The 70,473-nt window shown below is 48.2% G+C and overlaps 2 protein-coding genes across 2 annotated transcripts in view; one reads left to right on the plus strand and one right to left on the minus strand.

Moving 5' to 3' along the window:
• The first annotated feature begins 11,985 nt into the window (after positions 1-11,985).
• Positions 11,986-32,063, plus strand: POLR2E (RNA polymerase II, I and III subunit E). Its single transcript, XM_060232866.1, has 8 exons — positions 11,986-12,268; positions 15,601-15,775; positions 17,088-17,203; positions 21,740-21,820; positions 23,770-23,828; positions 27,941-28,019; positions 30,815-30,902; positions 31,593-32,063. The coding sequence occupies exons 1-7, from the start codon at positions 12,212-12,214 to the stop codon at positions 30,878-30,880; spliced, it is 633 nt and encodes a 210-aa protein (XP_060088849.1). The 5' UTR covers positions 11,986-12,211; the 3' UTR covers positions 30,881-30,902; positions 31,593-32,063.
• An 8,861-nt stretch (positions 32,064-40,924) lies between these two features.
• The window catches only part of ARHGAP45 (Rho GTPase activating protein 45), an 89,008-nt gene continuing 59,459 nt past the window's right edge, over positions 40,925-70,473 (minus strand). Inside the window, 14 exon segments of the mRNA XM_060232867.1 lie at positions 40,925-41,228; positions 42,383-42,473; positions 42,580-42,820; positions 46,117-46,352; positions 46,940-47,077; positions 49,296-49,484; positions 55,219-55,382; positions 57,096-57,182; positions 58,079-58,230; positions 61,945-62,132; positions 63,585-63,697; positions 63,700-63,721; positions 67,280-67,459; positions 68,865-68,945. Of these exon segments, the coding sequence (XP_060088850.1) occupies positions 40,927-41,228; positions 42,383-42,473; positions 42,580-42,820; positions 46,117-46,352; positions 46,940-47,077; positions 49,296-49,484; positions 55,219-55,382; positions 57,096-57,182; positions 58,079-58,230; positions 61,945-62,132; positions 63,585-63,697; positions 63,700-63,721; positions 67,280-67,459; positions 68,865-68,945 (2,184 nt within the window). The 3' untranslated portion in view covers positions 40,925-40,926.

The following is a 70,473-nucleotide window of genomic DNA, read 5'->3' on the forward strand; positions in this document are numbered from 1 at the left end:
AACTGCACACAGTACTCCAAATGAGACCACACCATCGATTTATACAGGGGCATTATGATCCTGGCTAATTTGTTTTCAATTCCCTTCCTAATAATTCCCTGCATGGCATTGGCCTTTTTTATTGCAAACGCACACTGTCTTGACATTTTCAGTGAGTCATCTACCACGACCCCAATGAGTTGTCAGAGGAGGTCAGGGCCCTGCGATTGCTCTCACAGTTCGCAGAGCCTGCAAAACGGCACTCTTCCACCATGCATTTTCATAAAGGTAACATCTATAGCAACAGAATAGGCCCGTGAATTTTACTCATGGATCTATCGCACGACGCTATGGCAACCCTGGGTCCTTCTCAGAACACCTAACATCGACCAACTAGTGATTACCATTGTTAGAATTTTAACTGCTGTTTGAAATTATTGTGTTAGCACCTGCTGATGTTTTTAGTAATTGCTTTTATGTTTTATTTTGTCTGGTCATGTCAATTTGCTTGACCTCTAATCTGTGAGCTGCCCTAAGCCTGCCTTTGGCAGGGAGGGCAGGATACAAATTAAATAAATAAATAGTTGTCTTCTTTTTCTGCTGTATGACTTTAGAGCAGGGGTGGCCAAACTGCAGCTCAGGAGCGACATGCGACTCTTTCACACAAATTGCGTGGTTCTCAAAGCCCCCACCGCCCTGTCGGCCAGCTTGGAGAAGGCAGCTGTCTCTTGAAATCACTTCTCCAAGTCAATCCAGCCAAGGGCTTGGAGAATGCATGCAGGGCTTTTTTTTTTTGTAGCAGGAACTCCTTTGCATATTAGGCTACACCCCCCAATGTAGCCAATCCTCCAATAGCTTACAGTAGGCCCTGTAAGAAGGGCCCTGTAAGCTCTTGGAGGATTGGCTACATTGGGGGGGGGGTGGCCTAATATGCAAAGGAGTTCCTGCTACAAACAAACCCCTGCATGGGCGTAGTTAGTTGCTTTCTCTCACCCCCTCCCTCCCCCCATCTATTTCCTTCCTTCCTTCCTTCCTTCCTTCCTTCCTTCCTTCCTTCCTTCCTTCCTTCCTTCCTTCCTTCCTTCCTTCCTTCCTTCCTTCCTTCCTTCCTTCCTTCCTTCCTTCCTCCTATCTTCAGCTCTCAAACATCTGACTTTTATGGCTCTCAAACATCTGATGTTCATGTCTTGCAGCTCTCAGACATTTATTCTATGGGGCTCTTACATTCAGCAAGTTCGGCTACTCCTACTTTAGAGCATTGTGTTGACTATAGAATAAGATAATAAATCTTTGTTTTGACATAAATTAAATACAACTCTATAAAATTTTAACAACTTGTTGCACATTCTCCCTGGGAACCATGGGGTTTGCTTTGGACTTCTTAACACATGGCTTTTGCTACAGACAGCCCCAGGCTGCTTCACTTTGTCTAGCTTGAGAATTCAGCTGCCCAAGAAAGGGATGGTAGAACTGGAAGAAAAAATAACCTGGCCAGTTTCAGTAGGTAATACCAGCATCATTTGTTTTCTGTAATCTTTTGATTTAGCACATCAACCAAAATTAAACATCAGGATTGTTAACACAAAGCCTAATTTTTAACATAAAGCCTAACTAAAGTTAGGGGAGGGTGGAATATAAATTTTATAAGATAAATAAAATAAATAAAGAAGACTGCCGATGTATACCCTGCCGTTCTCTCTGAATCAGAGTCTCAGAGCGGCTTACAATCTGCTATATCTTCTCCCCTCACAACTGACACCCTGTGAGACTGAGAGAGCTCTCCAAGAAGCTGCCCTTTCAAGGACAGAGGCTCAGAGTGGCCTATAATCTCCTTTCCCTTCCTCCCCGTGAAGCAGGTGGGGCTGAGGGCTCTCACAGCAGCTGCCCTTTCAAGGACAACTGCCAGAGATATGGCTGACCCAAGGCCATTCCAGCAGGTGCAAGTGGAGGAGTGGGGAACCAAACCTGGTTGTTCCAGATAAGAATTTGCACACTTAATCACTACACAAAACTGGCAAAATGGGTGGGGCTTTTGCCCAGTAGTGCTTCTGATTGGCCACTGAAGATCTGTCTATAAAATAACAGTGTTTCAGTGGCTGCCGCTAACACAGTAGAAAAGAGTAAGAGTCTAGAAGACTAACATTTCTAATTTAAAGACTAACATTTCTAATTTATTCCAATTTATTACGGTCACTTGACCAGCAATAACAACATACAAACTCTCATAGTCACAGACCACAATTTCTGACTACATCAAATTATTATCATATTCAAATTCCACCAATGTTAAACCTTTAAAAATGGCATTATTAACCATCCCTACTTTGTTAAAAACTTCCACTTATTTATGGCTAAAAAACAATATTTTGCTACCGCCTGAGTTACAGACTTCTTAGTATCTTCCAATAAGTATTTCAGTAGCACAACATCAGCAAATTTAAGATAATTATCCAGAGGTTTAAATTTAGAGAGTAATTCAAATATTAACTGATGTCTCTCTCTGGAATAGAGCTCACAATTTAAAAAGAATGCGAGTGACAGTTTCAACTTCCTTTTCTGAACAGATACAGCATCTTTGGTGGATAGGCTAGTGAAGAAACCTTCCTTGCAATACATTAGAAAAAGACTAACACAATTTGTGACCCATAACCCTGCCACAAATTTGTAACTCTTTTCTACTGTTACAGGCAGACAGTAGTACTGTTACAGGCTACCCATCTTGAGCTGCTACCATAGTTTTGGTTTGATTCTCTCTTGGTCCTCCTTCCCACAGTATTTTGGTTATAAATCACCCCCCCTTCTCCCCTACACTTGGGCTTCCTGAGTAGGGTTTCCAGGTCTGTGGTGGAAAATACCTGGAGACTTTGGGGGTGGATCTGGGAGAGGGTGGGGTTTGGGGAGGGGAAGGGCCTCAGCATGGTACAATGCCATAGAGTCCCCCCTTCCAAGCAGCCATTTTCTCCAGGGGAGCTAATCTCTGCCAGCTGGAGATCAGTTGCACCTGGAGGCTGGCAACCCGACCTCTGGGTAATTGGCTGCATTCATATGGCAGCCATTTTGTGGCTGCGCCCACAGCCCTGTCAGAATTCCAAAGGTGCCCATAGGGTCAAAAAGATTGGAGGAACCCATGCTTTAAAGAGACCTGGGTGTTCCGCCAGCAACAGTGATAATTTGATCAATGATTGGTTCTGTTTTCATTTGGGCAGTTTCAGGCTAGGGTTGCCAATCCCCAGGTGGGGGCAGGGGTTCCCCCGGTTTGGAGGCCCTCCCCCCGCTTCAGGGTCGTCAGAAAGCGGGGAAGGGGGAGGGAAATGTCTGCTGGGAACTCTATTATTCCCTATGGAGATTTATTCCCATAGAAAATCATGGAGAATTGATCCGTGGGTTTCTGGGTCTCTGAGGGGGCTGTTTTTTGAGGTAGAGGCACCAAATTTTCAGTATAGCATCTAGTGCCTCTCCCCAAAATACCTCTAAAGTTTCAAAAAGATTGGACCAGGAGGTCCAATTCTATGAGCCCCAAAAGAAGGTGCCCCTATCCTTCATGATTTCCTATGGAAGGAAGGAATTGAAAAGGTGTGCCGTCCCTTTAAATGTGATGGCCAGAACTCCCTTTGGAGTTAATTGATGCTTGTCACAGCCTTGATATTGGCTCCACCCCTGATGTCTCCTGGCTCCACCCCCAAAGTCCCCAGATATTTCTTGAATTGGACTTGGCAACCCTATTTCAGGCCCATAGCTGGGAGGAAGGCTGGGCCCATCCTTTCAACACCCCCTTCCAACTGTAGGGCCCCCAACCTGTCCCCTTTGCTCACTGCCACTCTGAACCAGTAGCAGCATTGTTGCTCGTCTTTTTGCTTTTTCTCTCCCCTTCCCTCACACAGCGTGCAGAGCGGGGCGGAGCATTTTCTTGCAGCTGGTCTTCCAAGCGCCCAACTTCAGTTCAAGAGGTCTCTTTCCATTCAAATTTTTATTAATTTTTCCATATATACAGAAATCAAAACAAAATCAAATTACACCATAGACCAGGGGTGGCCAATGGTAGCTCTCCAGAAGTTTTTTGCCTACAACTCCCATCAGCCCCAGCCAGCATGGCTGATGGCTGGGGCTGATGGGAGTTGTAGGCAAAAAAAGATCTGGAGAGCTACCGTTGGCCACCCCTGCCATAGACAATTGCTTAAACTTTAGAGTAGTACATTCAAAACTTACAATTATACCTTTTCTTAATTAAAAATAAATCAGATTTTCATATAAAGGATTCAATGGTAAGTAGGGGTCCCAAATCCCCCGCTAGGCCTGGAGACCCCCGATTTGGAGCCTCTTCCTCCCGCTGGCCATAAAAGGGAAAGCGGGGGGGGGGAGGGGGAGAACGGCAGCCCAGAGCTCTTCCGTTTTCTCAGGCTGCTTCCCGCCCCCAGTCAGCTGGCCGGTGAAGGGAGGGGAGCCCAGCCACGCCCCCAAAGGACCATGTGCCTTTGCACCTCCGGAGGTGAGTGAGTTCTATCTCCTGCATCAGATTTCCCAGAAAGGGGGGGGGGGCGGGGGGGAGGGGGGTGGAGAGGGAAACGTCTTCTCATAGGGTATAATGGGGAATTGATCTGGAGGTTTCGGGGGCTCTGGGGGAGCTGTTTTTTGAGGTAGAGGCACCAAATTTTCAATATAGTATCTAGTGCCTCTCCCCAAAGTATCCCCCAAATTTCAAAACGATTGGACCAGGGGGTCCAATTCCATGAGCCCCAAAAGAAGGTGCCCTTATCCTTCATTATTTCCTATGGAAGGAAGACATTTAAAAAGGTGTGCTGTCCCTTTAAATGTGATGGCCAGAACTCTCTTGGAGTTCAATTATGCTTGTCACACTCTTGTTCCTGGCTCCGCCCCAATGTCTCCTGGCTCCACCCCCAAAGTCTCCTGGCTCCACCCCCAAAGTCCCCAGATATTTCTTGAATTGGACTTGGCAACCCTAATGGTAAGTGTTCATTTTGTAATAAAAAACTGACTATTTCAAACCATGGTGTTATAACTTTATTTTCATAAGTTTCAGGAGAACAATTAGATGTTACAAAAGCCATTTTTGTGTATATAAAATAGTCCTGAATCCTATCTATCCGCATTTGTAATGTTGGAACCTTACTGTCTTTCAATTTCTTTGCAATTAACGATTTAGCAATATTAATCAATATTAAACTAGTATTCTTTTTTTGTGTTGTTTTTGTGTTGTAGTTCAAGCTCCCATTGTTCCCTTATCTGCCCCTATGCTTTGCTAGCCATGTTACTGTGGCCTTCAGGGCTTCTACTACAAACAATGGTTTCAGTTTTCCAATGTGTTTTCATATTACAGACCCATTCTGTTCTCACTCCTACTTTAATTACATGTCAGCAGGCCTAATGTTAGCTGCAGCAGTTCTAAAATCAAAATGGTTTTAACATGACTAATCGTTTGTGTCTCTACCCCAAACAGACAAATCTGCTATAAGTCATACAGAAATAATAACCACAAAAAATATATTAATGTGTGGGTGTCCCACAGACTGAGAGATATTTTTCTTTCCCCATTCTTTTTTTTTAATGCTTCCGGCCTGATGAAGAGTTCTGAAGAATTTGAGAATGTTTACACTGTTCTATTTATTTTGGTGGGTTGCTCCAAAAGCCATTATGCAGCTTTTGCTTCTGGGACTGTTTAGTTTGCCTTAATTGTTGCTTTTGGATTTTCCCCAGTGGCCCATCATGATGACCAGTGTTCCTTCTAAACCGAGTTAGTGTGAGCTAGCTCACAGATTTTTAGCTTCCAACTCACACATTTTTGTCTTAGCTCAGGAAAAATAGCCCCAGAGCACAATAATTTATGCAGTAGCTCACAACAGTAATTCACAAAGTAGAATTTCTGCTCACAAGACTCTGCAGCTTAGAGGGAACATTGACGATGACTACCTGCCATTTTAGTATCTCCTCTCCCCTGTGCCTTGAACATGGCAGATTTTCTCATGACATCACTATTGCAGGGGGAGGAAGGCTAAAGATAAGAGATACATAGTCCAAAGCCCTGGAAATTAAATTGAAAACAGCCATGATTCTCTAGAGGTCAGTGTAGTATACTGTGCAGAATATTGAACTAGGATTGGGGACTAGGATTCAAATCCCCATTTTGTCTCAAAACATTCAGCCAAATAATCATGCTCAGATAGGGTTGCCGGCCTCCAGGCGGGGCCTGGAGATTTCCTGCTTTTACAGCTGGCAGTGGCTTGGAGAATGCATTTAAAGTTAAAGTTGCTTTCTTTCCACCTCCCCCTCTCCCATCTATTTGCTTTCTTCCTGTCTTGCTGCTCTCAAACATCTGCCATTCATGTCTTGTGGCTCCCCTGGAGAAAATGGCTGCTTTGAAGGGTGGATTCTATGGCATTATACCCTGCTGAGGCCCCTCTGTCAAGCATCGGTATTTTGAATAACCAAGCAATTGTTTGATACAAGACTCGTTTTATTGATAATCTGGTACTTGCTCCAAGGTGTGATACCTTGGAAGTGATACAAAATTTCACACGGTATAGACTCTTAAAGGCTACTTCAAAGGCATTGGAAAAAATAGCTTTGAAACATAACATGCAGATGTAAATTGCAACAAAGGTTCAAAGGGTACTATCAACTACCATTATGTTACTACAACTTCTCCCGGTTCCCAGACATTCCTGTCTTTCTGATAAGATGTATGGATGGGAACTGGTCGGGGGAGGCGCCTCACTTCCAGCATCAAGGTTACGTGCATATTCTAAATCTTCTATCAAGAGGTGAGAAAGGAAGGAAAGGGGGGGGGGGAGAAGAAGCAAGCTTAGAAATGCAACTATGAGAGAGAAGAATTTAGAGGCAGAGAGGAAATGGCACCAGTACATACATTGATTCAATATCCAGAAATATCATGCTTGACATACTGCCCAACCTAAGATTTTTTCCGGGGTTTATTCGGATTCAATTTGTAAAATTTCTTTATTAACTCTGCTGCTTTTACATTTGAGGCCTCCACCCGTTCATCGTGGCCTGGTGGGAAATGTTTCCATCTGATTAAAAAATACAACACCCCTCTCTTTAACTTTGCATCTAAAATTTCTTTAACTTCATGGAAACTCCGACTCCCAATCTGGATAGGTTGTGGAGCTTGTGGTCGAGGGTGCCAAGACGTAGCTCCAGGATCCCGGCGTAGTAGACTACAGTGGAAAACAGGGTGGATTTTACTGAACATTTTTGGCAATTCTAGTTCCACCGTTACTTTATTGATGACTCTCTTTATTTTGAACGGACCCAGGAATTTGTAGGCTAATTTCCTGGAAGGTTGAGACATAGGTAAGTTCTTAGTTGAAAGGAAAACTGTTTCCCCCACTTTAAAGTCCCACACTGGAACATGACTTTTTTCATAATGTCTCTTGTAAGTGTCTTTAGCCACTTCCAAGTTCTTTTGTATTACTTTCCATACCTTTCCCAAATTCCCCCACCAATGTTCAAATTAAGAGGGTAATTCGGGGGTAGTTCCTCCTCGTAATAATGGAAAGGGCTTTCCTTCATAACCGTTTACCACCCTGAAAGGAGAAGTTTTGGTGGAGCTATGCACACTATTGTTATATCCATACTCTGCAAAAGGTAACAGATCTACCCAGTTGGATTGTTGGTAATTTACGTAGCACTGTAAATACTGTTCTAGGAGCGCATTCACTCTTTCAGTTTGTCCGTCAGTCTGAGGGTGGTATGCTGAACTCAGACCCTGCTCCATGCCTGTTAGTTTGCAAAACTTCCGCCAGAAGTTGGCAACGAACTGAGGCCCTCTGTCACTAATGACCTTGACTGGGAATGAGTGTAGTTTAACCACATGTTGGAAAAATAAGTAGGCTAGCTTTTTCGCAGTAGGTAACTGGGCACATGGGATGAAGTGAGCCTGTTTTGAAAAAGTGTCCACCACTACCAAAATCACAGTTTTCCCTTGTGATACTGGGAGTTCTACTATAAAGTTAATTGAAACCACTGACCATGGCCGGTCGGCGGTTTCCAACGGTTGTAACACTCCCGGGGGTTTTCCTCCCCTTTTCTTAGCCATTATACACCCTGGACAAGTGGCCGCATAATTCGAAATGTCTTTTTTCATGGATGGCCACCAGAATAGATGTAAGGTCTTTACATAACCAAAATGCCCAGAAAGTTTACTACTGTGACAAAATTGTAATACCTCCTTCTGGAGGCTCTCTGGCACATACAGTTTTCCTTCTCTGTACCAGAATCCTCCTTCTCCCTTAACGACCCCATCAGGTTTCTGGTCCCCCTCCTTTTCAATTTCAACAATCAGTCTCTGACCCCCCACTTCTCGATACTTTCTTTCTTAGCTTTAGACCTGGTAGTTACTGCTCCCACCAGATGATGGGGTGAGATAATAGAGTCAATAATTTCTTCCCTTTGGCTATTGTGTTGGGGAAGCCGAGACAAAGCATCTGCTAAAGAGTTTTTGGAACCCGGAATATGCTTTAAAGTAAAATCAAATTTGGCTAAAAATCCTGCCCATCGAATTTGTTTCTCAGTTAGCTTCCTGCGTCCTGTGAGAGCTTCCAAATTCTTACGATCTGTCCAAATCTCAAAAGGGACCCTTTTGAGATTTGGACAGATCTAACCAGGACCTCCAGGTCTTTAATGCAAACGTCACGGCAAATGCCTCTTTATCCCACACAGACCAATTCCATTGTTCCTGGGAGAATTTTTTAGAAATGTAGGCAAAGGGTTTTAGCCTCCCCATATTATCTGGTTGTATCAGAATGGCTCCCACAGTGACGTCGGAAGCGTCACATTGAACCACGAAAGGTTTTAACTCATTTGGGTGACTGAGAATGGGTTCACTAGTGAATAGTCTTTTCAGTTTATTAAATGCCTCCTGACATTTAGCCGTCCACTCTAATTTTGCCCCTGGTCTCTTCACTTCTGGGCCTTTCCCTTTTGTTTTGAGGAGGTCCGTCAGGGGCAACATGGTCTGCGCAAACCCCTGAATGAAATTACGGTAAAAATTTGCGAAACCAAGGAATGATTGGAGCTGTCTACGTGTCCTCGGGGGTTCCCAATCTAGCACGGCCTGAATTTTGGCAGGGTCCATGGCTAACCCTTTCCCAGATACTCTATATCCTAGGTAGTCCAGTTCCGTTTTGTGAAATTCACACTTGGACAACTTGGCGTACAGTTTATGTTCATACAGGGTACTTAGTACTTCCCTCACTAACTTTACATGAGATTGTAAATCCTTGGAATAAATAATTATGTCATTCAAGTACACCACAACCCCTTTGTATAAGTATTTATGTAGTACTTCATTTATAAAATTCATACAAACTCCTTGTAATCCAAATGGCATGACTAGGTACTCAAACTGTCCCATGGGAGTATTGAAGGCGGTTTTCCATTCATCTCCCTCTTTTATGCGCACTCTGAAGTAAGCATTCCGTAAATCTAGTTTGGTAAAGATTTTCCCTTCAGACACCGTACTCAAAAGGTCTTTGATTAGTGGTATGGGATAGGCATTCGAGGTAGAAATCCCATTAATCCCTCGAAAGTCCGTGCAAAGCCGGAGCCCACCATCCTTCTTCTTTCTGAATAGTACTGGGGCTGCATGGGGGGGGGGGGGGGCGGCCGGTTGGATGAATCCTCTTTTTAGATTTTTGTCTAAAAATTTCCGTAATTCAGCCTTTTCCACCCACCCCATGGAGTAAAGTTTAGCTTTAGGGAGCTCTTGCCCTGGAATCAGTTCTAAAGCACAGTCAGTGTCCCAATCGGGAGGAAGTTGTTTGCGTCCTCTTCACTAAACACCCTAATCAAGTCTTTGTACTCCTTGGGGATGGAGCGTACTTCTACCGTTAAGCACAGTCTCTTGTTCTTAGAGGATGGCTCAGGGCCCCAAGCTTTGTCCCACTGGTGGTGTTCACATTTTTTATCAGTAAAGTCTGGTCTGGTCTCCCCATTTAATGTCTGGTTCATGTTTCTCCAACCACTCCACCCCGAGTACCACGTCAAAGGATGCGAATGGAGCTATCACAAAGAGTTCTGTGTCCCAGTGGTTTTCTATGCCCATCGGGGAAGTAGGGAATTCACTGTTATCTGGAGTTCTTTCCGCCATGAGGTTAGAAAGTTGCCAGTTCAGTTAAATTCCTAATAGGATCACTTAGGTCACCGGGACCAGACCTAGCAATAAACCCAAGTGCCAACTTTGCTGCCACATACACCCAGACAACACAGTCACTGGGCCCAACAGCATTAGCTATACCATCTCAGGCTCATTCACTTGTTCATCTTCCAACATTATATATGCCATTAAATGCCAACAATGCCCTTCAGTTCTCTACATAGGGCAAACAGGTCAAACCCTACGCCAACGGATAAATGGACACAAATCTGACATCAGGAATTACAGAACTGAAACCTGTTGGAGAACACTTTAACCTTCCTGAGCATTCAACGGGTAACCTCAAAGTAGCTGTTTTACTGCAAAGGAAGTTCAAGAACAGAATGGAGAGAGAAATTGCTGAATTACAAATTATCATGAAACTTGGAACAAACACCTCTCCAGGACTGAACAGGGATATTGGTTTTTTATCGCATTACATATGCTAAACCAACTCTCACTGAGTATAGATGTGCATCCACAGTGTTCCAATTTATTTTTCTTTTAGAACAGTGTACCAGAATAATTTTTTTGTGTGTTGACATGATCAAATGAGGGATGCGGGCTGCTTGTCTCATTACATATACTAACCCACCTTCCACTATACTTTAATGCACCCTGTTTTTCTAATGGCTGACTTATATTATTTCTCTTTTAGAACAGTGTATCAGAATATTGTGTTGTTTTTTTTGTATTGACATACTCAAATGAGGGATATTGGTTGTTTGTCTTATTGCATATACCAACCCATCCTCCACTGTACTTTAATGTCTTCCTCTTTTTCTAATATCAAACTATAATGGATATTATAATCTCTTGAGAAACCATGCCCTCTGTTTAAACTAACAAAGCCAGAATGTTACCTAGATTTATGGCACTTCACACCTACAACAGCAGTCTGCTCTTTATCACCCTCCAGTATTTGTTCATGTCAGAACTTGGATGAACTTCAGACGAGTCCAATACTTGTTACAAGTTAGGATCTTTATTGAAGAACTACAGTACTAGAGCAACGAAATAACAGTAATGCCAATTCCTGGCAGTTGGTTACATTTTATGCCATCAGCAAAGCACAATAAAACAATCATTCACACGGTCTCAGACAAGTGTCTCTTCTTCCCAGCCTTCGTTATCAGAAGGGAGGATGCTCCCCTGTTGTGAAGGCCAAACGGCCTGTCTTCAAAGGGCACCTGTGGATGTTAAGCAGAGACTATCTGCCGCCTGCCCTACTGCCCTAAATACTTGGCATAGCACAGGGGCCAGGGTTAATTGCTGTGGTCAGGCACTCTATGTTATTACTAAGTTACAGCATGGAGTCAGTTTGGTCAAGGCAAGTAAAGCAAAAGTTACAAGTTCTGACAGTTCAGCCCTGTTTTTCCTAACACTAACAAACACAAATCCCTATTTGTGATTCTTTTAATTTGCTAAAAACATTCCCATGATTCTACACTGCCCACTTATATTAAGAATTGCTGCTTCCATTCCCATTTGTCTGATGAAGTCTGCTTAGAGCATACGAAAGCTTACATTCTGAATAAAACTTAGTTGATCTTAAAAGCCTACTGCTTTGTTCCATTATATGCATGTTCAGTATATTAATAACACAATGCATATAATAAATGTTGCTAGATAACGAATTATCTTTTTTTTAAAAAACGGAACTAGTTAAAAAATACAAACCGTACTTAATTGCTTTCATTTTGTAAAAGGGTTTTTAATTTTACTGCGAGACGAGCAAAAACTAAAACCTCAGGGGCTGCGAGTGCTCAGATACTACAATTCCCATCTGGCATCGCGGCTTTTCTATAGTATTAAGGAAGCGATTGGAAACGAAGCGAGAGGAAGCAACGCGCGCACAGAACAGAGAGGAGCCTGCGCAGAAGCAACGTTTGTACAGCGCCTGCGCAGCAGTAACATTTGTCGTTCCACGTTTTGTTTACAGCTCTCGACGGGGGCGTTTCTTGAATAATTGCGCATGCGTGCCGTGTGAGAATGCCCGGCGTGCGTCTGACGCCTGCGCACTGAGGTTCCTGCTTTCCTGCGTGGTTGGCGTGAGGAGCGGCGATGGACGACGAAGAGGAGACCTACCGGCTGTGGAAGATCCGGAAAACCATCATGCAGGTCCGGGGGGAGCAGGAGGGGGAGGCGGGGGGAAGGGCCTGGGGAACTCTCTGCCACAAGCCGCAAGGGCCGCCGCTGAAGGCCTCAGAAAAGGGACTCGGGTGGGCGGCCCGCTTGGTCTGAGGCAGCCATGGACAACGCTGGACTGCAGGGACACCTCCCCCCCCCCCCTTTTCTTTATTGAAATAGCAATTAAAGTTCAGGGGAGGGAGGGTGGCTCAGTGGCAGAGCACCTGCTTGGGAAGCAGAAGGTCCCGGGTTCAATCCCCGGCATCTCCACTAAAAAGGGTCCAGGCAAATAGGCATGAAAAACCTCAGCTGGAGACCCTGGAGAGCCGTGAATGGGGCTGTGGCTCAGTGGCAGAGCATCTGCTTGGGAAGCAGAAGGTCCCAGGTTCAATCCCCGGCATCTCCAACTAAAAATGGTCCAGGCAGTAGGTGATGGAGTTGGAGGGACGGTGGCTCAGTGGCAGAGCATCTGCTTGGGAAGCAGAAGGTCCCAGGTTCAATCCCCGGCATCTCCAACTAAAAATGGTCCAGGCAGTAGGTGATGGAGTTGGAGGGACGGTGGCTCAGTGGCAGAGCATCTGCTTGGGAAGCAGAAGGTCCCAGGTTCAATCCCCGGCATCTCCAACTAAAAATGGTCCAGGCAGTAGGTGATGGAGTTGGAGGGACGGTGGCTCAGTGGCAGAGCATCTGCTTGGGAAGCAGAAGGTCCCAGGTTCAATCCCCGGCATCTCCAACTAAAAATGGTCCAGGCAGTAGGTGATGGAGTTGGAGGGACGGTGGCTCAGTGGTAGAGCATCTGCTTGGGAAGCAGAAGGTCCCAGGTTCAATCCCCGGCATCTCCAACTAAAAATGGTCCAGGCAGTAGGTGATGGAGTTGGAGGGACGGTGGCTCAGTGGCAGAGCATCTGCTTGGGAAGCAGAAGGTCCCAGGTTCAATCCCCGGAATCTCCAACTAAAAATGGTCCAGGCAGTAGGTGATGGAGTTGGAGGGACGGTGGCTCAGTGGCAGAGCATCTGCTTGGGAAGCAGAAGGTCCCAGGTTCAATCCCCGGAATCTCCAACTAAAAATGGTCCAGGCAGTAGGTGATGGAGTTGGAGGGACGGTGGCTCAGTGGCAGAGCATCTGCTTGGGAAGCAGAAGGTCCCAGGTTCAATCCCCGGCATCTCCAACTAAAAATGGTCCAGGCAGTAGGTGATGGAGTTGGAGGGACGGTGGCTCAGTGGCAGAGCATCTGCTTGGGAAGCAGAAGGTCCCAGGTTCAATCCCCGGAATCTCCAACTAAAAATGGTCCAGGCAGTAGGTGATGGAGTTGGAGGGACGGTGGCTCAGTGGCAGAGCATCTGCTTGGGAAGCAGAAGGTCCCAGGTTCAATCCCCGGAATCTCCAACTAAAAATGGTCCAGGCAGTAGGTGATGGAGTTGGAGGGACGGTGGCTCAGTGGCAGAGCATCTGCTTGGGAAGCAGAAGGTCCCAGGTTCAATCCCCGGAATCTCCAACTAAAAATGGTCCAGGCAGTAGGTGATGGAGTTGGAGGGACGGTGGCTCAGTGGTAGAGCATCTGCTTGGGAAGCAGAAGGTCCCAGGTTCAATCCCCGGCATCTCCAACCCAAAAGGGTCCAGGCAAACAGGTGTGAAAAACCTCAGCTGGAGACCCTGGAGAGCAGGGGAGGGACGCTGGCTCAGTGGCAGAGCATCTGCTAAGTATGCAGAAGGTCCCAGGTTCAATCCCCGGCATCTCCAACCCAAAAGGGTCCAGGCAAACAGGTGTGAAAAACCTCAGCTTTAGACCCTGGAGAGCAGGGGAGGGACGCTGGCTTAGTGGCAGAGCATCTGCTAAGTATGCAGAAGGTCCCAGGTTCAATCCCCGGCATCTCCAACTAAAAAGGGTCCAGGCAAGTAGGCATGAAAAACCTCAGCTTGAGACCCTGGAGAGCTGCTGCCAGTCTGAGTAGACAATACTGACTTTGATGGACCCAGGAGGGTCTGATTCAGTAGAAGGCAGCTTCATATGTTCAAAGGCCATAACCAGTAAGATTGTAGAGAGTCTAGTAGCACCTTTAAGACTATAACAAACTTTATTGTAGCACAAGGGTGGTCATACTGTGGCTCGGGAGTCCCATGTGGCTCATTCAAACACATTGTGTGGCTCTTGAAACCCCCAACACCCCATCAGCCAGCTTGGAGAAGGCATCTGTCTCTTTAAATCACTTCTCCAAGCAAAGCCAGGTGCCGGCTTGGAGAATGCATTTAAAGTTGTTTTCTTTCCACCTCCCCCCCTATCTATTTGCCTTGCTTGCAGCTCTCAAACATCCAGCGTTCATGTCTTGGGGCTCTCAAAAATCTGACGTGTATTCTGTGTAGCTCTTATGTTAAGCAAGTTTGGCCACCCCTGTTGTAGCATAAGCTTTTAAGAAACTCAGCTCTCTTCGTCAGATGCATCTGATGAAGAGAGCTGTGTGTAAAATTTGTTAAGTCTTAAAGGCACCACTAGACTCTTTACTATTTCGCAGTGAAAGATTAATAGAGCTAACTCCTCTGGATCAGTAACCAGTAAGGTATTACTATGAAACAGAACAACAACATCTATACATATACAACCGTGAGTTGTCATTCACAGGGGAAGAGTATTAACAAAGCAACAATAAATTATCGGAAGACTGAACTATCGTAAATGTAAACCTAGTAGGTGGGTGCAGAGGAAAGCTTATGCCTAGAAGAAAACTTCATTAGTCCTAAAGATGCTGCTGGACTCAAACTTTGTTCAAAAGAGAGACTTAAGGTTAATAATCATGGTCAGCCCTGAGGACAGTGTGGAGCCTCCATATTCAGAGGCAGTCTGTGTTTCAATGTCAGTTGCTGGGAGGGAAGCCGGCCGTGGCCTCTGTGCTAACTGCTTGTCTATCTAGCATGTTGTTATTCCGTCATCACATTGGGGAGAACGGCACAGTACGGATGAAGTACATAAGTAAAATAAAGAGCACTGAAGTGTACTGTGGATGGAATGCAGTGTGTTCACTGTAATCTGTGAACACAGTTAGTGTATATATGTATGTATGTGGAGAAGAGAATATGTGGGGTGAGTAAAATTGGGGTTTTGCTTTAAGGAGGTTGGGGACAGGAGGAATGGTAGAGGAAAAAGCTGGGGAGGGTTTCAGAGGAGGGCACTGTGCTGAAAACGCATTGCAGCCTTTATGTACCAGCATGTAGGAGACATGCTCAGTTTCCTGAGTTACTGGGACTTGCAGCATGCCTCGGGTCAATGTATATTTAAGTGTGGATGTGAATGTATATTTATTTTTGTATTTATTTTTGAAATATCTAGCTTTGTCACGATAGAGGGTACCTGGTGACACAGGATGAGTTGGACCAGACTCTGGACGAGTTCAAAGCTCAGTTTGGGGATAAGCCCAGTGAGGGGAGGCCACGGCGGACGGACCTCACTGTGCTGGTGGCCCACAACGATGACCCCACGGATCAGATGTTTGTCTTTTTCCCAGGTGATGCCTGTGTGGTAATTTGCAATTCCTGTTTTACTGTCATGTTCCCCCGCTGCTTTGGTCACGTGGTCTTCTCTTCGTTCACTTTCTCTCTAACGCGTTCACTTGGAACTAGAGCTGGGGTTTGCAACCTTAGAGTTATAACTTTAAGTGCCTGTTTTGTGCATCTCTAGAACGAAAAAAGCTACTGTGCCTCTTAATATATTTGTTTCCTGATATCAGTCTTCTCTGTTTGTTCATTTGTCCTCTCCTTAGTTTGGTTCTTGAGGATCATTTTTGAGAGCCAGTTTGGTGTAGTGGTTGGAAGTGCAGACTCTAATCTGGGAGAACTGGGTTTGATTCCCCGTCCTGCTGCTGAGTGACCTTGGGGTCAGCCACAGTTCTTTCAGAGCTGTTCTCTAAAGAGCAGTTATTAAAAGAGCTCCCTCAGCCCCACCTACCTCACAAGGTGTTTGTTACGGGGACAGGAAGGGAAGGAGATTATAAGATGCTCTGAGACTCTGAGTGGTGGGGTATAAATCCAGTCTCTCCTCTTCTGCTGTTCCTCCTCCTCCGTTATTCCTGTCCGTTATTCTCTTCAGGATCTGAATTCTGATGACAGACCAGCAGATTTGATTTGTTTTGAGCAGATTTGTGTAATTCTGATTTTGCTTTTCCTGCATGTCTTTTGGAGGGCAGGTGAGAACATTGTAGCCTAGCCCCCCAGTGATTATGAATTCTTACTTTCTTCCCTCCCCCATAGCATCAAACGATCTGCCCAACATTATCTGCCTACTTGCCGGCAGGCCTTCACAGGTGTGAGGGCTAGCATCTTACAGTGATCTAACGAGACAGCAAAAGGACGCAGAACTTGAATTTAGCTAGCTAGCAGCTGCAAGAAGAAGACTGCAGATTTGTGCCCTGCCCTTCTCTCTGAATCAGAGTCTCAGAGTGGCTCACAATCTCCTTTATCTTCTTCCTCCACAACAGAGACCCTGTGAGGTAGGTGGGTGGGGCTGAGAGAGCTCTCCCAAAAGCTGCCCTTGCAAGGACAGGTCTGCAAGAGCTATGGTCAACCCCAGGCCATTCCAGCAGCTGCAAGTGGAGGAGTGGGGAATCAAACCCGGTTCTCCCAGATAAGAGTCCGCACACTTCACCACTACACCAAACTGGCTCCTGCAATTCTCTAAAATCATTCATTGCATGCTCGTGAGATTATTCATGTACCTGATATATGCTCAAGCATCTTAGAAGCAAGATGCAGTCTTTTAGAAATGTGGTTTCAGCGTTCGTTCCCTCTTGGTGAGGTCCTTGTTTCTCTCCTCCACTTCAGAGGAACCCAAAGTTGGGATTAAGACCATCAAGATGTACTGCCAGCGAATGCAAGAAGAAAACATCACCCGGGCTCTCATTGTCGTGCAGCAGGGCATGACTCCCTCAGCCAAGCAGGTACCCAGCTCTCCAAGCAGGTTGAAGGGGGTGGTATGAAATTTCTGATCTAGTCTAGCCACAAAAGTCAGCCCCAAAGGTAAGGTTGCCTTCACGTGATTGCCAGTTTGAAAAATCACGTTTCGCTGAATGCAGCTTTTTCATAAGCCAAATTATATTACTTATAATCTGTCTCTTGCACACGCCAATCTCTCACAGTGTTTGAGAATAATATTGTGAGAGATTGGCATGTGCAAGAGAAGGCAGACTTACCTTTGGAGTTGACTTTTGTGGATAGACTCCATATCAGAAATTTACTTGGGAGTTTCTGCAACCCTTCAAGGACTAAGAACTCTTCCGGAGTCACACAGTGAAACTGACTTTTTTTTATGGGACACTGTGCTTATAAGCCTTGTGTTTGTACTGTTGATATATTGTTGCTTGGTTATCTATAAAATTTGTACATTTAAGTGTGTGTTAAGTGTATTGGGCACAGTTGTTTTTCATTCTGACCACCCCTTCCTTTGGCAGTGAATTCCATGCATTAATTACCCTTCGGGTGCAAAAGTACTTCCTTTTATCTGATCTGTCCTTAGCCTATTGCTGATTAATTTAATTGAGTGTCCATGAGTTCTTGTATTGTGAGAAAGGGAGAAAAGTACTTCTTTCTCTACTTTCTCTATCCCATGCATAATTTTGTAAATCTCCATCAAGTTACCATTCAGTCATGTTTTCAAGCTAACAGTCCTTTAATCTGTCTTCATAGGGAAGGTGTTCCATCCCCTTAATAATTTTAGTTGCCCTTTTCTACACGTTTTCAGTGCGATAATAGCTTATCTGAGATGCGGTGACCAAAACTGTATGCAGCATACCAAATGAAGCCGTTCCATTGATTTATACAGGGGCATTATGGTACTGGTGGATTTGTTTTCAGTTCTCTTCCTAATAATCCTAAATGTCTTCTGAAAGTTGAGACCTGAGGTAAACAGGAAAACCCCTGTAACTTTTATTAATGTTCTCAGCTGAAATAGCGTTGTTCAGTAAAGAGCCTCATAACTATATACAAATATCACCCAAAGATTTACTGCAGTAGAAAAGAGCAAGACTAACAACATTTGTGGCAAGGTTGGAATTTTTGTGAGTCACTGCTCACCTCTTCAGATACCATTTACTGCACTCATACAGTTTTATAACATTTCAGTAAAGAGGGCTGGGGTGCAGAGAGCAGTTATAGGCCAAACTTAGGTTCCTGAGATGAATATTTGGCATTTTCCCAGTCTTAGGAACCTCAAAGTATAATTACGAGCTCCTTCTAGACTGGGGGGTGGCCAAACTTGCTCAACGTAAGAGTCACATAGAATAAATGCCAGATGTTTTAGAGCCGCAAGTCATGAACGTCAGATGTTTGAAAGTCACAAGACAGGAAGGAAGGAATGGGAGGGAGAGGTGAAAAGAAAGCAACTTTAAGTTCATTCTCCAAGCTGCTGGTTGGCTTGGCTTGGAGAGGTGATTTAAAGAGAGAAATGCCTTTTCCAAGTCGGCTGACGGGGCAGTGGGGGCTTCAAGAGCCACACAATATGTGTGAAAGAGCCACATGTGGCTCCTGAGCCAGTTTGGTCACCCTGTTGTAGACATTCCAGTAACTTAACTTGCTACCCCTGAAAATCAGAGTCTGAGACTGTGCAGTCTTATCTTTTGAGCGTTCAGTGGAACCAGCTTGCATTACCAAAAAAGCCATGCTCTGCAACATTCGGTCTCCTGAGAGGGGACTACCTCTGAACTATTCTGGCAAAACCCTGTCTGCAAATATTTGCTCTTGGCCTGCTTACAGTCAAATTGGGCTCTGAGACAGGACCCCGTCAGTCTCTCCCTTGGAGGTTCAGACCCTGTCTGGCAAGAGCTGTCAGCATGACAGGGTTGGTTTGTTTTTGGTGGGGGGTTTTGTGGTCTTTCACTTCCTATTCCCATCTGGCTCCTTCAGCTCATCCTAGGGCCTCAACTGGCAGTTCCTTGCTCTGCGCACACACCCAGCAGACATTTGACAGCCTGTGTGGTGTAGTGGATGGAGCGGCTGACCCAGGACCCTGGCTGATCCAGGTTTGAATCCCCTGGTGAGAGCCAGTTTGGTGTAGTGGTTAAGTGCACAGACTCTTATCACCAGGTTTGATTCCCCACTACTCCACTTGTAGCTGCTGGAATGGCCTTGGGTCAGCCATAGCTCTGGCAGAGGTTGTCCTTGAAAGGGCAGCTTCTGGGAGTGCTCTCTCAGCCCCACCCACCTCACAGGGTGTCTGTTGTGGGGGAAGAAGATAAGGGAGATTGTAAGCCGCTCTGAGACTCTGATTCAGAGAGGAGGGTGGGGTATAAATCTGTGGTGGTCTTCTGGGTGACCTTGGGCCTCCCGAGGTTATGAGAAAACAGGAGGGGAGAACCGTGGTCTGAGCCAATTTGAGTCCCAACTGTGGGCCAAAAAGCAGGATAGAAATAGATAAATGTGTAAAGGGGAGTGGGGCCTTTGAGCGTTGGTAAGAAGTGGGCGTTCGGAGGAAGCCCCCATGTCGTACCATACAGAGGGAAGAGCAGTCCAGTTTAGCGGGTTGGGATCGCTCTGAGTGCCAGTCCCTCTAGCCTTGGTTCTTGGCATCAGAGAAGGGCTCTGTTGCAGCAGCTGCCCATATGCACAGCAGGGTGTCGTCAGACGTGGCTGCAGGGGCAGGAGAGGAGCTGTTCCTCTTTTCCCCACCCCTCTTCAAAGGCTCCTGTTGGTGCCATCAAAGAGGGTCAGGCTGCTTTTCAGGCCCCACAGCACTGCTGATGCTTGAGTGTCCCCCCCCCCCCTTTCACTGGGGAGTGGGCCTGTCACACGGCAGGGGCCTAGGAGGGCCTTCTGCTGGCTGCCACCACGCTGGTCAGGGGCTGCCTGGGAGGGCCCAGAGCCCCCAACCACCCCTGTGTCTTCCTGATTAGTAAATACCTCTTAACGGTGCCCAAGGAGATGTGGGGACCCAGGCAGTTAAACAACAACAACAGTTTATTGACAGTGATCAAGCAATAAGAAGTGGGTGATAGTGCAATAGTGTATATATTTATATCTACAGTAAAGGTCGGTGCAAATAAACAGAAACCCTGACATGTCTAGCTAGACATTCCCTTCCTCTGATACCAACACTCACCCCTTGGGTAAGGGATGTCTCCTGCAGTCTTTTCCAGAGAAATTGCACCCTGTCTGCGCTTGACCCTACTATGCTTTCCTCCCAGGTCCCATCCCTCTCTGGGCCAGTTTTCCCCCCAAAACCTCTGATTGCCCCCCAATTAGAGGGACAGAGGGGATCCTGGGAAATGTAGGCCCTCTGTAGCTACTCCTAGGCAGGCTTCTCCGTATGTTCCCCAGAGAGCGCTGAGATCTAGTTCCCAAAACCTACTACGAATCCCTGGACCAAGAGAGGTCAGATTGAAAGCAACAAGGGAGCAGGCCTTCTCCACAATGGCTCCCAAATGGTGGAACCAACTACCAGAGGAGGTGCGAGCCCTGCGAGACCTGAGTCAGTTTCGCAGGGCTTGCAAAACCACCCTCTGTCAACTCGCATTTAAGATGGCGCCTGGAGATGACACCTAGCCATCCTATACACATCCTGAACTGTGGCACTTTAATTTATACTTGATAAAATTTTAATTGTTATTTAACTTAATCTGAATTGTATTTAACTATTTTAATAGTTTTTTAATGTATTGATGGATTTTAGTGTAATCATGGTGGACACCATGTCATGTGAGCCGCCCTGAGCCCGCTTCGGCGGGGGAGGGCGGGATATAGGAATAAATTTATTATTATTATTTTGGAGCCGGTAGGCCTCACTAGGCCCAAGATCGTGACAGGACCAATGGAGCGGTGCATGGCTCTGTCTGGTTCCAACGGGACTGAGCAGGCTGCTCCTAGAAGAGTTAAGCTCCATCAGTGGAGAACCCTGCCTCTGTGCATGCGCAGAGGTCCACCTTCCTTGGCGTTCCCTAAAACCCAGCCCTGCTCCCACCATGCAAGCAATGGTGCCCACGGTTTGAGCTGGCTTGCAGGGAAGGCCAGGGACAGACAGAGAAAGTGAATGCGTTAATCCTGTGTAAAAAATTGTATACTGTGACTCCGTGGAAAGGCATTGGATTGTGAGGGAGAGAGTGGGTGAAGGTTCTCCTGGAGTAGTTTTCGTTCCTGTGGACTGTCGCTGTCTCTTTCCCGCTGCCCGGAGCATATTGTGACCGTTAGCAGACTTGGAATAATTTTGCGAGCTGCTTGCGTGGAACGAGCTTTGAAGCCTTTCGGTTTAAAGAGACGGGACACTACAAGATTGCAGAAGCTATTTTTCATGGATTTACAAGAGCTGTATGATTTGTCTATGGTTTGTGAAATGGCATTTGTATAAGTTCCAATAAGATAATAGGTTTATCATGTTTAAATATTGTCTATTTTGGTGAGTTTTATTTGTTGAGCTCATTTGCACACCGAAACTGTTACTGCTTTATACCTAAGCCCAAGTGACTGGCTGACCGCTCTTCTCTTTCCAGTCTCTGGTGGACATGGCTCCCAAGTACATCCTGGAGCAGTTCCTTCAGCAGGAGCTTCTTATCAACATCACAGAACACGAGGTGAGTGCTTGGAAACCAAACAGATCCAAAGTGAGCACAGCAGTCGAAATAACAGCTGTTGAGAGGTGTATAATCCCATCCTGCAGGCCTTCTGAGCAGCGGATCTGCTTAGATCCAGGAGCCCGTCAGCTCCGTTGAAGACTCTCGTCCCGTGCGCGTTCTTGTGGTGGAGGGAGTTGACAAGGAGATATTTTATAGCTTCTCCCAAAATACTAGGACTCCAGGGACAGGGCTTTTTTTGTAGCAGGAATTCCTTTGCGTATTAGGCTACACCCCCCTAATGTAGCCAATCCTTCTGGAGCTTACAGTAGGCCCTGGAATAAGAGCCCTGGAAGCTCTTGGAGGATTGGCTACATCAGAAGGCTGAAGCCTAATATGCAAAGAAGTTCCTGCTACAAAAAAGAAGGCATTCAGTGAAGTTGATGGACTGCAGGTTCAGCATGGGTGAAAGGAAATGTGGCTTTACGCAGAGAGTCATTCAAATGTGGCATTCACTGACAGAACATGCAGTGATGCTCACAGGAGCAAACAGCTTTAAAAGGGGGTTAGGTTCATGGTGGATAAGTCTACCAGTGGCAGCTAGCCCTGGTGACTGAGGGAGACCTCACATTCAGAGGCACTAAGCCCTGAATCCCAGAGCCAGGAGGCCACATCAGGTAAAGTCCTCGGCCTCTGTTCTCTGTTATTGGCTGTCCAGAAGAACTGACTGGCTACTGTGTGAGACAGGAGGCTGGACTAGAAGGACCACTGGTCTGATCCAGCAGAAGGTCTGGGCCTCTCTGCCCTGTTGTTGGCCCTCTAGTGGAACTGGCTGGCCACTGTATGAGTCAGGATGCTGGGACTAGATGGACCACTGGTCTGATCCTGCAGAGTTCTGATGTTCTTATGAAGGCCTCAGCCTCCATGCCCTGCTGTTGGCCCTCCGGAGGAACTGCTTGGCCAGTGTGTGAGACAGATGGACCACTGGTCTGATCCAGCAGGGCTCTTCTGGTGTTCTTATGTTATAAGAGCATAGGAAGAGCCCTGTAGAATAACGTCAGTGGCACGAAACTTTCACTCACTCGTTAGCCAGTTGCTGCAGAAGGCCTGCAAACAATCAGACCACAGAAGTTTTGTTTGGCGTTCTCAGTGGACACTAAACTTCAGTGGCATGCTGATGAGTTTCCTCTTGGGGAATTGCTGGCCAGCTCCTGCCTTTGGAAGACATGAAAGTCCAGGCAGTCTGGGGGTTCACGTGTTCCACAGACCTACGTGGTGGTCGACGTCAAGGTTCCAAGTGGCACGCGGCTGATTGGTTCACTTCCATAGCAAAGCAAGCTCTAACTTGTCCCATTTGAGAAAGGGCTGTGGAATCAGTTTTAAGACACGATGTGTTCATATATTTCTTAAAATATCTTTATTGCACCTTTCCTTCTAAAAGAAATGTGCAAGGGGGCATGCAGAAGAATATACAGAGGCTTAAAACACGTGCTTAAATAAAAAATGAAAATGTACTGATGGAACAATTTAAATTTTATAATACAATATAAAATTTAATTATAACTTTAATACTGCATTTCATTCAGTTATCACTTTAAGCTAGGTTATTTTGAAAGGATAATTATCTAAAGCATATTTGTAAGAAAAATTATTACATTTTAAAAAATCGTTTTTCAATTTTCCCTGTGTTCTGCACTTCAGAGCATCTGGGAGAGGATAAGTCTGTACTGGGCATGTTCCCCTGTGCTGACAAGATCCCAAAAGTTACTCGACAGCCTGTGTTTGACGCATGAGCAGGCAGAGGAGAGTGGAATTTTCTTCCAGTTTGCAAAAAACTTCCCAAGCTAATCGCCTAGAGGAGATTTTCACTCACCCCAGTTGACTAAGGAAGTAGCTAATTAGGAGCTCGCATGTTCTGCTTCTGAGCTGATAGCTTTTTATCACTCTGGGCGTTATTTTTGCCTCTGCAGCTGGTTCCTGAGCACGTGGTCATGACCAAGGAAGAGGTGACAGAATTACTCGCCAGATAGTATCCTTTTCCTTAAAAGCTCACCTGGCTTGTACGTCTTGTGGGAAGGGTCCACTGACAGGCTTTTCTAGGCATAATCTGGAAAAAGTTTGCCATAGAGAAGGGGCTGTTTTCACGGGCCTGTCTGCCGCATGGTGATTTGAGTGCACAAAGGAACTGTTGTCATTCAGTGGTTGCGGTACTTGACAAGATCTTGCTGGAAGGCAGTTTACGAAGCAGTAGGGTAAAATTCCACCAGTTAGACATCCCTGTCTTTCGCTGTATGGAGCACGAGATGGACCAGTACTTTGATTCTGCATTAGGCAGCATTGTAAGCTGAAATGATCTGTTTTTTAGCCAGAGCGCAGTGGTAGAGCAGATTATGGGAATGCTCAGAGTTCTCCGGTTCAGTCTCCGGCAGCATTCCCTCTCAACTGAGTTAGCACTTTAGCTTCCGGCTCACACATTTCTATCTTAACTCAGGAAAAATGGCCCCAGAGCAAACGAATAGAATCATAGAGTTGGAAGGAACCTCCAGGGTAATCTAGTCCAGCCCCCTGCACAATGCAGGAAACTCACAAACACCGCCCCCCTAAATTCACAGGAGCTTCATTGCTGTCAGATGGCCATCTAACCTCTGCTTAGAAACCTCCAAGGAAGGAGAATCATAGAATTATAGAGCTGGAAGGGACCTCCAGGGTCATCTAGTCGAACCCCCTGCACAATGCAGGAAACTCACAAACACCTCCCCCCTAAATTCACAGGAGCTTCATTGCTGTCAGGTGGCCACCTAGCCTCTGTTTAAAAACCTCCAAGAAAGCAGAGCCCACCACCTCCTAAGTAGGAAGCCGGTTCTACTGAGGAACTGCTCTAACAGTCAGGAAGTTCTTCCTAATGTTGAGTCGGAAACTCTTTTGATTTAATTTCAACCCATTGGTTCTGGTCCTACCTTCCGGGGCCACAGAAAACAATTCCCCACCATCCTCTATATGACAGCCCTTCAAGTCCTTGAAGATGGTGATCATATCACCTCTCAGCCGCCTCCTCTCCAGGCTAAACATCCCTAGCTCCTTCAACCTTTCCTCATAGGACTTGGTCTCCAGACCCCTCACCATCTTCATCGCCCTCCTCTGGACCCATTCCAGCTTGTCTATATCCTTCTTAAAATGTGGTGCCCAAAACTGAACACAATACTCCAGATGAGGTCTTACCAGAGCAAAGCGATACCATCACATCACGTGATCTGGACACTAGACTTCTGTTGATACAGCCCAAAATTGCGTTTGCCTTTTTAGCCACTGCATCACACAGTTGACTCATGTTCAGTGTATGATCCACTAAGACCCCTAGACCTTTTTCACACATACTACTGCTAAGACAAGTCTCCCCCATCCGATAACTATGCATTGGATTTTTCCTACCTAAATGCAGAACTTTACACTTATCCCTGTTAGAACTCATTTTATTGGTGTTAGCCCAGTTTCCCAGCCTGTCAAGATCATCCGGTATCCTGTTTCTGTCCTCTACTGTATTTGCAACCCCTCCCAATTTAGTATCATCTGCAGACTTAATAAGCATTCCCTCTATTCCTCCATCCAAATCATTGATAAAGATGTTGAACAAAACAGGTCCCAGGATAGATCCTTGAGGGACTCCACTTGTCACTCCTCTCAGAGGATGAGGAACCATTCACAAGCACTTTTTGGGTGCGATCTGTCAGTCAGTCAGTTACAGATCCACCTAACGGTAGCAGGATCCAAACCACATTTTACCAACTTGTCAACAAGGATAGTATGGGAAACCTTATCAAAAGCCTTACTGAAATCAAGATAAACGATGTCTACAGCATTCCCCTGATCCAGCAAGGTAGTCACTTTCTCAAAAAAAGAGATCAGGTTAGTCTGACATGGTGGCTCTTAGTAATCACAGCCATCCTTTCTAAATGTTCCAGGACTGACTGACTGATGATTTGTTCTAAAACTTTTCCAGGGATAGATGTCAAGCTGATGGGTCAGTAGTTACCTGGATCCTCGTTTTTCCCTTCTTGAAGATGGGGACAACATTCGTCCGCCTCCAATCTTCCGGCATCTCTCCTGTTCTCCAAGAATTCTCAAAAATACTAGCCAGAGGTTCAGAAATTACATCCGCAAGCTCTTTTAGAATATGTGCAGTAGCTTTCATGCCAGTAGCCCACGAAGTGGAATGTTGCTCACAAGACTCTACAGCTTAGAGGGAACATTGGACTCCAGCATCATCATTCAAAGGCTGTTCAGGGAGCAGGAAGAGGCCTTCTCAGCCTTGCACCCTGGAGAGTTGTCACCAGTCGGCATAGGCAGTGTGTGGATATGCTGCATTCACTCATAGGCGACAAAGGTGTGAGCCGACAATCGGGCAGGGCCAGGATGCGCATACCCACTGTCAAGGGTTAGTGTCAAACCTTTGGGGGCAGCAGTCATTTAAAATGATTTTGGAACCTCAACCTGCTGTGTTCCCTCTCAGCCAGGTTTAAGCCAGAACTTGGAAGCAAAAGAAGCAGCCTTCACTTGGGGCCTGGTGTGTGGGGCTCTGGCCAGGCACTCCAGAGCAATGTTCTCTCTAAGCTGAGGAGCCTTGTGAGCAAAAATTCTACTTTGTGAGCTCCTGGCATTAAAGTTGTGAGCTGCTGCATAAATTAGTGTGCTCTGAGGTCATTCTTCCTGAGCTAAGACAAAAATGTCTGAGCTGGAGGCTAAAAATCTGTGAGCTAGTTTACAGTAACTCAGCTTAGAGGGAACACTGCTCCAGAGTTCACGGAAATCCGAGATTAATGATACGTAAGGTCCCGGTTTGCTCACAAGGAGATTTTTAATAAAGCAACAAGCCTACAGAAATAGCAGGCTAAGCTCCCATCTGCTGGGCCTCATACGGAATCTGAGATGCGATGCGTGGCTAAACTAAGCCCCTTATATGCTCATGGCTGGCTGTGAATCAAAAAGGCATTAAACAAGCTGTCCTAAACCTTGCGGATGAGCCGGGTCATCTCACACCTGGCGTGAGTGGTGATGGAAAACAAGTCAGGCCTTGCAGATCAGAACTGCTAATAAGAATGTGAGCGAAAAGTATTCCCTGGGGGAGTGGCCTGATGCCATCCCCTCAGGTACCTGTCGAGTGCTGCAGAGTCCCCATCAATGACCACCTCTGTGATGTAATCAAATAATATTCATTCATTAAATGAAGGCGTTACAGTTCCCAGACACAGTCTCAGTCAGGGGTGGCCAAACTTAACGTAAGAGCCACATAGAATAAACATCTGATGTTTGAGAGCTGCAAGACAATGAACATCAGATGTTTGAGAGAAGGAAGGAAGGAAGGAAAGATGGGGGAGGGAGAGGTGGAAAGAAAACAACTTTAAATGCATTCGCCAAGCTGCTAGCTGGCTCGGCTTGGCTTGGAGAAGTGATATAAAGAGAAGCCTTCTCCAAGCTGGCCAATGGGGTGGCAGGGGCTTTGAGAGCCACACAAGATGTGTGAAAGAGCCACATGTGGCTCCTGAGCCACGATTTGGCCACCCCTGGTCTTGGTGAAACTGAGCCCCTCAGCCTCAGGCACACAGTTATAGCCTTGTGTCCAGATCGTTACCAGCTTAAACTCCTTTTGCTCTCCCAATGAAAGCATCCTTCCCCCCTTTGTTATCATTTCTAGCTGAAACAGGTTTTTCTCAGAAGCAAAAGCCTCTGGGCAGGAGAAGCAGCCAACGTTCAACGGCTGGTCGTACCGCCCACTCCCAGGGTGGAAAGTCATTAGTGCACAGTTACAGACATAACACAGCAGATGAGCAAGCAAGCCCACTAAGCAAAGCAAATCACCATGGTTACATCCGGTTGGACCAAAATGGATGTGCTCATGGGAAGAAATGTTCTTGAAAGGACCAGCCTGTAACAAAGATGGAGTTCCTGAAGCCATCCACCTGGACAACCTGTCCCGTTTAGGTTTGCTGCTGCCCTCCTTTTAGAGTTGTGTGCAAGAAGAGGAGAAAGGGGAGGTGCTGGAAGGGATTATGTCACAGAACAGTAGAAACATGACGTGTCAGGCCCATTGTTTTCTGGGAGCAGAAGCAGAAAGGGTTGGTCTTTTTCCTTGACTCCATTTCCCAGTAAGCTGAGGGAGAACCAGCTTCCTCGGATCCAGGCTGGGGACCCGGTGGCCAGGTACTTCGGAATCAAGCGAGGCCAGGTGAGTTTGGGTGGTGCAGATGGCGGTTGTACATCGTTTATATCCCATCTTTCTCTCCCAATGGGACCCAAAGTGACTGACACCGTTTTCTGTTTTATCCTCACAACAACCCTATGAGGTAGGTTAGGCGGAGAGTGCTTGACTGCTGCAAGGTCACCCAGCAAGCTTCCATGGAAGACTGGAGATTCGAACCTGGGTTGACATTGCTTTTGCCATGTCTTGAGTTGCCCTTTTGGGTGCACCATCTGTTGCGTGGGAGACCTTTGGCTGAAAGGGCAGCAGCTCCCCAAGCAGTGCTGTGCAGACGCTGATGTTCGCAAAGCCCCGCCTACATCCCCGCCTGCAAAACCTGTGCAGGTTTGAGTTGCGTAGTCTTTGCATATAGCAGGAGACCGCTGGAGAAGATGCTCTGAAGCATCTGGGACACAGAAATTTTTACCAGGTTTTGGCCAAATCCTTTCAGGCTGGTTTTTTTTCTTTAATGGAAACTAGCTCCTTGATTTTGTGCAAACACCGCCTTCCCCCCCTTTGATGAAATGAAAGCAGAGATACTGAAAAGGGGGCCCAGTAGCTCATTTTGTGATTTTCCTGATCTTATGCAGAATTAAAGTTACCAAATAGATCTCCAGGGCTTTTTTTGTAGCAGGAACTCCTTTGCATTATTAGGCCACATACCCCTGTGTCAGCGTAGTGTTCATTGAGATTCCAGAACAAAAGAACTCTTTCTTCAGAAATAAGTTTCTTTATTGGATACACAATGTTTCTACTGGAGAAGACCATTGAAAGTGATAACATACATTGGATGGGTGCTAGCATATATTGGGGTACATCAAAGGCAGGCCTCTTTAAATCATTCCTAAAACAAAAGTTGCTTTCTCCCTCAGAGGTGTTTGATTCACACGCCTGCTATCTGTCTTTCCTGAGTCTACCCACACTCCCCCTTTCGCCTGGCGGCCTTGCCTGGCCTGGGAAACGGTGCGGTGTCTCTCTATGTGCTGCCAGCCGTTTATTGCCCCTGGCGCCCAAGGCCTCCCTCCCTTCCACTGCCTCCCTCTGACATACCTTGCATTCTACTAAAGGGCGAAGGGGTTAGTCCTGAACAGTATAGGCAATATGGTTAGTATCGATAGAAAGCGATTGAACACAAGCTGACACCCCTGATGCAGCCAATCCTCCTGGAGCTTCCAGCAGGCCCTGTAAGAAGAACCCTGTAAACTCCCGGAGAACTGGCTACATCAGGGGTGTGTGGCCTAATATGCAAAGGAGTTCCTGCTACAAAAAAAGCCCTGGGTTGTTTTTTTCACAAGAACACGCTGAACTTTTTTTATTTTTTTTATTATTGAAAACGGTATGTCCTTGAAATCTTATTCATTTATTTACAAAAATGTATACTCCTTCCTGCTCTGATCAAGGCGGTTAATGTTCTGGAGGAGGGAGTTTCAAAGGGTTAGTGCAGCCACGCAGAAGGCCCTGCCCTGCACCTTCTTAGATTTGATCTGGAGAGGATGTAGGAATGTTGGAAAAGGGCACTACCTATGTGACGATCAAGAGAACAAAGTAGGAGTCAAGTTGCACCTTTAAGACCAGCAAAGTTTTATTCAGAATGTAAGCTTTCGTGTGTGCATGCACGCTTCTTCAAATGAGGAATCCGGTACAGTGAGCAGAGCTACGTATAGCTGGTAGGCAGTGGCTTAGAATGCAAAATGGTAAAATTTAAAATCCAGTGACAGAATAGTAAAATTAACAAATTGAGCAAACCTTTGATTTGGGTAGCATGAGCGTGAGAAAGCAATAAAACAGTAATGTGTCAAAATGTGAAAATGTCTGCTGATCACTCAATTGTTTATAAGCTTGGGCCAAAATGAGGGCATTTCTTTCCCAGAAGTTTTTCCCACCCAACTAATTTACCTTTTAACATGTAATATATATATAGTTTGTCATTAGAAGAAAAAATATATTAAAATATAGTGGAAGATGGGTTTAGTATATGTAATGAGAAAACAGCCAATATCCCTTATCTGAGCATGTCAATACAGCTAAAAGAGAACTACAAAGAATAGTGTTCTTGTCCACCTATTTTACTTTTTAACATGTAAACTCACTGTACCTGATTCCTCATCTGAAGAAGTGGGCATGCACACATGAAAGCTTACATTCTGAATAAAACTTTGTTGGTCTTAAAGGTGCCACTTGACTCCTACTTTGTTCTGTTGCTTCAGGCCAACCCGGCTGCCCGCCTGGATCTATATTAAGATCAAAAACCAATGTGCGCATTAATCAAAATCATGTTGTTGAGTCTTTCCAGCACATAGGAATACTTTTATTTATTTATTACTTTAGCTTTCTATCCTGCCCTCTCCGCAAGCTGATTCAGGGCAGCTAACCATCAGTAAAAAACATAATTTAAGGTTACAACTTAAAAACAATAACAAGTAAAATACATTCATGGTGCTACTTATTACCGTACATAGGATTTTTAACATTTTATTTACCAAACGCAAGACAATACATACAAGTTCCATACAAAAAAAAATCTGTCCCCTGAACTTTTTTGCTTTAACAAGCCCAAAGTCTGCCTCGCCCAGTCAAGAGTGGACAGATGTCTCTGGGAAGCCAGCAGTGGACTCTGAGAGAGCCCTCTCTTGGCCTGGCATCTGGTACACTGCCCCTGATGGTGGAGGGTTCGTGTTGGCCATCGTGGCTGACCGCTGTTGACAGACAGGCTTTCTGGTCTGCTTGGCCGGCTGGCCCGGAGTTCGAGTGTGTTGAAGCCTCTCCTTTCCTTCTTCTCCCAGGTGGTCAAGATCATTCGGCCCAGTGAAACCGCTGGCCGATACATCACCTACCGGCTGGTGCAGTAACAGCCAGACCTTCTTTCATCAGGTAATGAAGCAGAGACACGCAAGATGGCTGGGGTGGTGCTTGCACAGGGGACTACCTTTACCTTTCAAGAGCCTCGTGGCACAGAGTGGTAAGCTGCAGTCCAAGCTCTGCTCATGATTGGAGTTCGATCCCGGCAGAAGCTGGGTTCAGGTAGCCGGCTCATGGTTGACTCAGCCTTCCATCCTTCCGAGGTCGGTAAAATGAGTACCCAGCTTGCTGGGGGGAAAGTGAAGATGACTGGGGAAGGCAATGGCAAACCACCCCGTAAAAAGTTTGCTGTGAAAATGTTGTGATGCGACGTCACCCCAGAGTCAGAAACAACTGGTGCTTGCACAGGGGACTGCCTTTACCTTGTTTGCTGTCCCCCTGCACCCCTCAACAAGGGAGTCTGACTGTTCAAAGATTCTTCCAGCGTTTCCTGAGTCATTTGCCTTTGTTGCCCTTATGTGGGTAGTTTTTCCTGCGGTTCCACAGGGACTAGAAACTTGACTCTTGCAAATCTAGTCTCATATTAAAGCCCCATCTGTGCTTGTCCTGCACCACACAGTGTTATGCGAACAAAATGGGAGAGTAACGAAAAATGCCCATAGAAAACAAGCCTGTTCAGCTGGCAATTTCTGACTGAGGGCCATTTTACAAAATTGCTGGTGACTTTAAATCAGTATTTAATGCCCTCTCTGTTCCTTGCAGGCAATCTGAAATTCCTTGCGCTCTGCAGTAAGAAACTGCTTACTTGCCTAGAAACACGTGTTTGGGGTATATCTTCTGAAGAAAGCCAAGATGGGCTCAGCCAGCATTGTGAAGCAAGCAGGCTTCTAGATCTCTTGAGGAACAGAGTGTCTGGCACTCAGATTAATGCTCCACTCAGCTGAGAAAGACTGATGGCTCAAAAGTATCTCCACAGATGTGAAGAACTTGGCATCAGGATGGTGAGGGATTTGTTTTGCTCAAAAACCGGGATTCCTTTTCCAGATGTGCCTGGGCTGTGCCATGTGAGGGTTCTATCTGGCTCTGCGTATTCGCTTTGGAGTGCATCCTTCCAGTCAACCTCAGGCAGTCCGGACTCCCCGTTGCCTGCTCCATCTCTCTGGAAAACCTGCTCGGCATGAGGCAGCCTCGTGGTTGTCTTGAGATTTACTTTAATAAAAACCACAGAATGAATCTTTGTTTCTGCTTCTTTCACTGCAATATCCCCTTTCCCAAATCATGGTCACCATCTTTAAGTACTCAAAGGGCTGTCCTATAGAGGAAGGATGGTGGGGAATTGTTTTCTGTGGCCCCGGAAGGTAAGACCAGAACCAATGGGTTGAAATTAAATCAAAAGTGCTTCCAGCTCAACATTAGGAAGAACTTCCTGACTGTTAGAGCAATTCCTCAGTGGAACAGGCTTCCTCCTTGGGAGGTGGTGGGCTCTCCTTCCTTGGAGGTTTTTCAACAGAGGCTAGGTGGCCATCTGACAGGAATGAGGATCCTGTGAATTTAGGGGGAGGTGTTTGTGAATTTCCTGCATTGTGCAGGGGGTTGGACTAGATGACCCTGGAGGTCCCTTCCAACTCTATGATTCTATGAGTTAGAGCGGTTCCTCAGTGGAACAGGCTTCCTCGGGAGGTGGTTGGACTAGATGACCCTGGAGGTCCCTTCCAACTCTATGATTCTATGAGTTAGAGCGGTTCCTCAGTGGAACAGTCTTCCTCGGGAGGTGGTGGGCTCTCCTTCCTTGGAGGTTTTTCAACAGAGGCTAGGTGGCCATCTGACAGCAATGAGGATCCTGTGAATTTAGGGGGAGGTGTTTGTGAATTTCCTGCATTGTGCAGGGGGTTGGACTAGATGACCCTGGAGATCCCTCTCAATTCTGTGATTCTATGATCTCCTGAGTGTAGAGGGAGTGGCTGGAAGCAGCCAGGAAACCCTCCCCTACCCCACCCCCTCCCCTCTATGTGGCACACAGATCTGGCCCATTAAAAGCATCTCCCCTTCAGTTTCCACTTGTCCTTCGTGGGCTTGTGGTAGGAAGGCAGAAAGCTAGCCCTTCTCACGAGGCTTCAGATGGAATAATAATTATTGTACAGCGTGTGTAGTATAGTCAGGAGATCCTAAGATTGTCTGGTAGCCAGAAATTCCAGCTCTTTTAGTGTTGTGCTCACAAGGCGGTGAGCTAGACTTTTTTGGGGGGGTGGGGCTGAGAGAGCTGTGACTGGCTCAAGGTCACCTAGCTGGCTGCATGTGGAGGAATGCGGAATCCAACCAGGTTCTCCCAGATTAGAGTCTGCCGCTCTTAACCACTACACTACACTGGCTTTCAGCATCTGGTGGATGTTACACGTCTGCTGTCTTGTAAATTGGTTTGGAAGCCAGTGTTTTGGTTGAAAACAGCCTAAAATGCTTCAGTCCAGGCATGATAAAAAGACTCCCTCCAATGTCATTTTTGGGGGATGAGGAGCAGATTTCCCGGCTAAGACATTCCACCCTTCAGGAGGTTTTTTTTTTTGTAGATGCCCAGCTTTTATTGGTCTAGCTGGAAACTCAGCCCTCTTCCCCCTGCAGCCTGCACTTTCCTGGAGGACAGAGAGAGGGCAGTAAAACTCCAGAAATTGGGTGGCCTGAACTTGACTTAAATTTGTAGTGTTGTGGATCATGCCTGATCTCAGTTATAGTTATTCCCTCTTACAGAAACTGCCCTTGTGTATCATCTCATGAACTGTTCAGCCTTACTACTACTATGAAAAGGTAAAGGTAGTCCCCTGTGCAAGCACCAGTCGTTTCTGACTCAGGCGTGACGTCGCATCAAGTTTTCTCGGCAGATTATTTTTACATTTTCTTGGCAGACTTGCCTTCCCCAGTCATCTACACTTCCCCCCCCCCAGCAAGCTGGGTACTCGTTTTACTGACCTCAGAAGGATGGAAGGCTGAGTCAACCTGGAGCTGACTACTTGAACCAGCTTCCGCCGGGATCAAACTCAGGTCGTGAGTGGAGAGCTTGAACTGCAGTACTGTAGCTTTACTACTCTGCACACGGGGCTCCTACTATTACTATGAGCTGTATTCAGATTGCCTTTCCACTTAGGAGTCTATGAGCTGGGCAGCACGTTCTCGCTCTTTGCTGCGCCCCTTCGCTGACATGCTTCCTCACCGGCTGTGGTTTCAAAATTGGGAGACTGACCAGTTTGTGTTGGGCTGGTGTAGAGACCCTGGATCCCAGGGACTCCCGCGAAGACAGCTCTTGGGGGAGGGATGAAGGTTTACCAGGCCCCAACCCCCCCCCAACCTTTTTACACCTGTCGCCAACTTTGCAATTTTGTGCATGGTGTGGTGGATGCGGTCACAGAATAGCTGCCCCAGCTTGCTTTCAATCACACTGTGAAGATAATACTGGATTTATATCCACCCCATACTCTGAATCTCAGAGTCTCAGAGGGCCACAGTCTCCTTTACCTTCCCTCCCCCCACCACAACAGTCACCCTATGAGGTGCGTGGGGCTGAGAAAGCTCTCACAGCAGCTGCCCTTTCAAGGACAACTCCCACGAGAGCTCTGGCTGACCCAAGGCCATTCCAGCAATTGCAAGTGGAGGAGTGGGGAATCAAGCCCGGTTCTCCCAGATAAGAGTCTGCACACTTAACCACTACACCAAATTACACCAAACTGGCTCTCCTTGTGTTGGGTGGCAAGTGCTGCTAAAGCAATGTGTTAAGAAATCTGCATAAATCTCTAGTTGGCAGGCTCACTGGGCAAAAGCCCTACCTGGCTCTACCCAATCTAAGAACACTTGGTGGGCTGCAGCAAAGATGGTGAGTCCCAAGGTGCCCAGGGCAGTACACCGGAGGCTCCTGGCCTATAGCTTCCTTTCCTTTAACACCAGTTGGGGAAGCATCGCCAGATTCTCTTTGAATGGAAATGCAAATCATGAGAAAACAAGGCAAGAAGAGGAGACTGGATTTCTATCCCACCCTTCACTCCAGGAATTTCAGGGCATCTAACCATCACCTTCCCTTCCTCTCCTTGCAACAGACACCTGTGAGCTTTGTGGGGCTGAGAGCGCTCTGGGAGATCTATGACTGGCCCAAGCTGGATGCAGGTGGAGGAGAAGGGAATCGGACATTTCTCCAGATTAGAGTCCACCACTACCCCAATGGCTCTTGAGGAGTTAGATGTTATACCCCGCTTTTCTCTACCTTGAGGAGTCTCAAAGCAGTTTATGATTGCCTTTCCCTTCTCTCCCCTTCACAGACACCCTGTGAGGCAGGCAGGCCTGAGAGAGCTCTGAGAGAACTGGGACTGGCCCAAGGTCACCCAGCTGGCTGCATGTGGAGGAGGAGGGAGGAATCAAACCCGGTTCTCCAGATTAGAGCCCACCGCTCTTAACCACTACCCCAAAGGGGCCCATCGCTAAAGCAGGCGGAGGCATCGGGGAGCCAGAGAAAAGGAACCTCTTTAGCTTCCTGCAGAGACACCCCACTTCCTGCCTGTTTCCCTCCAAGGTAACCTGCTTTCCCAGCAGCAGCAAGAAAGGGAGGGAAGCTGCCGTGAGTTCCTTGTTTCTTTGCTGCTCAGACCCAGAAACCCCCAGTGTAGGAAGAGGCAGTGCCAAGCAGTTGTTGGAACCACTCACACCCACAGTTGCTTGGGGCTTCTTGCCCCCAGCAAGCATCATACCTCCCAGCTGGACACGGAAAAGACACTGGGTTTATATCCCGCCCTATACTCTGAATCTGAGGTTCCCTTCCCTGCCACACAACAGACACCCTGTGAGGCGGGTGGGGCTGAGAGAGCTCTCCCAGAAGCTGCCCTTTCAAGGACAGAGTCTCAGAGCGGCCTACAATCTCCTTCCCCTTCCTCCCCAACAACAGACACCCTGTGAAGTGGGTGGGGCTGAGAGGGCTTTCCCAGAAGCTGCCCTTTCAAAGACAGAGTCTCAGAGCGGCCTATAATCTCCTTTCCCTTCCTCCCCACAACAGACACCCTGTGAGGCGGGTGGGGCTGAGAGAGCTCTCCCAGAAGCTGCCCTTTCAAGGACAGAGCAGCCTACAATCTCCTTTCCCTTCCTCCCCCACAACAGACACCCTGTGAGGCTGGTGGGGCTGAGAGAGCTCTCCCAGAAGCTGCCCTTTCAAGGTCAGAGTCTCAGAGCGGCCTACAATCTCCTTTCCCTTCCTCCCCCACAACAGACACCCTGTGAGGTGGGTAGGGCTGAGAGGGCTTTCCCAGAAGCTGCCCTTTCAAGGACAGTCTCAGAGCAGCCTACAATCTCATTTCCATTCCTCCCCCACAACAGACACCCTGTGAGGCGGGTGGGGCTGAGAGAGCTCTCCCAGAAGCTGCCCTTTCAAGGTCAGAGTCTCAGAGCGGCCTACAATCTCCTTTCCCTTCCTCCCCCACAACAGACACCCTGTGAGGTGGGTGGGGCTGAGAGGGCTTTCCCAGAAGCTGCCCTTTCAAGGACAGTCTCAGAGCAGCCTACAATCTCATTTCCATTCCTTCCCCACAACAGACACCCTGTGAGGCGGGTGGGGCTGAGAGAGCTCTCCCAGAAACTGCCCTTTCAAGGTCAGAGTCTCAGAGCGGCGTACAATCTCCTTTCCCTTCCTCCCCCACAACAGACACCCTGTGAGGTTGGTGGGGCTGAGAGGGCTTTCCCAGAAGCTGCCCTTTCAAGGACAGAGTCTCAGAGCGGCCTACAATCTCCTTTCCCTTCCTCCCCCACAACAGACACCCTGTGAGGTTGGTGGGGCTGAGAGGGCTTTCCCAGAAGCTGCCCTTTCAAGGACAGAGTCTCAGAGCGGCCTACAATCTCCTTTCCCTTCCTGCCACACAACAGACACCCTGTGAGGCGAGTGAGGCTAAGAGAGCTCTCCCAGAAGCTGCCCTTTCAAGGTCAGAGTCTCAGAGCGGCCAATAATCTCCTTTCCCTTCCTCCCCCACAACAGACACCCTGTGAGGCTGGTGGGGCTGAGAGAGCTCTCCCAGAAGCTGCCCTTTCAAGGTCAGAGTCTCAGAGCGGCCTACAATCTCCTTTCCCTTCCTCCCCCACAACAGACACCCTGTGAGGTGGGTGGGGCTGAGAGGGCTTTCCCAGAAGCTGCCCTTTCAAGGACAGAGTCTCAGAGCGGCCTACAATCTCCTTTCCCTTCCTCCCCCACAACAGACACCCTGTGGGGTGGGTGGGGCTGAGAGGGCTCTCCCAGAAGCTGCCCTTTGAAGGACAGAGTCTCAGAGTGGCCTACAATCTCCTTTCCCTTCCTCCCCCACAACAGACACCCTGTGAGGTGGGTGGGGCTGAGGGAACTCTCCCAGAAGCTGCCCTTTCAAGGACAGAGTCTCAGAGTGGCCTACAATCTCCTTTCCCTTCCTCCCCCACAACAGACACCCTGTGGGGTGGGTGGGGCTGAGAGGGCTCTCCCAGAAGCTGCCCTTTGAAGGACAGAGTCTCAGAGTGGCCTACAATCTCCTTTCCCTTCCTCCCCCACAACAGACACCCTGTGAGGTGGGTGGGGCTGAGGGAACTCTCCCAGAAGCTGCCCTTTCAAGGACAGAGTCTCAGAGCAGCCTACAATCTCCTTTCCCTTCCTCCCCCACAATAGACCCCCTGCGAGGCAGGTGGGGCTGAGAGAGCTCTCCCAGAAGCTGCCCTTTCAAGGACAACTGCTACGAGAGCTATAGCTGACCTAAGGCCATTCCAGCAGCTGCAAGTGGAGGAGGGGGGAATCAAATCCAGTTCTCTCAGATAAGAGTCAGCGCACTTAACCACTACACCAAAGTGGCTCTCAGGTAACGTTTTGAGAAGAACTTGGCACTCCTGATATTGTGTTTTTATTGCTTTGTTTTACAATTAGAGAAGCATGCAGCTGTTACAAAACCCAGTACCTCTGGACCTCCTGTGGGTGAGGTCACAAATAACAGCACTTCAAGGACATTGGCTACGGTGACATCAGACTTGCTTGAGCTATTTACAAATAATTAAAAGCAGAGCACAGAGACCCATTCCTCCTCTTCATTCACCCCCCCTTCCTGTTGACACACACAAACCAGTACCGTTCTCGCCTCCCCCAGGAAGGGCTGCATCAAGTTCTTTTCTCAAGGATAAGCTCTGATCTACCTCCGGGAAGCAGGAAAATGGCATCCCATTTTACAGTGTAGGGTGCAATTCTTCAGTCTTTTACAGGATCGGCAAAAACCTCTGTTCCCCCATGCCAAAAAAAATGGATCTTGTGCACATTTAAATGGGACACCTAACCAATAGTCCTTCTAAGCCAGGTGTGTCAAACATGCAGTTTGGGGGCTGTATCAGGCCCCCAGAGGGCTTCTATCAGTCCCCCCCCGCCCCGAGCAACTGGCTGTCATCTGCTTCCTTCTCTCTCTCTTGCTTCCTTCTGCATCTCAGCTTGCTTTGCAAGGCTTGCTCAATCGCACAGGAGCTACAGAACAAAACCTCTTTTCTCCATTGGCTGAGGCTCCTCCCTTGGGAAGGAATAGCTTGCTTTGCCAAACTGTCTCAATCACACAGCAGAGCTGAGCCAAGCCTCTCTTCCTTCTATTGACTGAGGCTCCTCCCCACCCAACTCAGCCCAACCAGACAAGGCCTGGCCCAACAAGCTCTCTTTTATGTCAGATCCGGCCCTCATGAGTTCGTCACCCCTGCTAAGCTGTGGAGTCTTGTGAGCAAAGATTCTACTTTGTGAGCGCCAGGCATTAAAGTGGTATCAATCAGCTTGCTCTGGGGGGCATTTTTCCTGAGCTAAGACAAAAATGTGTGAGCCAGAGGCTAAACAACTGTGAGCTAGCTCATGTTAACTCAGCCTAGAGGGAACACTGCACCTAACCTACTGCAAAGGTTCATCACCTGCACAGAAGGTGGAAGTTCAGCTGACTCTTAAAATCTGAACAGGATACTAGGAGGATCTATCAATCTCTCATTAATCACTAATATAGCTGCCCCTCCTCTCAGTGAGCATAGTACATGAAAGAGATTCAGGTCACCATTTTGGCCTGCAAAGAAAGAGGTATATATTGCTGAATTCGGTCTCCAAAGATAAGCCACCCATCTTAGATGGGAAAGACCTCTTTCTGCCCTAGATGTGGGTAAACTGCTGATCCAGACAGACAATCCTTTGTGTGTGTGTGTGTGTGTGCATGCACCTGGAAGCCATGGCAGGCTCTGGTGACTGACCCGTACCGGGGGCCTGGAAGGCATTCAGAGAGGTGGCTGCATAAAGGCTGCCCCTGCCCTCCTGACTGCTGGTATTCCCAGGAGGTTTCCCATCTAAATACTTGCCAGAGTCAACTCTGCTTAGCTTCCGAGATCAGGCTTGCCTGGGCTATGTGCAAATAACTGAAAGCACAGCTGGCTGGACCAAGGCTGGAGCTTGGGTAGAGCACCCATTTGGCACACGGAAGAGCCTCAATTCTCCTGTAGGTGGTCTTGCTTGCGAAGCTGGAGAGCTGCTGTGCTGATTTAAAGTCTGATCCCGCGTAAGGCAGGTTGTGTGTTTAAGTCTTGTGGCATTTCTACATTTGGTTATGTGTTAGCATCTGACACGGGAGGGGGGGCAGTGAGAAAGAAATCCCTTTCGTCTGCCTCTATTACAGGGGTGGCCAAACTGTGGCTCTTTCACACATATTGTGTGGCTCTCGAAGCCCCCACACGCCAGCTTGGAGAAGGCATTTCTCTTGAAATCACTTCTCCGGTGGCTTGGAAAATGCATCTAAAGTTGCTTTCTTTCAATCTCTCCCTCCTCCCATTTTATTACCTGCCCACCTGCCTCCCTCTCATCCCATCTTGCGGCTCTTAAGCATCTGATGTTCATGTCTTTTGGCTCAAACATTTATTCTACGTTTATTCTATGTGGCTCTTACATGAAGCAAGTTTGGCCACCCCCCTGCTCTATTATGTCAATAAAAAGAGGAAAGATTAATTTACTTGCCTGACACATCCTGATAATCCAGCAAAACTCAGCCCTCCCTACAGACCTAATGTGTGGTTTGGGGGGTATTTTATACTTAAATATTTGAAAAGCTATTTTTTCCCCTGAACATGTTTTGCTTTTGGGGGGCGGGGCGGAAGCAGCCCCTTTGTAACAATGTTTGCTTTGCTGCTATTGAAGGCATAGAAAACCAAGAGTCTGTGGTCTCTTGTTCAAGGAGAAGAAGAAGACCGCAGATTTATACCCAGCCCTTCTCTCTGAATCAGAGTCTCAGAGTGTCTTACAATCTCGTTCACCTTCCTCCCCCACAACAGACACCTTGTGAGGTAGGTGGCGCTGAGAGAGCTCTCCCAGAAGCTGCCCTTTCAAGGACAACTCTTGTGAGAGCTGTGACTGACCCAAGGCCATTCCAGCAGCTGCAAGTGGGAGTGGGGAATCAAACCCAGTTTTCCTAGATAAGATTCTGCACACTTAACCACTACACCAAACTGGCGCCTCTAGGAGTAACACTTAAGGAGTAACTGAGTCTGGGGTTCAAATCTCAGCCACAAAAACTCCTCTGGGACCAGTCTCTCACAGCCAAGCACAGATAACAGGGATGGTATGAGGATAAAATAGAGGAGGGGGGGGGAACGCAGGATAAAAAAACCCACACCACTGGATTGAATGCCAATATGGGGAGGAGCTGTGGCTCAGAGGCAGAGCACTTGCCTGGCATGCAGAAGGTCCCAGGTTCAATCCCCGGCATTTCCATTTCAAAGATCTGGCGGTAGCTGAAGTGAAAGACTGCCTGAAAACTCAGAGAGCAGCTGCTGGTCTGAGTAGACAATACTGACGCGGATAGACCAGTTGTTTGATTCGGTAGAAGGCAGCGCTGCATGTCCATTGGTAAATTTTGGCCTCAGTTTCATGCGTTCAGGACCCCCTGCTCTTATAAAATGGCATTCCCCATTTAGCTGCATCCGTTGACATTTTTGCTTTGAATTAAGCCAGGCCAGCTCATATCTGTGCAGTTTACTAATACAACTTGGGGCGGTGTATAAGTGATTTAAAAATGGTTTGGAAGGAAAGTCGCTGTACAGCACAGTACCAGGAATAGAAAACTGGCTACCCTTCCCCATTCTCCACCTCTGTCCCTCTGCTAAAGACGGCGTCATCTTCCGGATCTGGAGGGTCCTCTTCCTCTTTTGGGAGATGCGTCGGGAGTGAGATGACCTCCAAATCCGATTGACTGACACTGGATGTTCTGGGTAGGGCGTCTCCCTCACTGGCTTCAGACTGGGACGGTGTTTCTTCGTCACTGCTGGTCTCGCTGCCTTGGGGGCCCAAGCCCATCTCCAGGCGGCTGATGGCCTCTGCTCCGTCTTCCCGCTCAGAATCTGAATCGATGTACTGCTCTCCGCCTGGTCCTGCGAGGAAACAGGCGTCCGCATGAGTGAAACCCACTACACTCCCACCTGGCCTTTCGAAGGAAAGCTGACCGGATGGATTAACAGGAGAGATGGAAAGCCTAGTGCAGGAGGTGGTGGCAGCTGCAAGCATAGCCAGCTTCAAGAGGGGACTGGATCAACATCTGGAGCAGAGGTCCATCAGTGACTACTAGCCACAGCATATTGTTGGAACTCTCTGTCTGGGGCAGTAATGCTCTGTATTCTTGGTGCTTGTGGGGGGGGGGTGCCACAGTAGGAGGGCTTCTAGAGTCCTGGCCCCACTGATGGACCTCCTGATGGCACCTGGGGTTTTTTTTTGGCCATTGTGTGACACAGAGTGTTGGACTAGATGGCCATTGGCCTGATCCAACACGGCTTCTGTTCTTATGTTCTTAAACTGCTTGCATTAGACAGGGATCTAATGCAATCACCTGACCCAATAGTGCTGAAAAAAAAATTAATAGCACCGAAAATACCATATATTGAAAAAAAAAGAATAAATCCTCACATATAAACAATTAGCAGCTGCATAAAACTGGAAAAAACAAAATGGTAATCATCAATAGTCCTTTTTCTAAATGAGAAAAGATTTGCTTTGCTCCCTAAAAATTGGTAAGCTGAGGCAGGCTGTACGACAGAGGGGCCACCACTGAAAAAGCTTCGCCCTCCTCAATTATTTCCCCTCCAAGTCGGAGGGAGGCTTCCAGGGGGTTCTGTCCCCAGGGTCTGCTTCCACTGAACCAGGGGTGGCCAAACTATGGCTCAGGAGCCACATGTGGCTCTTTCACACATATTGTGTGGCTCTTTGAAGCCCCCACTGCCCCATCAGCCAGCTTGGAGAAGGCATTTCTCTCTTTAAATCAGTTCTCCAAGCCAAACCAGACAGCAGCTTGGAGAATGCATTTTTAAGTTAGTTGCTTTCTACCTCTCCCTCCTCCCTCCCCTGGATGTTTCCCTCCTTCCCTCCCTTCCTGTCTTGGGGCTCTCAAACATCTGACATTTATTCTATGTGGCTCTTACTCTAAGTAAGTTTGGCCACCCCTGCACTGAACCAAGCTCACATTTATTCCCTGATGCTCAGGCCTGCCCACGCACCCCCCAGCCCACCTTTAGGAGCTGTGGCTCCCTCTCACCTCTGTAGGAGTCGCCATCAGCATTTTCAGTCGGGTCAACGGTCCCAGCAAGACACGGGACGCTGCTGGGTGGCTCATCGCAAGCATCTTCCTACGAACGGGAAGCAAGTTAACCAGTTAAGCTTGTCAGGGAAGAAGCTGTCAGTCAAAAGGCTGCTTTCTGCGACCACCAGATCTCCTCCAGGCGGATCACTCACCTGGCTATGGCCAGGCCCCTCCCCCCCTAGCTCTTCTTCCAGAACGACGCCTCCGTCCTCTTCAAAGATGGTCGTATAGAAGATGATGAGGGCCTCCACGATCCGTGCCTGATGAGGGTAGTCAACCAGGGAGGAGAGAGAGATGGTGGCCTGCGTGGGCTGGGGACGCATTAAGGTGGGGCCGAAGACAATGCCCAGGTTGCCAGAGGTCATCTTATTTTCTTGTTCTACCTCCACAATCCTGAAAAAGTACATTGGAGAGAGAGGGGAAGAGAGAGAGAGAGAGAGGAGGAGAGAGCAGGAGAGAGAGAGGGAGAGAAAGAGGGGGAAGAGAGAAGAGAGGGGGAGAGAGAGAGAGGAGGAGAGAGCAGGAGGAGAGAGCAGGAGAGAAAGGGGAGAGGGAGAGAGAGAGGGGAGGAGAGAGCGGGAGAGAAAGAGGGGGGAGAGAGAAGAGAGGGGAAGAGAGAGGGGGAGAGAGAGAGAGGAGGAGAGAAAGGGGAGAGGGAGAGGGAGTGAGAGGGGGGGAAGAGAGAGGGGAAGAGAGGGGGAGAGAGAGGGGAGGAGAGAGCAGGAGAGAGAGAGGGAGAGAAAGAGGGGGAGAGAGAAGAAAGGGGAAGAGAGAGGGGGAGAGAGAGGGGAGGAGAGAGCGGGGGAGAGAGAGGGGGGAGGGAGAGAGGGATGGGGAGAGAGAGGGGGAGAGGGAGAAGAGGGAGAGGGGAGGGAGAGAGAGGGGGAGAGAAATATCCAGTAATGGGGCAGAAACATGTGGCAGGATATGGCTGTGGCTGGGTACCTGAGTTCCTGCTTTGCCTACAGAAGGTCTCAGGTTCAATGCCCAGTGAAAAGATGTCACTTTGGGTGTTGGGCTGAAGCCTCCAGGGGCCTCTGCTTGGCATGTGGAAGGTCTCAGGTTCAGTCGCTGGCATCTCCGGGCAAAAGGATCAGGTAGGAGGTGATGGGAAAGACCTCTCTCTGCCTGAGACCCTGGAGAGCCACTGCCAGTCTGAGTAGACTGACCCTCATGGACCAGGGGTCTAATTCAGCATAACATTAAGCCACACAATATATGTGGTAGAAATGGATTTTAAATCCCCCCCCCCGCACAATTTTCCAAAATATTTTCAATACAGCATTAATACTTTTTTATTATGATAATGTTTTGGCTTTTCCTCCACTCCTTTTCCCTCCACTTGCAGCTGCTGGAATGGCTGACCCAAGCTCTCGTAAGAGTTGTCCTTGAAAGGACAGCTGCTGTGAGAGCCCTCTCAGCCCCACCCACCTCACAGGGTGTCTGTTGTGTGTGTGGGAGGGAAATTGTGAGTTGTTCTGAGACTCTGAGATTCAGGGTGTTTTTACATTCAGTTTGATCCAGAGTCTTAGAGTCTTCAAATCGCCTGCCGCTGTTCCGCTTTAATTATTTTCCTTTTACATTTAAGCATTTCAATCTTGGGGAGGGGTCTCTCTGATCAGAGGGCAGCCAGAATACCAGTGCTTAGTTAAATGTATACAATTGCTTGGAAACATGTCAACACTGCAAAAACAATACAAATTTAAATTACTAGATGAGGCAAGCAATGATATGTAAAAATTTCAAGTGCTGTCAGTTCTCATGCAAATTACTGCACCTTGTGGTGGCTTTTGGAGGAGTCTTTTAAAATGCATGAAAACTTCTACAATACAAGTTTGAAACGCCTGTAGAGAAAAGGCCAGATCAAAACTAGTGTGGAGAAAAATGTTGCAGCAGCAGCTCGGAAACTCACTGAAACAGATGTAGATGCTTTGGGCAGCAACGATGCAAAACAGTTGTGAGAACGTTAGGTAATGTAAAAGGTGAGTTTCTAATGTGGTGATAGAGAGTCGCAAACTGCCAGTGTAAGAACACCCTCAGAGTATAGGGCGGGATATAAATCCAATATCTTCTTTTCTCTCCCCTTCTGTATCTTCAGGTAACATCCCCTAGTCATTATTGATTTAAATCATTTTATATTGATTTGTGTTGTTTATTTTCTAGATGTGTTTCGGAGAACTGTCGTATACTATTGATCACTGACGAAGCCCTATCATTTGATATTTATCACCAACTTTTATCGTATATAAAGCTTATTCTTGATGACTTTTAATGTAGCTTGAAATTCAGGCTTGTTTTTAATTATATTTATGTTTTTAATTATATTTTTGTCTACACTACAGAGTCTAGAGAAAGGCTTGCAGGACCTTATGCAGTTCAGCAGGCTTTTGGTGGAGGACAGCGACGGTTTCCACTTCCCCACCCTCTAGCTGCATTTTGTCTCCTGCCCCTGCCTGTGAAGTCTGAACTGGGATTAATTATCGCCATTAGATTGTAAAATAGTTTTTTCAAAGTATTATTTTATTTGTATGGTTTTTTTCTTGATTTGTACATCACCCAGAGCCCTGCAGTTGGACAATTCATAATATAATTAATAATGAGAATTACTATATATTTCTTTTGACACAATTTTTATTTGCTGTAGCTCAGCCCTTGAATCATTCTCGGCATAAGACTAGCTTCGTCTACTTCAAAGATATATTTTGGACATCTTCCCCAGCCACACCACCAAACTTCTCTTTCCTGGACTCTTGGCTGCGCTCTGCTATCGAGCGACAGTCCCTTCTGAGTTCCCACTTAGTAACACAAGAGGGCTAAGAGACTCCCACTCCCAGGCACTCCCTACCCCATGGATTTATACCCCGCCCTATACGCTTGAATCTCAGACCGGTTTTGCACTAGGGCTTGTTCTGGGTGGGGAGCCCTTTTGCCCCCGGTGCTTCTCTCTGTTTTTGCACAAGCTGCCCCAGAGTTGTGAGTTGGTGCGCTGCTTTTCTGCAGCAAGCAGAAACCGTTCATAAGAGGATCTCGCTTGCTGCGGAAAAGCGGCGCACCAACTCACAGCTCTGGGGCAGCTTGTGCGAAAACGGACAGAAGCGCTGGAAGCAAAAGGTCTCTCCTCCTGGAACAAGCCTAGTCCAAAATTGGTCTTAGAGCGGTCACAATCTCTTTTACCTCCCCCACCCCCAACAGACACCCTGTGAGGTAGGTGGGGCTGAGAGAGCTCTCCCAGAAGCTGCCAAGGGTTTTGCTTACATCTGGCAGAGGCTGAGTGTCCTGTCCCAAGATGCTGCCCATAGTAGGGAACAGAAGGAAAGGAAAGGTCCCCTTTGCAAGCACCAGTTGTTTCCGACTCTGGGGTGACGTTGCTTTCACAATGTTTTCACAGCAGACTTTTTACGGGGTGGTTTGGCATTGCCTTCCCCAGTCATCTACACTTTCCCCCCAGCAAGCTGGGTACTCATTTTACCGACCTCAGAAAGATGGAAGGCTGAGTCAACCTCGAGCTGGCTACTTGAAAACCCAGCTTCTGCCGGGGATCGAACTCAGGTCGTAAGCAGAGCTTAGGACTGCAGTACTGCAGCTTTAACACTCTGTGCCATGGGGAACAGACGGTGGTCTAAAAGGGTACTGAGTTTCAGCTTGGGCTGTGGGACCCCAGAATGGGCAACCTCTGTTCTGTGTCTCACCTTCTCAGGTGCTGAACAATGTACTTCAGAGTGGCCAGGTTCTCCTTGGGAAGATGGCACAGGAGTTCCTTCAGCTTTGCCACCAAGGTCACCACCACCTGGTCCGTCTCAGCCCCTTTGTCCTCCAGCTCCACAACGTTCTTTGCGGCCTTGCCCTCGGCCCCAGTCTGCAGGCTTTCCTTGGCCGCGCCCATGAGGCTGTTGTATGTGCGGAAGGGCATGATTGGCTCTGGGAGCTAACAAGGAAAATGGCTGTTTGTTCCACACGAGAAAGAACATAAGAACATAAACGCAGCCATGTGGGATCAGGCCAATGGCCCATCCAGTCCAATACTCTGTGTCACACAGTGGCCAAAAAAAACCCCCAAGTAGCATCAAGAAGTCCACCAGTGGGGCTAGAAGCCCTTCCACTGTGCCCTCCCAAGTACAAGAATACAGAGCATCACTGCCCCAGACAGAGTTCCAACAATACTCTGTGGCTAATAGCCACTGATGGACCTCTGCTCCATACGCAGCCAATCCTCCTGGAACTTACATAGGCCCTGTACTAAGAGCCCTGTAAGCTCCAGGAGGATTAGCTACCTCAGGGGGAGTGGCCTAATATGCAAAGGAGATTCTGCTACAAAAAAAGCCCTCCATCTAGCCTAAAATGCCTCTTTTCTCCAGTCCAGATTTTACCTCTTCTTTTTTTTTTTGAGTTTTTCTCAATGGAAAAGGCCCCCCCTTTTGCAATTCCTTGTAGGGAAGATGCTCTGAATCCCTGGTTCCTTTCAGTTGCCCCTCCCCCAGTTGGAGATGCCCAAGCCGTTCTTGCCCTCCTCACCTGTCGCAGGTACAGCTTCAGAACATTGCTGATGTCATGCGGGGAAGCCTGGGAGAGCTCCACCAGCTCCTTCCCATTCTCAAAGGCTTGGCACAGTTTCTCCACTCGGGTTTTAACGCCGTTAACACGGTAGATGCCCTGAAGGAGACAAAGAGACACAAGTGAGAAGAATTCACTGATTTTTAAAATGCACTGGGAGGAAAGAGGTATTTGTGAATTTCCTGCATTGTGCAGGGGATTGAACTAGACGGCCCTGGAGTCCCTTCCAACTCTGTGATTATCAGCCCAGACCTTTGGGGAAGTGACCTACATTTGCCTATCTGGGGTCTGATGTTCTGGATGGGTTATTCTTCCCTGAAGAATCAGGCACACAACACTTGGGAAGAGGTACTCCTACTAGAAGAAGAAGATGACCGTAGATTTATACCCCACTTTTCTTTCTGAATCAGAGTCTCAGAGTGGCTTACAATCTCCTTTATCTTCCTCCCCCACAACAGACACAACTCTGCTGACCCAAGGCCATTCCAGCAGGTGCAAGTGGAGGAGTGGGGAATCAAATCTGGTTCTCCCAGATAAGAGTCCATGCGCTTCACCACTACCCCAGACTGGCTCTCTCTCTCGGCACCACTCTCACCTTGGAGAAACAGGGACATTTCCACAGGCCCTTGGCTCAGTGGAGGCTGGTTCGCCAGCACTAGTCATTCCTGGAAAAAGCTGTCCCAGCCATCATCACACATGCCTTATTAAGAGCCAGGTTAGATTACTGTAAGATGCAGTATGGTGGAGACTCCCTTGGAGAGTATTCAGCAAGCAGACAACAAGAGGCTTTTTCAGGGAACAGACCACAACAGATGTAGAAAGACCAGGCCTCATTTTGGGTAAGAACTCACAGCAGCTGAGCTCTGGAACCTCTAAATTTTATTGTGCTCTTTCTTTATTAACCTCCTCCTCCAAAAAAAAAAGACTTGCTTCTGGGCTCCATTGTTCAAACCTCCTGTGAGAATTTTGCTGAACTCTAAGATCTGACAAACTTTCTCATATTTTTTCCCACAAAAAATGGGAAAAGAACCAAAACCTATCAACAGACAGATGGAAATCTTCATTATGCCACTGGGGCCACAAAGGATAAAGTAATTTAAAAAGTATGATGGGAATAAGGTTTTATGAGGACAATTCTAATCCAAGAAGCATTTGAAAGTAGATGCTGAGCTGATATAATTTAGTCCACCTTCTGGTGATGCCAGGGGTGTGTGGGATATGCTAATGAGCTCTGGCACCTCTTTTTCTATGAAATGACCCCTGAGAAAGACCTGTTGCTCCTGCTGTTCTGCCAGCTTCCAGTTCAAGCTACAGAGTTTGACCTGCAGGGCTTTTTTTTTTGAGCAGGAACGCAGTTCCGGCTGGCTTGGTGTCAGGGTGTGTGGCTTAGTATGCAAACAGTTCCTGCTGGGCTTTTTCTACAAAAAAGCCCTAGGTGAAACAATGGTGATGTCATGGGGTGTGGCCTAATATTCAAATGAGTTTCTGCTGGGCAAAAAAAGCCCTGTTGACCTGTGATGCCCTAAATGGGTTGCAGTTGGAGAGGATCTACTCCTCACCCACATCTCCAGTTTCAGTCCAGTTAAGAGAAGTTTGGTGGTAAGCAGGGCCTTTTTTGCACAGGAACGCAGTTCCAGCTGGCTTGGCAACAGGGGGTATGGCCTAATATGCAAATACGCAGGGGTGGAAATCTAGCAGGAGTTCCATTGCATATTAGACCACACCCCTCTAATGTAGCCAGGCTCTTTTTTTGTAAGCTCTTGGAGGATTGGCTACATCATGGGTGTGTGGCCTAATATGCAAAGGAGCTCCTGTTAGAATTCCACCCCTGTAAATACATTTCTGCTGTGTGATATAATGATGACATCAGGGGTGTGTGGCCTAATATGCAAATGAGTTCCTGCTGGGCTTTTCCTACCAAACAAGCCCTGGTGTGAAGGCTGATGGGCCCCTGAAGCCAGGTCTTTCTGTTTTTATTGCAATTCTGGCTGCAGCCACTAGGGGGTGTAGGGAGCTGCACGCGATTGAATTACAGGCCTTGCTTTTGATCACTTTTCTTAAACTTCTTCAATAAAGCTTTTTTTGCTTCATTTTTGTGTGACTTCCCAGGGAGTGACCTCAACCCACCCAGGCCAGAGTTTGGTTACGCTACCACACCACACCTTGAGAACTGTGCTCTCTCATCCAAAGGAAAACAAAGCCCAGGAAATGCTGACCCTGAAACTCTGCCTTGCCTGGCATGATAATATTTATAAAACAGAGATTTCCTCAAGATGCAGCTAGAACTCCCCCAAAGCTGGCTTTACTGGCGTCTCACCTTCGTTTTCAGCGCTCGCCTCTCAATCTCGCAGATGCATTTCTTGATGATGAAGGGGACCCCGTCGAAGCTGGCGCAGGCGGCCTGCTGGAAGTCCCGGCCAAAGAGCTGCAACTTGCCTTGGAGTTTCTTGTGCCCGCACTGGATGGCCAGCGTCTCCAGGCATTTCTTGTGGCAGGACAAGCAACACTAGGAAAGACACAAAGAAACAAGAAGTGAAGCAGGGGGCGCAGCTCCTGGGAGACCCACCGGCTGGTGTGGCACCACTGAGGAGCAAGCTTGAGACGCCTGCCCAAACCGGCGAATGGTCGGAGCGAGTGAAGGCATCTCAGGGACAAGATCTCAGGGGAAGGGCGGCAAGGAAAGTCCCTTTTGTTCCTGTATCTCTGCTTGCCTTAGGAAGCCCTTGGGTTGACAATCTTTCTGAGAAAATAGTTTAGCCCAGACTTTAAGAAACCAGACAGCAATTAACAGACTGCTTTTATTGCCCTGTAACACCTTCAGTTCTGACATGCAGATGCTATCCAGACCAAATGTCCTTTCAATTTGACCAGATCTCCTTTCAATTTGTTAATTTCACTGTTTTGCTATCGGATTATAACTCTGTACCATTTTGCATGCTTAACCGCCGCCCACCAGATATATGTAACTCTGCTCATTTGTACACCATTCCTTCGTCTGATGAAGACTGCATGCATACGGAAGCTTGCACACTGAATAAAACTTGGTTGGTCTTAAAGGTACTACTGGAGTCCAACTTTGTTCTATTGCTTCAGACCAACTGGGCTAGCCTGGATCAATCTTTCAGCCGGTTCAGCCTTTACGATGACAATACCCTGAGAGAAGAGCTGGCAACTGTTTGGCAGAGAGCAGAATGGATGAGGGCCCTTTTGGGAGGAAAGAAGAAGATGAAGAAGAAGATATTGGATTTATATCCCGCCCTCCACTCCAAAGAGTCTCAGAGCGGCTCACAATCTCCTTTACCTTCCTCCCCCACAACAGGCACCCTGTGAGGTGGGTGGGGCTGGAGAGGGCTCTCACAACAGCTGCCCTTTCAAGGACAACCTCTGCCAGAGCTATGGCTGACCCAAGGCCATTCCAGCAGGTGCAAGTGGAGGAGTGGGGAATCAAACCCGGTTCTCCCAGATAAGAGTCCACACACTTAACCACTACACCAAACCGGCTCTCCGGTTTGGTGTAGAAAGAAAGAAAGAAATTTTTACTGGTCCCTTGGGGGCGGGGGGAGCTGTTCCAGGCCCATAGCCAGGATTTTTCATTTGGCGGGGCACATTTTTTGCAGGGGCCCCAATTACTGTGGTTAAGTGTGTAACTTAGTTCCATTGCTTCAGAACAACATTTCTTTTTACCAGCTTCTCAGGTCTGACACACCAAGGCAGGTTTAAATTTGGCTGCCTTTTACTGAACGGTAACATCAACACTAAAATGTTAAAAATTTGAAAACACAAACTATGAGCAGGGAAGAATGCTCACACAGAGGAAAGACCTACAGAATGCCTTGGATCGAAAATTAAAGTTAAAATCAGCACTTTCATGAGTAAATGAACATATGTCCCCCTCCCCTGTCAATCTCAATCTTAAAACGCATTGAGAGTAAACTGAGAACAAATTAAAATGAAACAGAAATACAAAACCAAAACAGAATAGAACAAATTTTCTATGACTCATTCGTTAGCAATTGGTTGATGAAATTAAATTCTAAATTAGAGGAAAGTGATCTGAATATTGATTCCCTAGCCCTCATGTTTAAGAACGGGGCAAAAGTAATTATCAGAGACCGATTACTGAAATTGGAGTTGAAACAATCTCTGGCCAAAGTTGGGGGGATGTATATCCCAACCTTCTTTACAAGTGATCTTAAAAGTGCCAGGTATCTAGGAAAGATACAGCCAATTAAGATCAGGCGGATGCTGTCCTTGGCACGCTTGAACATTCTGGACACAGCAGTTCTGAGGGGCCGTTTCCATAAGATTCCGCTAGAAGACAGGATCTGTCCGTGCAGCCTGGAGGAGGTTCCCCATCTTATTCTGTTCCCCATCTTATTCTGAACTGTTCCCCATCTTATTCTGAACTGTCTTTTCCATACAGAGGTAAGGTACAAACTTCTGCGGAACCACTTAATGTTAGCTGAATCTTTAAATCAGGCCCAAGTCATGCACTTCCTCCTAGGGGACGGGTGTGATCAACTTTCCCTGGATCTTGCTAAGTTTCTATATGTTTCCGACCTTGACAGGAAGAAATTTAACACTGCTTGTATTTGAAAGAAAGTTGCCCTTAGTTAAGTATTGCCTATATCAGATAATTTTATTACTACTTTGATGGTTGTACATAGTTATTATATTGTTATGTGATATTTTAGCTTGGTGTTGTGTTGTTGTTGTACTGTTATCGATGTGTTGTGTTGTTGTTGTTGATTGGCCTAGAGCCGTATTAAACTGACTGACTGACTGACTAGAACAGGGTTGAATGATGGAGAAAAATAACAGTTGTGGCTATAGCAGCCACACTAATGCTGCAAATTATATTATTGAAAATTCCATTAAACAGCCCCCTTGCTATTAAGTTCCTTCTCTCCCCCAGCTGTTCTTATCTTCCTTTCCTTGGCAATTGAGATAAAGGATCAAAGTAAATGAGAGGGGGAACAGAATCTAACTGAGAGTAAGATAAACATAAGCCGATTCCCCACTAGCCTTATGCTGCTCTCAGGCTCCTCTTCTCTGCTGGACTTCCGTCGGATTTCACACTATCTGCCTTGGGGCTGCAATTAGCTCTGCCTTTTTTACATGGCAAACAGAAACAGATTTTTAGAGGATCTTGTTTGCTGTGCAAAAGAGGCAAAGCCTCGGGGCAGCTTGTGCAAAATCCGACAGAAGTAGAGTTGCCAATCCCCAGGTGGGGGCAGGGGATCCCCTGGTTTGGAGGTCCTCCCCCCGCTTCAGGGTCATCAGAAAGCGAGGGGAGGGGAGGGAAATGTCTTCTGGGAACTCTATTATTCCCTGTGGAGATTTATTCCCATAGAAAATCATGGAGAATTGATCCACGGGTATCTGGGGCTCTGGGGGGGCTGTTTTTTGGGATAGAGGCACCAAATTTTCCCTATAGCATCCAGTGCCCCTTCCCAAAATACCCTCCAAGTTTCAAAAAGATTGGACCAGGGGGTCCAATTCTATGAGCCCCAAAAGAAGGTGCCCTATCCATTATTTCCTATGGAAGGAAGGAATTGAAAAGCTGTGCCGTCCCTTTAAATGTGATGGCCAGAACTCCCTTTGGAGTTCAATTATGCTTGTCACACCCTTGCTCTTGGCTCCGCCCCCGATGTCTCCTGGCTCCACCCCCAAAGTCCCCAGATATTTCTTGAATTGGACTTGGCAACCCTAGATAGAAGCCCTGCTGAGAAGAGGAGGGTGAGAGCAAGGTAAGGCTGGTGGGAAATTGCTCAAAGTCTGAGTGAAGTGGCACCCTTAAGGCTTATACTTTATTCAAAGTATAATTGAAATGAAGTGAAGTTTATGCAACTCATTTCCACTCCAGGGGTGGGGGAAGGGGAGGTGGATTTGTATCACAGAGAAAAGGTGAAGAAAAAGATATCAAGCAGCTGAGTGCAATAAATCACATCTCTCCCGGTGCATCTTTTGCAACCTCAGGAAATGATGAGAAAGGCTAGATCACAATTTAAGCAGAGAGCAGCCCTGCCCTCCCCCTCCCCCCTTTTTTTTTTACTCTGAGGAATTACCCTAGAAAGCAAATCTGAGAGCTGAAATCTGAGAGCTCTTCACTAGCTGTTAAACCCTGAACCAGCAATCTCCAGCTGCCCTTCCTGGGAGGCAAAGCCAAGGACAGGCACCTCAGCGGCTGACACTCTGTGAGGTAGGTAGGCTGAGAGAGCTCTCCCAGACTGACCTTTCAAGGACAGAGTCTCAGAGCAGCCTGCAATCTCCTTTCCCCTCTTCCCCCATGACAGACACCCTGTGAGGTAGATGGGACTGAGAGAGCTCTCCCAGGAGCTGCCCTTTCAAGGACAGAGTCTGAGCGGCCTACAATCTCCTTTCCCTTCCTCCCCCACAACAGACAACCTGTGAGGTGGGTGGGGCTGAGAGAGCTCTCCCAGGAGCTGCCCTTTTAAGGACAGAGTCTCAGAGAGGCCTACAATCTCCTTTCCCTTCTTCCCCCACAACAGACACCCTGTGAGGCAGGTGGAGCTGAAAGAGCTCTCCCAGAAGCTGCCTTTTCAAGGACAGAGTCTCAGAGCGGTCACAATCTCTTTTACCTCCCCCCCCCCCATTCACAACAGATACCTTGTTAGGTGGGTGGGGCTGAGAGGGCTCTCTCAGCAGCTGCCCTTTCATGGACAACTCCTAAGAAAGCTATGGCTGATCCAAGGTCATTCCAGCAGTTGCAAGTGAAGGAGGGGGGAATCAAACCCTGTTCTCCCGGATAAGAGTCCACACACTTAATTTTAAATATAAAGGATAGCAGCTGGTAAGCTCTGAGTTGGTGTATCTTCACTGGTAGGTGTCAGGATCGACTAATAATGACTTAAGACTGGGGGATCATGGCCTAAGCAATAGGCCCTGTTGAAATCATAATGGGTCCACTGCTGCTAGTGTTCTACCTTAGTTGCTCCCCTTCCCCCCTTTTCTTATTGTGATTTGCAACTGGTGCGAAGGAACTAGGGCCTGAGGTGGGAGGAAGCCTTGCATAACAATTCAAGGGCATTTGCTAGCTATCGCCTGAGAAAGTATCTAGTAGTTGTGTGTGAATGTTTCCTCCTGTAAACCCCCCCCCCCCGTAGGAATGTTTTTGAAGTGTATCTTAAACCCATGTATCAATGTATTGGTTTCATTCTTAGCAAGCTAGAGGCTTGCGCCAGAGTACCAGTTATCAATAAATGTAGTCTTAGTATCAACTTTGACTCATTCTTGACTTGACAGTAGGCCCCAAGGGCTTGGAGGTGGTGAAAGGAAAACCCACGTCAGTGGACTCCCAGATCCATCAGTGCAGAACTGAGCAGATGCTTCCACACTGCTGGACTGCTGAAGACAAGGCTGGTCTGCTGTGCTGGAGCCACAATTGGAGTGGCTCTGCCCACTCCCCGCCCCAACAGTCTTTTGTTCCCTCCCTTGCACCAGTAACTCGTGAGCTGAATAAGTGCCCTAGACAGGCCGGTTCTGGCCTTATGTTTGACACCCCTGATTTAGAGGGACAGTTGGTCTGATCAGATGGGGAGGGACGGTGGCTCAGTGGTAGAGCATCTGCTTGGGAAGCAGAAGGTCCCAGGTTCAATCCCCGGCATCTCCAAAAAAGGGTCCAGGCAAATAGGTGCGAAAAACCTCAGCTTGAGGCCCTGGAGAGCCGCTGCCAGTCTGAGAAGACAATACTGACTTTGATGGACTGAGGGTCTGATGCAGTATAAGGCAGCTTCATATGTTCATATGTTCAAAAAGGGTCCAGGCAAATAGATGCAAAAAACCTCAGCTTGAGACCCTGGAGAACCGCTGCCAGTCTGAGTAGACAAGACTGACTTTGATGGACCAAGGGTATGACTCAGTAGAAGGCAGCTTTAGTGGGCTGTTCTTACATTCTTACATTGGGAGCCATCTTGGTGTAGTGGTTAAGTGTGTGGACTCTTATCTGGGAGAACAGGATTTGATTCCCCACTTGCAGATGCTGGAGTGGCCTTGGGTCAGCCATAGCTCTCAGCAGAGATGTCCCTGAAAGGGCAGCCTCCCTGAGAGCTCTCTCAGCCCCATCTGCCTCACAGGGTGTCTGCTGTGTGTGTGTGTGGGGGGGGAAGGCAAAGGAGATTGTGAGTCACTCTGAGATTCGGAGAGGAAGGCAGGATATAAATCCAATTTCTTCTTCAGTCACTCTGATCTATTCTCCATGGCCAATTTTTCCTTCCTACCTCTTCACATTCGGCTCCCTGGAAATAGACGTAGCTGTTGCATTCCCGGCACTTGGCAGGGGCCCGCAGTTTCCGCAGCCGGTGGGTCCGGGCGGCTTTGGATAAACCGACGTTTCGGAAAGGACCAGTGGGCGATGTGATTTCTGGGGCTGTGACGCTGAGGCCTGGCAGGGAGAGACAGGAAAGTCACAAAGACCAATCTCACATCCAGTTTTATTTAGTTAGTTCGTTTCTACCCCACCTCTCTCCCCAAAGAGGCCCCAAAGCTGCATGCATCATTCTCCTGTCCTCTCTTTTATCCTTACCCTGCGAGGTAGGTTAGGCAGAAAGAGAGGAACCTGGAGAGGAGTAAGAGCAGAAGATCCACCCAAGTCTGGTTTAGGCGTCTGTGTGTCCCTCCAGCCTAGAGCTACTAACACACGCTGCCTCCATGTTGTTTAAAGGTCAAGACCAGAAGGTCCATCCTTATACCATACACCATCAAATGATGGGAGCTAACTAGGATGAACTCCAACAGGGTCTTGAAAGCAGCATTGTAATACAAACAATCTGCCACTAGGTGCCGCTGTTGTTCTTAGTAATCTCTGCATCTACTGAAGCGAGCAGCTGAACAAAGTTTTGAGTCCAGTGGCACTTTTAAGACCAACACAGTTTTATTCTGAGTATGAGCTTTTGTGTGCATGCACACTTCTTCAGTGACTGTCTTCCCTCTTTCTCATGGTCATACTATACCAGGGGTGTCAAACATGCGGCCCAGGGGCCAAATCGGGGCTTTGCAGGGCTCCTATCAGGCCCCTGAGCAATTGACTGTCATCCGCTTCCTTCTCCCTTTCTCTTGCTTCCTTCTGCATAACATCTTGCTTTGCCAAGCTTGCTCAATCGCACAGCGGAGCTACTGAGCCAAGCCTGTCTTCCTTCTATTGGCTGGGGCTCCTTCCCCTCCTACTCCCTTGGGGAAGGAAGGAAAGAGCCAGTTCCTTTACCCAGTTCCCTGGATCACATGGGAGAGATACAAAGAAAGCACCTTTAAGACCAATGAGTGCTAATGTTTTAAGCATGTTTTATTTTAAGGTGTTTTTTAAAAAAAATCTTTAATTATGTTTATCTATGTCCTTTGTAAAGTTTATATTTTTTCTACCTAATCTTAAATAAGCACACAAACAGCCCAGCTCGACATGGCCTGGCCCAACAAGGTCTCATTTATGTCAGATCTGGGCCGCATAACAAATGAGTTTGACACCCCTGGACTATACTTTATCACGTCCACATTTTCCATCCCTCTCGGCAGGTCCCAACCAATGCTCCCTCTAAGCTGTGGAGCCTTGTGAGCAGAAATTCCACTTTGTGATCTATGGGCATTAAGGTTGTGAGCTGCTGCATACATTAGAAGATATTGGATTTATATCCCATCCTATACTCTGAATCTCAGAGCAGTCACAATCTCCTTTACCTCCCCCCGCCCCCACAACAGACACCCTGTGAGGTAGGTGGGGCTGAGAGAGCTCTTCCAGCTGCTGCCCTTTCAAGGACATCTCCTACGAAAGCTATGGCTGACCCAAGGCCACTCCAGCAGATGCAAGTGGAGAAGTGGGGAATCAAACCCGGTTCTCCCAGGTAAGAGTTCATGCGCTTCACCACTACACCAAACTGGCTCTCGAATTTGCTCTGAGTCCATTTTTCCACAGCTAAGACAAAAGTGTGTGAGCAGGAGGCTAAAAAACTGTGAGCTCACACTAACTCAGCTTAGAGGGAACACTGGTCCCAACAGTCCTATTCCATCCCCAAGGCCTGCAATGGAAGATGTCCTGCAGTAATGAATTTGGGGACCCCCCAGAAGGCAGAGCCAAGCCCTGAGGGACAGAATGCAGGTCAGCTACCTGAGCTTGTGGCCTGGGCCTTCGAGTTGCTTTTGGTCTCCGTGATGGACGTTGGCCAGGACTTGTGCACCTGATGACCCCGCCCACCTGAGAAGCCAATCAGAGCACAGGTTTAGTGGCCGTGCGGCTGGACTGGATGCTTTCTGCTGTGGCTTTGAGACTGAGCAGAATCTGAACCCAGGCCCTTCTGGGCAAAGCCTGCTACTACAACATCCTGGATCTTACCAGGATTCTGATGTGCAAGTACAGAATTTGGCATCTGGGTTTAGGATGATAAGCATGCACCATGCTGGCACGGGGCTTACAGAATTAGGGTTCCTTTGGCATAGTCATAGAATCATAGAACCAAGGAGTTGGAAGGGATCCCCAGGGTCATCAAGTCCAACCCCCTGCACGATGCAGGAAGCTCACAAATACCTCGCCCTCAGTTCACAGGAATAATAATAATAATAATGTTGGAAGGGACCTCCAGAGTCATCCAGTCCAACCCCCTGCACAATGCAGGAAACTCACAAATACCTCCCCCTAAATTCACAGGATCCTCATTGCTGTCAGATGGCCATCTAGCCTCTGTTTAAAAACCTCCAAGGAAGGAGAGCCCACCACCTCCCGAGGAAGCCTGTTCCACTGAGGAACTGCTCTAACTGTCAGGAAGTTCTTCCTAATGATGAGCTGGAAACTCTTTTGATTTAATTTCAACCCATTGGTTCTGGTCCTACCTTCTGGGGCCACAGAAAACAATTCCACACCATCCTCTAGATGACAGTCCTTCAAGTCCTTGAAGATGGTGGTATCACCTCCTCTCCAGGCTAAACATGCCCAACTCCTTCAATCTTTCCTCATAGGACTTGGTCTCCAGACCCCTCACTGTCTTTATTGCCCTCCTCGCTTGTCTTTTTTGCTTCAGAAGGCACGCCCTAAATGACACCCCCCTGGAGATGCAAACGTGCCCCCTTATGCATTTGTAGCTGGTAGCTGCTCACCTCGTCGCTCGACGGTGGCTGAACCGCTCTGCAGGGCTGCTGTTGCATCCCCTTCGGAGGCCACCTCCTCTTTTTCGGGCATATCAGAGCTGCTGGACACCGCAAGCTCACTGGCGCTGGAACTGCCTTTTCGTGCTCGGGGCAGCGGAGACCTGGAGGACAGGGAGTGATGCAGAAGCTCCACGGAAAGGCTTTCGTGACTAACCCTTTGTTGAAATCTGCGCGATGGCCTGCCCCACTTCTCCACCGATCCAAACCGCAGACGGGGAATAGCATATCGTAGAGAACTGGCATGGTGTGATGCCTACAGTCTTGTGCTAGGAGCTGGGCGATCCAGATTCAAACTTCAACTCTGCCATTGAAGCTCACTGGGTGACTGTGGCCCTGTCTCCCTCTCTGAATCTGACCTACCTCACAGGGTTGTTGTGAGGAAAACATGGTCACAGGAGAACCTATCTACAGCCCCGAGCTCCTTAGAACAGTGGTTTTTAACAGTTCGGTTAGGGGCAGGACGATTTGGAAGAAACCCTGTGTCATGATCTGTGCTGTGAGACAGAGGCCCAGTGGGCCCAGGGAGCTTGTGGAGCCTGTGTCGCAGTAGGAAAAGACAGCCTACAATCCCCAGAATGCTTGGTGCTAGTTTCAACCAATCAGTGTGCAAGTAGGCTCTGAGGGGAATTGTTTAAAAGCTCTCTCAGGAAACCGATGCTGTTCTTTCCTCCTGAGAGGCCAAGCTGGAAGGACAGCTGCTGTTTAGGAGGAAGAGCCTCGCTCTGAGGGAGAGCGGGAGCAGGCTGAGGCCTGGGGCCTAACAGTTTAGTCATGTTAGGGACTTTATGTTTATTTTCCTCCCCCCACATTACTAAACTTTCAAAGCACCGTATTTGTTCACTTGCCCTTTATTGATTTTCCTGTCTAAAATAAACTTTTTCGCCGTTCTTTGTCCCTCTGCCTGGTCTACACACCTATTTTCTTGGCCAAAGCAAGGGCTCTGAAGGGCTTGCGAGGGGACTCTGGGCTGGGCTTCCCAACCCTCCCGCCCTGGCGGGGGACCCCAGGATTTCCAGCCTCTTCTCCCGCTCCCCAAAAAACGGAAGCGGGGGGAGGGGGGGAACGGCGCCAAGGGGCGTTTCCAAAGATGCCGCCTCTTCTCCGTAGCTGCTCCTCTGGCAGGCGACGTTTGAACACAAGCCAGCCGGGCAGACGGTCAGCTGCACCGCGAGGCTCCCGAGCGGAACCACACGCAGCTGACTGGGCCTCAGGCCGCTCCCTGCTCTCTGGGGGTGGGGGTCGCCCCTGGAAGGCTCTTTGGAGCAAAGCTGCTCCAGGAACAGGCGGTCGCTCTCGGCGTTCGACTACCTGGGCTGGGGGTCGTTGGCCGGCTGGGAACGATGCGCTCGGCGCAATAAGCCTATAGGCATGCGCAGGAGGGCTGTGCGCAGGGAGGCGGGTGCATGCTCTGTGTGGCACGTCGCGTCCTGGGACATGTCGGCGGTGCTTGGGGTGACGGTGCTGCTGTCGGCCGGCGTTCACATCCAGCAGAGCCGTCTCAGAGAGGCAAGTGGAGGCCCCTGCCCCGTTCGCCGGCGGAGGCCAAGCCGCATCCCACCCCCCACTCCCGTCACGAGTGCAGGGTCGCGCAGCATTTGACCTGCGCAACTCCTTGCCACAAGACGTGGCACTAGGGTTGCCAATCCCCAGGTGGGGGCAGGGGATCCCCTGGTTTGGAGGCCCTTGCCCCACTTCAGGGTCGTCAGAAAGTGGGGGGAGGGGAGGGGGAGGGAAATATCTGCTGTTATAACTCTGTTATTACTCTGTAATAACTGTTATTCCCTATGGAGATTTATTCCCATAGAAAATCATGGAGAATTGATCCATGGGTATCTAGGGCTCTGGGGGGGGGGGCTGTTATTTGGGGTAGAGGCACCAAATCTTCAATATAGCATCTAGTGCCTCTTCCGAAAATACCCCCCAGGTTTCAAAAAGATTGGACCAGGGGGTCCAAGCCCCAAAAGAAGGTGCCCCTATCCTTCTTTATTTCCTCTGGGAGGAAGGCATTTAAAAAGGTGTGCCGTCCCTTTCAATGTGATGGCCAGAACTCCCTTTGGAGTTCAATGATGCTTGTCACAGCCTTGATCTTGGCTCCACCCCTAATGTCTCCTGGCTCCACCCCCAAAGTCCCCAGATATTTCTTGAATTGGACTTGGCAACCCTACTGTGGGCCATTCCAGAGTGGTGGCAGCGTCAGGTGGCACCCCCACCTGGGTCATGACACCTTGAATGAAACGTCTGTAGAAGTTTGCGAAACCCATAAAGCTCTGGAGTTGTTTCTGGGTTTGGGGGGCTTCCCACTCCAGCACTGCCTGGACCTTGGCTGGGTCCATGGTTATACCTCTCCCAGATACACGATATCCCAGGTAGTCTAGCCCCTTAGAAGAACAGTGGGATTTAAATTTGCCAGATTCTGGTCTACTCCATCTCAAAAGATATAGCACAGAACTGGGAAAAGTGCATCTGGGAAAAGGGCGGTATTTGTGAATTTCCTGTGTTATGCAGGGGTTGAACTAGATGATCCTGGAGGTCCCTTCCAACTCTAGGATTCTATGATCTAAGCTGTTAACGGTGAGTTTCTTTTTTCCCTTTTTGGTATTTTTATGTGCATGTGTGTGTGCACCTGGTAGTCATGGCGACCTCTGGTAACTGACCCCTCCTGGAGGACTGGAAGATATTCAGGGAGGTGGCTGAATAAAGCCTGCCCATGTCCTCCTGACTGCTGGTATTCCAAGGAGGTCTCCCATCAAGGTACCTGCCAGAGTCGACCCTGTTTAGCTTCCGAGATGTGGCCAGATTGGGCTTGCCTCGGCTATCCAGGTCAGGGCTAAAGGTGAATTTCATATAGAGTGGAATTGGAACTCAGGTCTCCTCCAGCCAGTGTTCCCTCTAAACTGAGATTTTTAGCCTCCGGCTCACACCTTTTTGACTTAGCTCAGGAAAAATGGCCCCAGAGCACACTAATTGATGCAGTAGCTCACAACTTTAATGCCAGTCACTCACAAAATAGAATTTTTGTTCACAAGACTCTGTAGCTTAGAGGGAACACTGCCTCCAGCCCTTAAGTATTTACTCCCAGAGCTTATGGATCTTTTTCTGAAAACCTCAGTCATGCAAACAGTGACTTCTACCAATCCATCTTCTTCCAAAGCAGCATGTACCCCCCTCCTGTGTTAACCTCACCACAGCCCTGTGAAGTAGGCAAGGCTGAGAGAATTACAGTAATGGCTCCAGTGTTGCCCAGTGAGCTTCATGGCTAAGTAGGGATCTGAATGCGAGTTTCCCTGGTCCTTCCTCCAGTCTTTCACACCACCAACCAGGGCTTTTTTTGTAGCAGGAACTCCTTTGCATATTAGGCCACACACTCCTGATGTAGCCAATCCTCCAAGACCTTACAAGGCTCTTATTAGAGGGCATAGTGTAAGCTCCAGGAGGATTGGCTACATCAGGAGTGTGTGGTCTAATATGCAAAGGACTTCCTGCTACAAAAAAAGCCCTGCCACCAACCTAAAGGCAATTTGTATAATTTTTTGCATTGATTTTGCTTATAGTCTGGTTCACAATATAGTAGTTTTGATAATATTGTTATTTGTGGTATTTGATTGAAGCTGGTGATCACGGAAGCTTTGTGCTTATGTCTTTGCTACCTATTACTGTGATTCTCTTGTGTGGTTGCTTACCAACCTAAAGACAGCTTCTATTGCTCTGGACTTCAGAACCCAGTTGTGAATGACTGCAGATGATGCTGGGGAAGCTGGATTGACTCTGGATTTGACAGAGACACAAGAGCGCAGGCTGATGCACATGAAACGTACCCGTTGTGTGCCATGTAGGGCTCAAAGTTGTACAGGGTCTCCGGTTCGTCTCCCCTCTGCAGCCGCCTGGCCCTGGAGGCGTACTGCTGCCCCGGGTCGTAGAGTTTGCTGCTCTCACACAGGGTCTGGAAGTGGACGGGCAGGGGAGCTGTCTGGATGTGCATAATCTGGTAGAAGGCGATGGTGGCCTGGATGCAAGGAGAGAGGAGGGAGACAGTAAAACAGGAGCTTTGAAATTGGAGCTTTTGGGGGCCCTGAGAAATGGATGTCTGCCCTGAGAACAGAAATGGTGATCTGACAGATGGAAGCGCAAGCAGAGCTTTGTGTCTGCTGCAATGGGATGAGAAAAGTCTGCAGGGTGTTGGGTTAGGCACGGAATTCTGTTTCCTGAGAGTCTCAGCTCCCCCACTTCCCCCGGTTCAATTTTCTAGTTTTCATGGCTATGAAGATACAGCATTCTATAAGCTGTGCTCTTTTGAACTCACCAGTATGTATTCTCTATGTAGGGAGTTTATCTTGCAGCTTTTTATATTGATCATATTGTCTTGTTGTATCTACCTCTTGAACTTTGCCTGTTTGAATCGGATCCTAGGATGTGTTGTGATAGGTTTTTGTCTGGGGTGAAGGGGGATCTAAAGGCCTAAGATTTTGTGAACATTTGACTGCACTTGTTATATATTGTTTTTAAAAGTTTAATTAAAAAAAAGAGAATGAAAAAAAAGATACAGATGAGCAGGGCTTTTTTTTGTAGAAAAAGCCCAGCAGGAACTCATATGTATATTAGGCCACACCCCGACGTCACCATTGTTTCACACAGGGCTTTTTGTAAAAAAAAAAAGCCCAACAGGGACTCATTTGCATATTAGGCCATAACCCCTGGCATAACTATTGTTTCGCACAGGGAATTTTGTAGAAAAAGCCCAGCAGGGACTCATTTGCATATTAGGCCATGCCCCCTGACATAACTATTGTTTCACACAGGGGATTTTGTAGAAAAAGCCCAGCAGGAACTCATTTGCATATTAGGTCACACCTCTTGATGCTAAACTAGCCAGAACTGAGTTCCTGCTTTAAAAAAGCCCTGCAAGCTGAGAGAGGGTGGCTTGAATTGCAGAAGCAGTCAGAAAAAAGACGTGGCAAATGCGCATTCTGCAAATTAAGCAACTTGAGTAATGGACAGTTTGCAGAGCTGAGCTCTTCTGGGTGCAGAATCTTGACTATACAATTTCAGGGGCTTTTTTTTTAAAAAAAGAGCAGAGTAGACATAACCCTCCATTTCTCAGCTAACCACGCCAGAGGGCAAGCATCGCCACCCTTGAGAGTTTCCTCCCTGTGCTTGTACCATCAATGCAAAAGGAAGTACCACTTTTTGAATGCAAAATTAGCCGTGGAACTCAGAGCCCCATACCTGCCATTCATTCAGATGGCCTGAAAAGAGAATTAGACTCATCAGAGAGAGACGATAGGTCTATCAGCGGTCACGAGCCATAACGGCTGATTGGCTGCTGGCAGGTTCAGAGGCAGTGTATCCACAGTATGATAATGGAGGGAGACAAGGGTTGAGAAGGCCGCTTCTGGCCACATACACAGACAAGAAGGAGCATCCTGATTAACTTCCAGGAAGGACAAGCCAGACTCACCGATTTGATGATTTGGTCACTCTGCTTAACCACCTCGTGGATCTGCCGAAGGGCGTTCACCTTCATGTCCTCCAGCTCTTGCTTCTGGGTGTTGGCGTCTGCGATGCAGGTCGATACGTCGCCATGGCCTCGTCCGCCTATAATCAGTGGGAAGTTGGAAAGATCGAGAGGCAGAAGACAGACTACAAAGGGCACCCACACACCTAGCGATGGGGACTGGCACTAGCATTGCAGTGATTTCTCATCCAGGCCGTGGCTAAGGATCACAGAATCACAGGGTTGGAAGGGGCCATCTAGTCCAAACCTCTGCTCAGTGCAGGATCAGCCTAGAGCAGGGGTGTCAAACATGTGGCCCAGGAGCCAAATCAGTTCTCTGGAGGGCTCCTATCAGGCCCCCAAGCAATTGGCTGCCATCTGCTTCCTTCTCCCTCTCTCTTGCTTCCTTCTGCATCACAGCTTGCTTTACCAGGCTTGCTCAATTGCACAGGAGCTACAGAGAAAAAACTCTATTTTCTCTATTAGCTGAGGCTCCTTCCTTGGGGAGGAAGGGGGGGGAGGAATAGCTTGCTTTGCCAGGCTCCCTCAATCACACAACAGAGCTACTGAGCCAAGCCTCTCTTCCTTTTATTGGCTAAGGCTCCTCCCCCTCCTGATCTCCTGGGGAAGGAGGGAAAGAGCCAGAGCTTCCGTTGCTGGGAGAGACGGTGGCTCAGTGGTAGAGCATCTGCTTGGGAAGCAGAAGGTCCCAGGTTCAATTCCCGGCATCTCCCAAAAAGGTGTGAAAAACCTCAGCTTGAGACCCTGAAGAGCCGCTGCCAGTCTGAGTAGACAATACTGACTTTGATGGACTAAGGCAGCTTCATATGTTCATATGCCCAGTTCCCTGGATTGCACGGGAGAAATACAAAGAAAGCATCTTTAAGACCAACATGTTTTATTTTAAGCTTTTAAAAAGTCTTTGTGTTTGTCTGTGTCCTTTATGAAGTTTATATATCTCTGCTACCTGGCATTACAATTTGTGACAAGGTCTTATTTATGTCAGCTCTGGCCCTCAACACCCCTGGCTAGGCATCGCTGACCAGTGTTGGTCCAGCGGCTGCTTAAAGACTGCCAGTGAGGGGGAGCTCCCCACCTCCCTAGGGAGCTGATTCTGCTGCTGAACAACTCTGTCAAAACGTTTCCCTTAATATCCAGCCGGTACCTTAAATCCATCCTTGAGAGTCCTCACCCCTGGTGCTGTCATGATCCTGGGCCTAGCGAGGCCTGCCTAGGAGTTACTGGGAAGAGCCTACATCTCCCAGGATCCCCTATGTCCCTCTGATTGGGTGGCCAGGTTTTGGAGGGAAACTGGCCCAGAGGCCTGGGCCCAGGAAGGGGGTGTTCTTTCCCTGGAAGGCTGAGCTGGAGGCAGGCTGGAGCCTGGAGAGCTTGAAGCAGGGGTAAGTGTTGGTATTAGAGTAGGGACTGTATAGATAGACGCGTTAGGGCATTTGGTTATTTTTTCCCTTCACTTCTTTTACTGTTTTATGCACCTTGTTTGTTCTATTGCACTGACCTTTAAATAAACCATTTTCCCCCCTGTTGTTAACTCTGCCTGGTCCTCACGCCCATTATTTGGCCTAAGGTAAGGGAGTCCTGGAAGCACTTGGGAAGGAACTCTGGGCCTTCTCAAGGGAGACCCTTAACTAGGGTTGCCAAGTTCAATTCCAGAAATATCTGGGGACTTTGGGGGTGGAGCCAGGAGACTTTGGGGGTGGAGCCAGGAGACACTGGGGCGGAGCCAGGAACAAGGGTGTGACAAGCATAATTGAACTCCAAAGGGAGTTCTGGCCATTATATCTAAAGGGACGGCACACCTTTTAAAATGTCTTCATTCCCTCCACCAGGCGCTCTCCTGGGCCTCGAAAGCGGCGGCCTTGGCATGGTGGGGGTGGTGGCCGAGCTGCTGCAGGCTGGGCTGGCGGAGGCGCGGCAGCGGCAGCTGGGGGTGACGGGAGGCGGCCAGCTGCTTATGAACATATGATGCTGCCTTATACTGAATCAGACCCTTGGTCCAAGACCGCACTCTGCACATGCCCCAGAGCCTCCTCCCGCTCCCCAGCTGCCAAGCGCGAGCCCTTCCCCGGCTCACGGGCCGCCCTGCTCCTTGCCTCCTCATCCCCCGCAGAGCCAAGTGGCGCGTCTTTGCGCGGCTGAAAACTAAGCACCCCAAACCGCGGGCATCTCCGCCCACCCTTGCAGCCCCCTGCCCTCCACGGCAGGCCACCCACCCCCTGCACCCCTGAGCGCGGCACTGCATGCCCCCCCCCCCCGCTTTCGCTCCGCCGACCCCCCCCTGCAGCTAGGCACAGCCCCCATCGCCCATCTGGCAGAAAGCAACGCCCGACCGCCTCCCGGGCCAGCTCTCCGATCCCCGGGCAGCCAGGGAGGGCTCAGCAGCCGGCAGCCCGCGAGGGGCTCACACTCCCGTCCCTGGCCGGCATGCTCCCGTAGGCGGGCGGGGGCGCTGAAGACGGGCTCGCCGGCCGTAGGGGGGGCGCTGCGGCGGCTGCTGCAGGCTTGCCGCGCTCCTGGCCTCCCTCCACCCTTCCCTTCTCTGAGCGGGCAACGCTGCTGAGGGCGAGACGGAGCGGGCGCTGCCGCTGCGCTGCCGCCTCTTCTTCGCTTCCCAAGCAGAGAAGCGGCTCCTAGATGGGGCGGCTCGCCATGCTTTTTGGCGCCCTTCCCCCCCTCCCCCCCCGCTTCCATTTTTGGGGGGAGCGGGGGAAGAGGCTGGAAACCCTGGTTTCCCCCGCCAGGGCGGGAGGGTTGGGACCCCTACCCTTAACCCAGAGTGGTGGCAGCAGTTGGTAACACCCCCCTGAGTCATGACAGCTGCCCTCAGGAACAGCTCCCTGCCCTCCTCTAAGGGACAGCCCTTCAAAAACTTAGAGACCAATCCTGTCCTCCCTCAAGCTCCTCTTCTCCAGATTTGAACATTTCCAAATCTCTCGACCTTTGGGAAAACTCTTCACCCAGAAAAGAAACATGAAACTGCCTTCTACTGAATCAGACGGTTGGTCCATCAAGGTCAGTATTGTCTGCTCAGACTGGCAGCTGCTCTCACGGGTCTTTGTTATCCTGCTCCTTTTCAGCTGGAGATGCCAAGGATTGAACATGGGAGCTTCTGCAAGCTAAGCAGATGCTCTATCACTGAGCCACAGTACACCATTCCTTTTGTCTCCATATCAAGACTGGCGGCCAGAGCTACATATTTTTTTGAGTGGGGAAAAAACCAAAAAATGTGCCCCCACTCAAAAAATGAGGGGACCCATAGGCGATCTGACAATCCCCCCCCCCCCCCCCATTTAAACACCCCACCACTCTGTCGGCTGGCTTGGAGAAAGTATTTCTCTCTTTAGATCACTTCTCCAAGCCTAGTCAGCTAGCAGCTTGGGGAATACATTTCAAGTTGCTTTCATTCCACCTCTCCTTCCCCATCTATTTGCTCTCCTTCCTTCCTTCCTGCCTCCCTCCCTCTTGCAGCTCTCAAACATCTGATGTTTATGTCTTGTGGTTCTCAAATATCTGAAATTTATTCTGTGTGGCTCTTCCATTGTGCAAGTTTGGTCTACAGAATGGTACCCTGTGGAGGTCCCTCTCCAGCTCCACCCCCAAATCTCCAGGAATTTCCCAACCTGGTGTTGGCAACCCACCTTGTTCCTGGCTTCATCCTCCAGCCGCCTCCTCTTGTCCAGGGCCTTGGTGGTGGCCGTGCTGCTGGCCGCCTGCTGCTCTTCTTCAGCTTTGACTGTCCCAGATTTCGCCTTCTCAAGCTCCTCTGAGCGCTGCATGTACAACTGCTTGGCTTTGCGCAGGTTGCTCTCAGCTTCTTGCTGCAGGGGGAAATGGCAGCAGCCCTCAATGACTGGCAAGTGAAAGCCACTATTTCCCTCTCTGCTGCCATCCACTGTAGCAAATTCTTACACTGCATGGCCTCCTGGGCTGCTGGCCCAGTTTGCGCCTTCTTGCATGACCACCACCCTGCAGGAAGACTTCTTTCCCCAAAGCATTCATCCACTTGCAATGCGCACTATGGCCTGCTTTGCAGGGCTGTTGTGGGGCATAAAGAGCCCCATGGTGCAGAGTGGTAAAGCTGCAGTACTGAAGTCCTAAGCTCTGCTCACAACCTGAGTTCAATCCCAGTGGAAGCTGGGTTCAGGTGGCTGGCTCGAGGTTGACTCAGCCTTCCGTCCTTCAGAGGTCGGTAAAATGAGTACCCAGCTTGCTTGGGGGGGGGGGAGAAACTGTAGATGACTGGGGAAGGCAATGGCAAACCACCCCGTAAAAAGTCAGCTGTGAAAACATTGTGATGCAACATCACTCCAGAGTTGGAAACGACTGGTGCTTGCACAGGGGACTACCCTTACTTTTTTTTGTGGGGCTTAGAGATCTCCCAGAATTACAACTTCTCTTTGGACCAATAAGATCAGTTCAGGAAAAAACGGCTGCTTAGGAGGGCAGACTCTATACCATTAGGCCCTCCGTTCCCCAAATCCCGCCCTCTCCATGATCCACCCCCAAGTCTCCAGAAATTTCTCTAAACTGGAGCTGACAATACTATCCTCACCCTCCACCCTGCCAGGTCTTCCCTGGCTTCCAGTGGGGGGCTCCCGGGTCTGTCCTTGGGATGTCTTCTTTGCATGCTCAACGGGATGACATCACCCGGAACTGACATCATCATGCTGGGCATGTTGCACATTGATGCTCCAGCATTTTGGTCAAAAACTTTATGGTAACCATAGAGTTTTTGCCAAATTGCAGGGTCCCCTCCCATATCACCACCATGATGATGTCACCCGGAAGCGATGTCATCACACATAGTGCATGGACACTCTAGCATTTTGGTCAAAAACTCTATGGTAACCATTGAGTTTTTGCCAAATTGCTAGAGCGCCCAAGCTCTATGTGCCCTTTGTGATAACTTTGCTTCCGGCTGACATCATCATGATGGTGACATGGGAGAGGACCCTGCAATTTGGCAAAAACTCTATGGTTACCATAATGTTTTTGATCAAAATGCTAGAGCATGGATGTGCAACATGCCCAGCATGATGATGTCAGTTCCGGGTGATGCTTCTGGGTGACATCATCTTGATGGTAGCATGGGAGGGGGCTGTTTGGGGGTGGGGCTTCCCCCACCAGCCAACTGACTGGCGATGGATTGGAGCCCCTGAAATTGTGGGGAAACCCACCCTGACTGGCACTCCTGTGAACCAAGAGAGGCCCTGGGTTTCCTACCAGCTTCCTTTGTGCTCGGTGCCAGTGTTCTTTGATCTCTTTGCGTCGCTTTTCATGTTCAAGACGTCTTGCTGTCAGTGGCTGGCAGGACAGGAAACAGGAGAAATGCAAATAAGGAACAGGGCAGACATTCCAGCAACCCTGGGTCAGATATTGCAGATGTGGTTCAAAGACAATGTCTGTGTCTTCTTTCATGTGACCATTTAACTCTTTCCTTGAACTCAAGCAGAGGTTGAGAGGGGGCGGGACTGTCCCTCTTAAATGCGACTCTGCGCCAACCACATATATACTAGGGCAGGGGTTCCCAACCTTTTTGACCCTGTAGGAGTCTTTGAAATGCTAACACAAGGGGGTAGGCAGAACCACAAAATGGCTGCCAGAGGAGGTGGAGCCAACCACACAACATCACCCTGAGAGTAAATCTCCGGCATTTCGGACAGGCCTCATTTTGGGCATGAGCTCACAGGAGCAGAGTTCTGGAACCCCTAAATTTTATTGTGCTCTCCCCTCCCTCCCTGCAAATACTTGCTTCTGGGCTCCATTGTTCAAACCCTCGTGATAATTTTGCTGAACTCTTAAGATCTGACAAACTTTCTTGTATTTTTCCACACAAAAAATGGGGAAATAACCCACACATACAAAACAGACAGATGGAAATCTTCATCATGCCAATGTGGCCACATAGAAGAAAGTAATTTAAAGAGTATGATGGGAGTCAGATTTATTATAGTCTTGCTTAAACTCAGGGAGCCCCCTTTTTTTCTCTATAGTACTGACCTTTTAAAATGAGCATATTACATAGAAGAAGGGGTGGAATTCTAGCAGGAGCTCCTTTGCATATTAGGCCACACCCACCTGATATAGCCAATCCTCCAAGAGCTTACAAAAAAGAGCCTTGTAAGCTCTTTGAAGACTGGCTACATCAGGAGTGTGTGGCCTAATATGCGAAGGAGCTCCTGCTAGAATTCCACCCCTGCATAGAAATATTTTCTTGTGTACACTCAGTTCACTTTCAGCTATTTGGTGATGATCTGTGGGTCCCTGGAGTTTCCTACCCATCAAAAAGCATTTTCTCTAGATAGCTGGCATGTACTCCCTTCAGCAGTGCTGGAAGGAAGGTATAGAAGGACTCCTTTGTTAGAAAGGGTCTGTCCCTGTGGTGCTGGTGTAGTAGAAACAACTGAGCATGTTCTGTTCTCTTGTCAGTTTTACTAGGAAATATGTGCTGAGTTTACTCTCCCTCTGGTCAGGAAGTTTCCAGACTGTTCTGACTCGGAGCTTTTAAGGAAGCTTCTCATGGGCATTAATGTTCAGATTACAGCTTCTTGCGCAAGGTTTTTTGCTGCTGCCTGTTCAGTTCATAAGGATATTTTATGTAATACTCTAGTTTCCTGTCTATTTTAATTTGTTTTTATATCCCATGTAACAATGGACGGACCACTTTTAAAACTCTTAGCAGTGCGTATAATGATCTGTGCTGGTCATAGACCGTAAGAAATAAACTGACGATCTGTAGGCTGCAGAGCCAGCTGCCACCAAGGCTCAGCTTGGAGAGGGCATTGTCTTTTTAAATCACTTCTCCAAGTACAGCCAGCCAACAGCTTGGAGA

Source organism: Heteronotia binoei, chromosome 2 (assembly GCF_032191835.1).
Source record: "Heteronotia binoei isolate CCM8104 ecotype False Entrance Well chromosome 2, APGP_CSIRO_Hbin_v1, whole genome shotgun sequence".
Classification (NCBI taxonomy): Eukaryota; Metazoa; Chordata; class Lepidosauria; order Squamata; family Gekkonidae; genus Heteronotia; species Heteronotia binoei.

Excerpts from the sequence above, each read along its gene's own strand:
- POLR2E (XM_060232866.1), top strand. The coding sequence starts at position 12,212 with ATGGACGACGAAGAGGAGACCTACCGGCTGTGGAAGATCCGGAAAACC. Across the intron at positions 21,821-23,769 it reads TCAACATCACAGAACACGAG|CTGGTTCCTGAGCACGTGGT; the intron begins GTGAGTGCTTGG and ends TTGCCTCTGCAG. Across the intron at positions 23,829-27,940 it reads ACAGAATTACTCGCCAGATA|TAAGCTGAGGGAGAACCAGC; the intron begins GTATCCTTTTCC and ends TCCATTTCCCAG.